Here is a 72,089-nt window from a genome sequence, read left to right as displayed (position 1 = left end):
TCCAACTTTGCCAGCAACTCTAAAATAATGATTATAGGTCAGGTAGACCTTTGGTTTGGGTCCCACTACACCCAAACTAATTTTGACTTATTGGTCAGAGAGTTAAGAAATTTGAAATTCAGGTGTGGGGCCTATATTTGGTTGAAACAACCTCGAATGAAAAATCTAACTTTGTCAATGCATCCAGAATGTTTAAATTAGTATGATTGCATATCTCGTTTGCTCATATTGGATTTCAAATGCATTACGAGGCATTGGCTGGAACTTAGAATTATTCCAAGTTCCAGCTGTCATTTGTTGAAGACTGCAATCGTGGGAGCCTTAGTGCGATCACGATTGCCATGATCGCGATAAGCACATATGCACGATCGCCGCTCCTAAGGCCTGGACAAGGTGGATTTATATGCAGTTTTAGCTAAGAATTTGGATATTTCTCCACTTTCTTGAGTCTCTAAAACCCTAATAGAGAATGCAACTATCAAAGTGAGTCTAGGGTGTTGATTGGGAGCCTATACAACTTCCATATCCATGATTAGCATCGAATCTAAGGTAAGATTCCTTTAATTATAATGTTAAATTTTTTAACTTGGGGACCCAAAACCCCAAATGGCTTAAGGCATGATTTTAGCCCCAAATATGGTTGCATTACATAAATTTCTTGAGGGTTATAACTCCCTAATGATATTTTAACAATATTTAGATCTTGGAAACTCATTTTCCATATGTGGGACCCACTTGAAGGCTTTTGGTATCGTTTTAGACCAAAAGCACAATAGTATAATATAGGTGTTGTTATTCTCGTAATAATGCAGAGATTCTGTTTTTGATAGTATGGCTCATTGAGGAAGCTTCGAGGAGAGGGAAGGCAAATATTGTTAGTTTTGAGCTATTTGGATTCAAGGCAGGTTAGGCTTACTTGTAGTTAGATTGAGCTTTATTATTGTATGACTTTGATATCTTGATAAGATTGGGTGGGGTCTTAGATATTGAAATAGTATATGGTAATGTTTGGGTTTAGTTGAATCACTTTGGCCTTTGAACACAATAAGTGTGATGATTGACACATAGTCTAGAACCTTGGCTAGTTGGACTTGTTATCTCATGAATAGCATGAGAATGCTCTAGTTTCTCTGGTTAGACGAAAGTGACTTGTTCACTCATCCTAAGAGTAGATTGACCTAGATATGCCTAGTTGTGGTATTGGCCTTAGAGGTTTGGATGACTTAGGAGGAATACTTAAGAGAGGATTGTTCTATAGAACTAGTGTCGATTGATAATCCTTTGAGACATGATTTAGGTAACTTAGTCTAATTTCAGGTAGAAGTTAGACTTGAAGAAGATAACTTGGGATGTTAGAAGCGAAACTTAAACCGCCTTAATCTTGAACTATGTAACTTCATTAGTGACCTAGATATTTGAGAAACGTCTAGAATATGCTTTGGTAATATGATGGCTAAACCCGGTAAGTGGGTTATTTGTGATGTTATTATGGAGATAATATGCATGCTTGATTGTGATTTGATTGTCACTATTTAAATAGCATTAGGATAGCTTGCAAATTGAATCCATTACTATGCTATCACTTGATTTATTGGCTAGGTTACTATGTGAGCCTTGGATTATTTTATCAGTCGTATTATGCTCAAGCCTAGTGACTATACTAATGCTTATGCCAAAGAGACCTTTTTTTATAGTATTGTGAATTATGCTAATAAGGAGGGGTTCTATAAAGTATAACCATAACTTAGTATTGATCATGGTAATAATCATGTTAAGCCCGGTAATGTGTGAAATATTCCTACAATATTCCTACACATGCTCATGCACCTACTAATGTATTTCATTGATAATAAATGGTAAGGAGCGATGATATGCATTTTCTTACTTCTTTCTCACTCTATTCTTCATTGAGCGTGCATTTGTTATTGATTTGACTATATATATATGTGTGTGTGTGTGTGTGTGCGCGCATACTAATATCATGATGTATGTTAATGCTATATTGATGGCTGGCAAGGCCGAAGGATATATTGATGTTATGATGATGCCCGGCAAGGCTGGAGGATATGTTGATGTTATGTTGATGCCCGGCAAGGTCGGAGGATATATTAATTCTATGTTGATACCCGAAAAGGCTGGAGGATATATTGATTCTATGTTGATGCCCCACAAGGTCGGAGGATATATTATTGTTATATTGATGCCCCACAAAGCTGGAGGATGCTCGATAAACCCGGAAGAGGTATTAATATATGATGATGCCCGAATCCGAAAGAGGTATTGATGTTATGATAATGCCCAGTAAACCAGAGAATATATTGATGTTAGGTGATACTATGTATGTTAAGCATATAACAATATATAGGAATATGTATGGTTATGCCATTGTATGATTACGCCCGTATATGCATTAGGGATACAATGTTTTCCTTGGAAAGTTATATATAATTCTCTGTCGTAAATCGCTTGTTAAGTGGTGGGGATCTTGTTAATACCAATTAGTGAATAGAAGTAGAACATGTTGAATATTGAGTTAAGGCTAATTAGTAAGTATAATCATGTGTAGAAGTAAGGATTCACCTGGTGGGTATATTTGGCTTGAATAAATGGATAAATTATGGAATTTCACCGAGTAAAATGGGTTATGTGATAACTAGAAATTATGGTTGAAAAATGGCTAATAATCTTAATAGGCTTAGCATTGTTGATGATTAGTGATATTGATGTCTATTATGGTTGTTTAAATGAGAACTTAGATTATTATGGTGCTAACTAGAAAAGACGTTGGGTAATAAATAGATAAGTGTGCTTGATAATATATAACCTCTCCCTATATGATGCCTAGTGCACTTATTATAACTAGGAAAGAGTTTTGGTTAAATGATGATAATGGTTTAGTTGTACATCTTGACTAGAGGTGGATGTTGGCTACTTGGTAGATAATAATTAGTTGTTATTTTATGAAGGAGGATTATATAAAGAATTGATTAGACTAATGATTGGTGGCTTTGTGATAACAAGAAAATTGATAGTTAATGATAATAAGTATTGGTTAGTTAATGTTGACTAGATAAAGTGTATCGATATCATAGATATCTAAGGGCTATATGACTATGGATATGATTACCTTGGTAGGTGTTAAATATATATATATATATATATATATATATATATATATATATATATATCTTGATACATCAATGATTTAATCTATTGATGCACTCTCTGTTGGTATAGGGCACCGTGATGAGTTCTTTAATTTATGTTCTTTTGGGTGTACTTCCCGACGGTATAGGACGTCATGGTACGTTCTTTTACTTTATCCTCTAATGGTTGTATGCATGTTGAACTTGATATTTATTTGATCGAAATTGTATTTATGTTGTTTTACGCTTCTAGATCAATTATTCATTTTATATATGATGGTTGTGGTATGTATTGATATAAGACGTCGTATTATTGTTTTAGTTGGTTAGTTATTTTTTACAGTGATGATGGAGACGGTTCAGGTTCGATTTTGTACCTTGACTTAGATATATTGTCTTACTTTATATCATCTTTATATTATAATTTAGCTCAGTCTATCGATGATGCCTACAAAGTACCCGTTGTTTTGGTACTCATACTACACTTCTATACCACACTTCTATACCTTTTTGGTGCAAACCCGAGTACTAGTTGACGTTGCTGAGTTGAGATCGAGCTGTGTTAATCTATCAGAGATTGGGTGAGCTCTTGGAGTCTCGAGTCACACATTTCCCTCCTATCTTTATTCAGTTTTTGTATTCAATACGGATGTATAAGACTATTTAGACTTTGAATTGTATTTTCTATTATCATACTTAGATGCTCTTGTACTGATATTACCAGGTCGTGGGAATTAGAATTTGCAGTTGATTGTCTATTGTGGAACATTATTTTTTATGATGGTGTTCATCTATTGTAGCCCTTGTCGGGCATTTACCAAAGTAATCCATCGCCTTAGCACTGAGTTATGGTGTTGGCTTACCTACGGGTAGGTCTTAGTAGGTGCCATCACGACGCGTGAATCGGGTCGTGACAGACAGGGAGGTCACGGAGATTCTAAGGGCAACATTTCAAAGGCACAAAGAGAGGGGCCTTGGGAGGTTTAGTTATCCTGAACTTTAACTATAATCATGATTTCCTCCCTATTTTCTATTGTTGTTATTTTATTTCTAAGCCAAATCGATCAACGATACCTACAAGTAAGTGTGATTGTACTGCCACTACACTTACTATATCTCTACTTTGAGGTATAGCTATGTTGTAGGTCAGTTGGAGTTTGTATAGGTATTACAGTGGTTACACTTTGGTAGCTCCTATCATCTCACTCTTACATGGATATTGTGTCTTGGGTCTTTATTTTCTTTTGCTAGTATTTTTGTACAGGTTAGATTAGGTTCTGGAGAATCGTTATTAATTTCTTTTTCTTGCATTGTAAACAGTTGATAAATATATTTGAATAATATCTTATTCATGAGTAATGAACTTATTTCTTTTGAAGATCTTTCATTTAACTTTTGTACCAAAATAAATCGTTATGTAGTAAGGATTCTTATATCTAGGATAGATGGGTAGGTTCCCACACGATCTGTGACTTAGATCGTGACACTAATATATGTGTACCACTTAATATAAACACCAATGGGGGATTTTTTATGGACCCAATCGCCCCAACGGTCGATCCTCTAGTTTATCCATGCAGTAAAAGTAGCATCAGCTTTTATCCAGTCATCCCTCTGGTATATTATTGTTTATTTTACTTTTTAAATATATAAATTCCTCTTTAATGTTTTTCTTTGGAGAATTTGAGATTTGAAATCATAACCCTAAATCACATATTCAATCGAAGATTTAAATTATAATCTGAAATCGTACTTTATATATCATGTCAAAATGTGCACATAATTTGGATGTGTTAGACACATGATAGTGCGAGTATGTAAAATAATCCTTTTCACTTTGTTAAAAAGTTCAACATATGTGTGGGAGAGAGGCGAGATTTAAATACAAATCTTTATTAAAAGGTGTTATAATTAAGGCGTAAGTCATCGATAGACCCTCAAAGTTTTTTGTAATATTCACTTAGACACTTTAACTAGGACTAGTACCCTATTGAACACCTAAATTATTCAAAATTGTACCTATTAAGAACAAAGTGCTGATGTGGAAAGGAAAGTGTTCCTCACGTTTATTTGGCGCGTGAATGGATCCAAGTAATATTTTATTTTTATTTTTCAGAAAAGTTTAAAGAAATAACTTAAATAATTATTTATTCATTTTATAAAATAATAATTTCTTAATAAAAAAAGAGAAGCAAACCCCTTCCTCCCCCTTTATATTGGTTGTCATCTTCTTCACCTTCATTTTTTATTCTTGCTCAAAGCTACTGCAACTTGTTTTAATTCATTGCTATTTTATTTTAGCTTTGATAAATGAAAAAATATTTTTTAACTAATTGAATCTGTAAAATGAAAAGAAACTTTTTTTAACATCTGATTGTAAATAATTTGCCAAACTTTCGTTCATCTCCATTAACTCTGAGAAAACATCAACAATAAAATATAAAACCACTAAGCTTATTGAGAATGATCAGAGAATTTGATAGAATAAATCAAGTCTTCTCGATTTCTCTTCATCGTCGATTTCAAAATGGTGAATTTCTCTTCGTCGTCGATTTCAAAATGGTTCACCATTGACGCTTCTCTATATATCTTTCTCTTTAAAATCAGATATAAAAAAAAAGTAAAAGAGTGTATCCGAAATCAATCTGAAAAAATGGGGGGTTTTGGTAGGAAAAAAGAATGACGACGACAAGAAAATAGAGAAGAAAGTTCAACATAAATTAAATTCAAAATTAATAAATAAAATAGAACCAAAAAGAAGAAAAAAAGTAAACAAAATGAGGAAGAAAATAAAAGTGGGGGAGGCAGAATTTTAAAAAAATTATAATCAGTTTTTAATAATTATTTTGGGCCCTCATTGCAACATGTCATCTTTTAATTAGTCGTTTTTCCATGTCAGCATGAGTGCCCACACACACTTCACATTTTTTTGTTGAATACTCAAAAGTACCTAATAAGAACAATTTTCCAGATAGTAGAGTTGTTCACTAGGTACTAATCCTAGTTAAAGTGTCTAAGTAAATTTTGCAAATAACTTTAAGGGTCTATCGATGATGTAGCTTAATATATATAGGGGTGGCTCAGTAAATTTGATGGCTTAAAGCCAAACTTTAATATGTGACCTTAATTTTCTTTTAAAAATTATGAAGAAAACTTATCGCTCTCGCTTCCCCACTCGTATGTGTTTTTGTATGTGTCTATATATGTGTATATATATATATATATGTAGAGAGAGAGAGAGAGAGAGAGAAGGGGGGGGGAGAGAGAGATTGTTCAAAGGTGTTGTTTACTTAGATGAAAGAAAACACATAATCATGAAATCTTCTTGTAAGTAAGAAAAAACAAGAAGACATAATTTGTCTCATCTATTTCAAATATCAAATGTAAATAATCCAAAAAGATTTATATCCAAAGAATGTAAGGATCAAAATGAGTTGTTCATATTACCTAACAAAAATTTAACGAGACATCATTCATATTCAAAAGTCTTTTCTTACTTTTTTTTAATCAAAATCAGGCTAGTGGCCCATTTATTAATAAAAATAAAAAATAGTTATAATAAGGTCAAGCCTAAAAGTGACTTGGCTTTTTTTTTATATTTAATTTAGAATTTTATTTATAATAATAATAATAATAATAAAAAGAAGTCCACAAAGGAATGGACCAACCCATCCTAAATCAGCAACAAATTACTATCTAATTGAACCAGCCCAAAAGAACCGATCTAAAAATAAATACAAAATGGAAACACATTTCAGTATGGTTTCCAAAAAGAGTTATCTTCAGCTCCTTTACTGTGTTGCTCCTCCTCCTCCTCCTTAATAGCTGCCCTTGGAAATCTTCAATTTGTGTTTCTCTTGCTATGGGTGATAAATACCTTGCCTCGATTAGATCCAGCATCTTGCCTTACAACTTGCAAGAGTAAGTGGCGTTTTCTATTTTGTAGCTTAAATCTACATTTTTCTCTTCTTCCCGGTTGAAACTTCTTGGATTTTTGTTTTCAGCTGTGTTCTTCAGAGTGAGGGTATTCTGAGCTATTTTTTGTGCTAAAATTTGTGGTCTGGTCAGTTGAACTTTGGTGATCAAACCAAATAAGAGACCCTTTATACTGTACTTCTTCTGATTTTTTAAGCTCAATACTGATCTTACTTATGTTGCCTATTTGAAACTATAGAAGGGAGGGAGATTACATGATGCTCAGACCCACGTGTAGTTGACAAAAAACAAAAGGCTCAACTGCTTGTACTGAAGATCTGTTATGAAGACCACCTCATCATCTGAGAGTCCTTTTTGTTTAGATGGTAAATCTAGGCTTAGTAGTATTTTCAACTTTTGTGTAGCTGAATATATTGTAAATAGCCTTCCCTTTTCTTTAGCCTTGTCAGTCCTTCCATCATGTTGATACTGCTAATATCTAATAACATCTTTGTTGTTTATCACTATTTAATATCTTTCTCCCTGCACTTGGTAATTTAATGAAGGATGTATATATGAAATTCTCATGTTCCAGTGCAATGATAGCTAAAAATAATCTGCTAACTAATTTATCTCCCTATAAATGTGTTGAAATTGTACTTGCTTGCTTGATAAACTCTGCCATATGTGATTGATTATATTTTCTGCCCTCCAAGGTACTCCCCATTCCCTGCTTAATAATCTTTGCATCAAAAGAGAGTTAGTCTAAATAATAACTCTCTGGTCTGAATTATTGTTGTGATTTGCTGCATGTATTATAGCTATAGCTTCAGCCTCCATGCTGTTTGTATCCTCTAGTACTACTCCCTCTATATGTATCATATTCCCCTGTGAGTTTCTTAAGAAAAAGGTCTATGAACTTCTCCCTGGATTACCTTTGGATACCCCATCAGAGTTACACTTAACCCATCCCTCACTTAGTGCCCTACATAAAACTGGTATAGCTTGATCCTAGGCTTCAATTGGTTAATTTGTTGCATGATTCCTGGCCATTCAAAAGCCGCTTCCATAGTAGGCTTTCTAACTTTAATCAACATTCTCAAATGTCTTGTCACATTGAAAATTAATCTCCGAATAGAGACACCTTTTCCTTTATGCTTGAAAGTATTTCTCCTCCTCCATAATTCCCACAGTATCATTGCTGGAATTGCCTTATAGTATATTTTCTCCCTTGATTTAACTTAGAGTTCCCACCATGATTGAATAGTATTTCTGAGGCTTCTCCCCTGAATGTTTATACCTGCAAAATAAGAGAAATAGGACCAAGTCCTGTTAGCAATATAGGATCCCCTCAGCACATGAAATGTAGTCTCATGTGATGGATTCTGGCAACACCAGCACTTAGATGGTCCTTGAACTCCCCATATTCTGATAGTATCATCAACAGCTATCTTACATCTCCACATCCTCCATATAAATAAAGCAATCTTAAAAGGTAGTCCTATTATCCATATCTGCTTATACACTTCATTGGGTTATTCCCTGTATCTGACATATTGCCAACATGATTTAACAGTAAAATTCCCTTTGGTTTTAATACTCCATACTGGTTTGTCCCTTTATGGTACTTGTATTGATGGTACGACCTTATTTAAAATATGATGCATAATTTCTTCAGTGAACAATTCCTCTAATACAGCTACATTCCAATGCCTATCTATCACCAAATCAGTTACTCTTTGATACCTATCATCACATTCCCTGCTATCCTGTATAGTGGAATATAATTGACCTAATCCAGTCCAATCATCGTACCAGATGTGAACATTCCTATTTCCCAGATTCCATGGTATAAGATGATCTATAAGATATCTTACCTGAAGCATCTTCTTTCACACCTGGGAACCCCCTCCAAGTTTCCATACTACTTCATTAGGATGAAGTTTTCTACAATACTTATTCTTCATATAGCTACCCCAGATAGACTCCTTGGTTCTAAAATTCCACCATAGTTTGCAGAATAAAGTATTAGAAACATCCTGTAACAATCTAAAACCCAGTCCTCCCTCTTCTTCAAACAAACACATTTTATTCCAAGCTACCCAATGTCTACCCCTACCTACAATAGTACTGCTCTGAAAAAAATTTTGTATAACTTTTTTGAATATAACTTAATACATTTATTGGGAGGTTCATCACTGAAAGACAATGCATAGGAATACTCTGCAGAACATGGTTAATCAGTACTACTCTCTCACCAAAAGAGAGAAGTTTACCCTTCTAAGACTGTAACTTGTTCCTTATTCTATTCATCAATTGCTGGTAGTATACCTTCTTTTTCCTCTTGTAGAAAATAGGACAGCCCAAGTAGATCAAAGGAAAATCTTGTCTCATGATTCTAGTAACAACTTCAGCCATAACAATATCCCCTCGGGACACCTTCTCATGCAAGTATAAGGATCTTTTATCCTTATTAATTTTTTGTCCTGAAACTGCTTCATACCTTTTTAATGTGGTTGTCAACAACTGTAAGGTCCCTAGATCAGCCTTACACAAAATGATCATATCATCAACAAATGTCAAATGATTTATCCTTAGACTACCTCTTAGCATACCAAAGAGCTTGTACTCCTTTTTTAACATCAGTTCCTTTAGACTTCTTGAAAGAACTTCAGCTACAATAATGAATAAAGTAGGTGAAAGAAGGTCCCCCCTACTTAAGACCTCTAAAGGATTTAAAGAAACTCTTAGGTTGTCCATTCAACAAAATAGAATACCAATTGTTGGATAAAAGTATAAAGATCATATCAATGACCTCCTTATAAAAACCAATCCTCCTTAACACCTTTGTGAGAAAAAACCATTCAAATCTGTCATAGGCCTTCATCATATCCAATTTCATTACCATATTAGGATGCTTACCGCTCTTTCTTATTTCAGAAATAATTTCCTGGACTACTAAAATGTTCTCAACTATACTCCTTCCCTGCACATATCCGGCTTGCTCTTCTGATACAATTTGAGGCAAAATATCCTTAAGTCTTTCATGAATAATTCTAGAAAAAAAATTATTAAAAAAATTACTTAAAGAAATAGGTCTCAAATCTGAAAATGTATTAACTAATAACTTTTTATGTAATAATACAAAGTTAGTATGTGTAATGAATCTAGGTAACTCATACCCACAGAAGAAAGCTGTTACCATCTGATAAAGATCTTTTGAAATGATTTCCCATGCATCCTGATAGAATGCACCAGTTATACCATCTGCTCATCCTGCACTATCTTAGTTTAATCCCATGATAGCCTTTTTTACTTCATCAATTGTAGGAATTTTCTTCAGTTATTTATTTTGCTCCTCTGAAATAGTTTTTGGTAACACCTCCAGTATTTTAAAATCCTGCACATCTTATTGATTTTCAAACTGTTTTTGATAGAACTGAATAGCATTATCAGTAATCTCCTCCTTACCCTCTATCCAGCATCCTTCATCATTTTGAATTCTCTGAATCCTCAATCTAGATCTTCTCCCCTTTACCACTATATGAATTTTTTTATATTTCTTTCCCTATCCTTAAACCATTGAAATCCAGCCTTCTGCTTCTAAAATTCCTCCTCTCTTTTTAATTATAAAGTTAATTCTGCCCAAGCTTTGAATAGAGAAGCTCTATTCATCCCTATAGGATCCTCCTCAAATTGTTTTTCCCTTAGTATTATAACCTCCTCCAAAGTGGCAATCTCCTGAAAAATATTTCCAAAAGTTTGCTTACTCCATTGAGTTAAAGCAGCTTTTGTCTTCTTCAACTTTTGATGGAAAATAATGAATGGATTTCCCTCCATTTCATCTTTTCAACTTTTTCTGATCACCTCCATGCATGATTCCTCCTTCAACTATAAATTAAGAAAATTAAAAGGCTTGATCAATTGTTCCTGCTGTGTGCTACAATGCACCAGAATGGTGTAACGCCCTGAATCTGGTAACCAAAATGCTACACAGTGCCTATGACCTCGAAGGACCACAATCTAACCCATGACAGATATCTATAACTAAGCACTGAATAATATACTGAAATTATGTGGAATACATAAAAGATGTAAGGCCACAAGGTTCAAAACTGAATAAACATCTGATAAAACAATGTCTGAAAATGATACAACAAATACCAAAATAAATCTGAAGTATCTGTCTGGTATGCTATAGTCTGAACGCCTCTAAACTGCCTGAATAGGGAGTTGATGGGACAGGTCCCCAACTAACTTCGATAACTGAATTAAACTAAAAGCTGAAATAGTAATGTAATCTTCATGTCCTCGAAGGACGAGGACTCACAGCTGACTCTAATTGCTGAACTGGGATGCTACTGATGCACTAGAGCTCGTACTTTAAAATATATGGTACAAGATACGATAGCGCAAATACGTCAGTACTTGAATGTACTGGTATACAAGTGAGGTAGGCCAAATGCAACTGGTTTATATGCATGAACAATACTAACTGACTGACTAACATGAATGTGAGAATACATACATGACTACATAACTATAACTGTGATCGTGATAGGACTAAATACTGAGTCTACTGATATTGACCCCTGAGTTGCTGATAAGTAAGAAAGACTAATATTGTATTACTGAATACTGAGGGACTAATACTATGTTACTGATACATGAATAACTGTTTTTGATAGTTATGATTATGAAGAACTAGTTTGGTTGACTGTATCTGACAGTCCTGAAGTTGAATACTGATAACATGAGTTCTGAGAACTGATATAACTGATAATATGAGTGACCGTATCTGACAGTCCTGAATCTAATGGAACTAGCTGAGTTTCGTACTGTATCTGAATTTGACTGTATCTGACAGTCCTAAAATTTGAAGAACTATCTGAGTTCTTTTATTGAGACTGAGACTGAGAATGTGACTGAGACTGTGGCTGAGACTGTGGCTGAGACTGTGGGAGGTAATCAGCTAACGGACATACCCAGGAACTGAACTAGTAGGGTCCACCCTGTAACCCCAGCTGGAAGGGTGTCAATACCATACCATGAGTAAAGACCTGCTGTAAGTATACCTTCGCTGACAGGGAGCTCTTCCGTCAACCCCTCCTAGTAGGTAACCCAAATGAGATGCATATATATATCCCTAAACGTGCAGGGTACATCTCAACCTACGCTGTCTACGTAGTTCTAGAATACAAGGATTGCTTCTAAGGATCACACCCTCCACTGAATAACAGGTGAGTCCCCATTCTTAGGTTCACTTTGTGCTGAATCCTACTCCCAACTGAATAGACAATGAACAAATTAACTAAACTAAACTAATTTAACTGAACTGAACTAATTAACTGATGGTATCATTTAGCAGAGCTAAAACTGAATTTACTGAGTTTCATTGACCGACGAAATGTTACTGAGATCTAAAGACTGACTGAGAGTACTCAAGTTACTGAGACTTACTGGGATCACAGAGGTTACAGAACTACTGAGATTACTGAGATTTCCTGAGTCAAATGACTGACTGAGTTCTATAGATCGTGAATTGTCTGAGAGTATCGTGAAAACATGACATGGCTCTAGGCACATAGCTAAGTTGTCGGGTACAAGTACCCCTAGGACTCGATGGAAAGAAACTGACATAGCGTGACTTACATGAACACATGACCAACAACACAATTCATAATTTATATATTGAATCACTTCATCAAATATGTGATATGGATAAACTTGTACATACATGGTTATTTCATGATATCATACTAGTTGGACATTGTTCCTTCATCTAGGCATTTAATCAAACACATGGTAGGCATAGCATATGTAGACAACATTATATAACAATTAATCATCATGATTCCTCTCTAATTTCCTCATCCTTAGGTTTATTCATAGGTTCACATGAATATACATCTATACAAATCAATCCACATAAAATTGATCACCCAACATGGATTTGAATTCAATTGATCATTCTCAACATAAAAAACTCAAACCCAACATGAAATTCATAAAGAAATCCATAAACATAAACTTAGAAAAGAGATTCTTGGGCTTTATGGATGAAAGGAGTCCATGAATGAACACTACGCATACCTTAGTTCATGATTTTGTGAAGATTGACCGTGAAACCTTTTAGAAATTAAATCCCCAATAGAAACCCTAGCTTGTTCTTAAGAGAAACTCGAGAGAAACTAGTATATTTTGGATAAAATATTCTTGAATCATGTGTTATTGGGTATATATAGGGGTGGGAAATGACCCTATTAACCCTAGATGCGTCTTTAACTTTTGAAAAAATTTCTCAATTTTCATTCTTGGCATAACGCACCACTATCGCGCTAAGTTACTAGAAAGTGATAAATGAGAAAAAGCATGGTGGCGCGACACAGAGCTATTGCATTTCCACCTTATTTTCATCCTGAAATTTTGGCGCGACGCGCCACTATCGCGGAGCAACAATGGAAATTGACAATTTCCATTTGAGCTATCCCTGCATCGCACTGAAGGCTCGGGTGATACACTGTCTCACTAAAAAGGCTCTAACTCTTCACCCAGGTGTCAGATTTGGGCAAATTTGGTATCGATGGAAAGCTTATTGAATTTTACACATGAAAAAAAGTGAAAATCTTGAAAATACCACATGTACAAAAGTAGATTCATCTTTCAAAGAAAGCTTCTAATATTCTTGGGAAACTTTTCAAGATAGAAAAAGTACGAGGTATTATAATATTTCCTGTTGAAAACATTCATCCTCGAATGAGACTGAGTGAGGGAAAGAATACAAAATGATGTACATACTGAAAATGACTGGATGGAAAATGATTTCATGGATAACATGACTGATGGCTAAATATAACATACTAAACATGCATATCTAATGCATGACTGATAAGCAAAATTCATGCATATTTGATGCATGGATAATTGACTCGTGAATACATGATTGAATGTTCTGATGAACTAAATTTCTTACAGTGAGAATACATGTCTGGTGCATGATTACATAATTGAACTGGTATATGAATGCATGACTGAATATGCTAGAGTACTTACTACCAAGTTTGTAATGGGGATCTGAGCATGAACTGAATACCAAGTTTGTAATGGTAGTTTGAACATGGAACTGAGTAAGTTTAAGAAAACTATTATGTGACTAAAAGGCGTTGATAACCCCATGATTATACTAGAAGTATGTATGAATGGGGACCTGATAACATAACTGAGTCTGGTCTGATACGTGACATACGAACTGAACATCATGAACGAAACTGAGCCTCTGAATACTTGGCCCAAAGCTGAGGTTGGTACTTTGAGGGTCAACTTATGAGTAACCTCTACTCTAAATTGGATTCTTTTCAAGAAGAAAGAATGAGATATTCTTGTCATAAAAGTTTAGGGGTTTATAGCGTATCTCTCCCTTGGAATACTAGGTTCCTTAAGAAATACTGGCTCGGCTGAGTTGCTGAAGAAAACTGAGGCAATGCACAAGGCACCTAGGAACTGAGTCGTAACTAATTATCTAAAATCTATGACTGAGGCATGATACATAAACTGAGATGAGCTTGTACTTATCTGATTGGTTTATCTTAGAATGATTACATCCTTTCATAAGATTTTGGCTAGAGCGCATAGCTGGGGACATGGAAACCAAACTGTATGAATTTATTTGTATAAGATAGCTAAGTAAGAAGATCATAACTTGATTAAGATTTGGTAAGATGAGTTGAGGCCTACGAACACCATTTAAGATGAAATGACTAATCCTCTTGCACTGCAACTAAGACTACTGAAAAGATTCACGTGGGTGCTGAGCATGAATGCATAACCATACTGATTTGTCTAATTAACTAAAGGACTGATAGCTGAATACTGAGTCTGTAGGACGAAACTGCACTTAGTCTTGAATAACTAAACTGCAACTGCAGAGCATTATGTATAGGAGATAAGGATTGACTGAGTAACATGATGTAACAGGGCATGGATTTTTGAAAACTGTATTACCTCAAGAATGCTAGGCTAAGCATCTAATATGATTGGGAACATTCAATAAACTAAGGTATTGAGGTACTGCTGACTGAGTAATCAATAAATTATAACATTGTCAAGCTATCATGAAACTGGACTAAATTTCTGATAACTGACGTTTAGACTAGTGCTGAAGTATTTGATTCTGGGATTGAATGCTGGTTATAAAAACTGAACACTGAAACTGTAACTGAGATGGTAACTGAATTTGAATAGATGCATGATGAGGACTAATATAGATAAAGGATCTGAACGTATACTTACGCTCTATACTTTCCCCAACTTATAAATACAACCTCTTGCTAGCCATTTACTTGTACGCTACTAGAGCATTCAAGCCTATCATCATAACTAGACCTTCGTGTAAAGCAAGCATGAAATTCCTGTTTAATTATTAAAAAATAAATACAAAGTCATTTAAGTATTAAAACATTTATAATAATTAATGTTAAATTTACTTGACGTTTTATATGAGGCCCATTTAATTTTTTCGCAACTATTTAATTATTATAAGTTATTTTTATATTAGAAAATTAATAATATTTAATAAAAAATTAAAATAGATATTTATGACATGTTTGCTTCAGTTGTTTCACCCATAATTTGACTGTATCACCCATAATTAATTATTATAAGTCATTTAAATATTAAAAAATTATAAGTCATCTAAGTATTAAAAAATTAATAACAGTTAATGTTAAATTTACTTGACGTTTTATATGAAACTCATTTAATTTTTTTCGCAAGTATTTTTTATAGTAATTTTGTTGTATCACTTCTAATTAGACATGTCTGTTTCATTGTTTCAATCTTGATTTTACAATGTCACTCCTAATTAATTATTAGCGAAAAAGATACTCTATAACACCTTTTAAAGCAAATTGCCCAAGTTTGAAAACTTTTCAAAAAGTGGCCAGTCGGATATACTATTTTCGGTTTATAGTCATTTCTTAATTTGGGTCATTTTGGCCTACGTAGTCCATATACAATACAGATACAGTCTATATACAATACTGACACAGTATTCAATTTGGGCAATTCGACCCTTTTAAAAATATTTTAATTTTTTTTTGGCTACAAATTTTTTAACTAATTAGATATTCTGCTTTTTTTTATTGTTTAAAAATAATAATTAAATTATATAAAAATGATATAATTGTTAAATAAAATATGTATCTATATAAAATATATGTATAGAAATTGTATAGTTCTATTAAATATGTATATGTATAAAATATATATAAAAAATATATAGAAAGTGTATGAAAATTATATAATTGTTGTATAAAATGTGTAAGAATAATGTACAGTTACTGTATAAATTGTGTGTCAAAATTGTAAAATTTTCATATAGAATATTTATATGTTAAGATATATATAGAAACTGTATAGAAGGTATGTAGAAACGGTATAGAAGAAGTCATAATTTGAAATAGCTAGAAAGTAAAATTTAAATTTCATAGCCGCTTTCGGGCCATTCCTTTTTCTCTTTTGAAAAACACGAAACATATACTAACCACCCAAACCAATTCCAGTGTAAATCATTCGGCATTTCCCAATGGCGTCGCTGCTCCAATACCGGTCCCCTGCTCTCTCATTCTACACAATCTCTTCTTCGTCCCTCCGACGAAGCAGCTTCTCATCTTTCTCTCGCCGATACAAACTCCCTGTTGTCCAATCGAAGATCCTTGAGATCTTCATGCCCGCTCTCAGCTCTACCATGACTGAAGGCAAGATTGTCTCCTGGGTTAAGTCCGAGGGTGACCTTCTGTCTAAAGGAGAATCTGTCGTCGTTTGTCGAATCTGATAAAGCTGACATGGACGTTGAGACATTCTACGATGGCATTCTTGCTGCTATTGTTGCTGAAACTAAAGAAGAAATTGCCTAAGCCAAAGCTAAAGACAAAGGCCAATCTGTAGTTACACCTTCTCCTGCTACTACTGATTCTGCTCCCAAAGTGTCTCCTCCTCAGGCAGCCGCTACTTCTGGGCCCAGAAAGATAATTGCTACTCCTTATGCAAAGAAGTTGGCAAAGCAGCATAAAGTTGACATCAACAAAATGATTGGGACGGGTCCATTTGAACGGATTACTCCAGACGTTGTCGAGAAAGCCTCAGGAATTACACCTAACCCATCTAAGAGCATCCCTGTAGCTAATGGAGTAGCTGCTCCAACTCCGGTTGCCTCCAAAAAAGCTTCTCCAACTAGCTTTCCTGAGATTCCAGGGTCCACAGCTGTTCCTTTCACCACAATGCAAGCTGCAGTATCAAAAAATATGATGGAGAGCCTATCTGTTCCCACATTCCGTGTTGGATATTCAGTTAATACAAACGCCCTTGATGCTTTGTATGACAAGGTAAGTTGATCTAATTTGAGCCCTTCAAATGCTTTGGTCTTAATTCCATCGCCTATTTGCATTTCAATTCTGGTGCTTGACAAAATTCAATGAATAACAGGTTAAGCCAAAAGGCGTTACAATGACTGCACCGTTAGCTAAAGCTGCAGCAATGGCCCTGGCTCAACATCCACTTGTAAATGCAACCTGTAAATACGGAAAGAGCTTTACTTATAATAGCAGTATAAATATTGCTGTTGCTGTGGCAATTAATGGTGGATTGATCACCCCAGTGCTTCAGGATGCTGACAAGCTAGCAACACCCAAATTCACTTTTTCTAAATTAAGCAGCTTCTCTTCTCATGGGTTGGTTTAATTCAACAGTGAGCTGGAGAAATATCTGAAATTTACTGATAATGTGTATGTTTTGTTACCTTGGTGTAGTTGGATCTTTATCTGTTATCTCTAAAATGAAAGGAATTGGTAGACAAGTCTAGGGCTAAGCAACTTCAGCCACATGAGTACAATTCAGGTAATAATTTGTTTCATTTGATCTTTTTGTTATTAAGTTTGTACCTCGACGGCTGCATCATCTGCTGTGGTCTTTGGGCACTGAAATACGGGTTTTCTATTCAGGAAATTTCAAATTGTCCAACTTAGGCATGTTTAGTTTGGACAGATTTGATGCTATTCTTCCTCCAGGCCAGGTTAAACTAGATATAGCCTTTCTTCTATTTCTGATTACAAGTCATTCTTATTCCGATATAGCAACCATTTTGAAACTGGGATAATATTCAGGGGACTATTATGGCTGTTGGAGTGTCAAAACCTACTGTTGTCGCTGATGCTGAAGGCTTCTTCTGTGTCAAAAATAAGATGCTGGTATGTCTTGTATCCGGTTCCTCTGTTTAAGCGGTTGAAAGTGCTAGTTTGAATTTAAAATTAAAGTATTGAAGTTAAACTATGAAAACCCTTTATCTTTGTCCTTCTATTTTGGTCGGGTTAGAGACTGTTTAGTTGGAGATGGATAACACAAACAAATTTTTTCTTTTTTTTATCAAGTAAGAAAGTGTCATTAATGGGCATCAAGAAGATGCAAAAGTACAAAACAAGGGTTGACCTCCATTACACAAGGAATCTAAGCTAGTATCTTTTTCTGTTGATCTAGAACTGGATTTTTAAATCTTTTGCGGTGTTAGTATCTCGAGGTTCGTAGTGATAACCTGGTGTATCTGATGATGGAGTTATTTACTTGGTTCAAATTAATACTGTGAGAATTAATGGAGAAAATATTATTGAAATTGTGTGTCTACATAATTACACCGAGATCCTATTTATAGACACTATAGTACAATCCTTTTCCAAGTAGGATTTTGCATATGCTATTCCTATTTCTACTCACATTCTAACACTTCCCCTTAAGCTGGTTCATACAAATCATATGTACCTAGTTTGTTACAAATGTAATTAATATGAGGACCGGTGAGGGACTTGGTGATGATATCCGCAAGTTGATCGCTTCACTTCACAAATTTTGTAATAATATCTCCTGAGAGTATCTTTTCTCTGACAAAGTGACAATTAATCTCTTATGTGTTTAGTCCTCTCATAAAACAGTGGATTTGATGTGATATGAAGGGCTGCTTGATTATCATACAGAAGTTCCATCTTATCGGTTTCTCCAAACTTTAATTCTCTCAGCAACTGTTTGATCCAAACTAGCTCACAAGTTGCTATAGCCATTGCTCGATATTCTGCTTCTGCACTAGATCGAGCAACCACACTCTGTTTCTTACTCTTCCAAGACACCAAATTACCTCCTACTAAAGCACAATATTTGGAGGTAGAACGCCTATCAGAGGGTGATCCTGCCCAATCAACATCTTTGTATCCAATGATATACTCATGACCTCGATCCTCAAAAAGTAGTCCTTTACTTGGAGCAAACTTTATATATTGCAGAATACGAACAACTGCATCCCAATGATTATCAAAAGGGGAAGTCATAAACTGACTTACAATACTCATAAGAAAGGATATGTCAGGTCTAGTCATGGTGAGATAATTCAACTTTCCAACCAATTGCTTGTACCTTTCAGGATCACTGAGTGGCCCCCGGCCCCCCTGTCCTGGTAGAAGTTTGGCATTTGGATGCATAGGAGTGTCAATGGGTCTACATCCCATCATTCTTGTCTCCTCAAGAATGTCTAAAGCATACTTGCGTTGAAAATAACAATACCTGATCTGGACTGAGCAATCTCAATACCTAGAAAATATTTTAGTCTGCCGAGGTCTTTGGTCTGAAAATGCAGAAAGAGATGTTGCTTCAATTTAGAGATACCATCTTCATCATTACCGATGGTAACGATATCATCAACATAAACAACCAGATAAATACACAAATTTTCTTGAGAATGTCGATAAAACATTGAGTGATCAACTCTACTACGAATCATGCCAAACTGTTGACTTACTATGTTGAATTTTCCAAACCAAGCTCGAGGAAACTGTTTCAGACCATAGAGTGACCTGCGCAATCGACATACAAGGCTACTAGACTCCCCCTGAGCAACAAAACTAGGTGGTTGCTCCATATAGACTTCTTCCTTAAGATCACTATGCAGAAAAGCATTCTTAATATCCAACTGATAAAGAGGCCAATGACGAACGACAACAATGGATAGGAAAAGATGGACAAATGCTATTTTAGCCACTGGAGAAATCACTATAATCAAGCCCAAATATTTATGTGTATCCTTTGGCAACAAGGCGAGCCTTAAGCGATCAACCTAACCGTTTGGACCAATTTTGACTGCATAAACCCAATGGCAACCAACAGTAGGTTTACCTGTAGGAAGGGAAACAAGCTCCCAAGTATCACTTGCATGTAAAGCAGACATCTCATCTATCATAGCTTGCTTCCATCCTGAATGAGAAAGTGCTTCACCTATAGTCTTAGGTATGGAAATAGACGACAAAGATGATACAAAGGCATAATGGGGTGATGATAAACGATGATAACTCAAGAAAGTATAGTGTGGGTTAGCATTACGAGTGGAACACATACTTTTTTGAAGTGCAATTGATTGGCTAGAAGAAGGCAAGTCCGCAGTAGGAGTAGCGTCCGACGGATGCCATGAATCATCTGGGACTAATGGTGGACGCGGACGATGATGATAAGTCAGAAGTGGTGGCACAGTAGCTGGAGACGTAGAAGTAACTGTTGATTCCTTAAAGGTTGGTTCGGGTAAGTTTGGAGATGTGGGTAATACCAAGGATGGTGTGGGTAAGACTGGAGATACGGGTAAAATCTCAGAGATATCAGGATGATCAGAAGATATTTACTAAGGTCGGGATTCATAAAAGGTGACATCGGCGGACATAAAGTAGCGTCGAAGATCTGGTGAATAACAATGATACCCTTTTAGAACTCGAGAGTAACCAAGTAAGACACACTTGAGAGCACGAGGGGCTAATTTATCTTTTCCAGAGGCGATGTTATGGACAAAACATGTGCTCCCAAAGACACTGAGGGGGGATAGAGTAGAGATGTGAATGTTGAAACAATATAGAATGAGGAACCTTATTCTGAAGGCAAGATGATGGCATTCTATTAATTAGATAACAAGATGTGAGGACTGCATCGCCCCAAAATTGCAGCTGAACATGGGATTCAATGAGAAGAGTGCTAGCAGTCTTAAGAAGATGCCTATTTTTTCTTTCTGCTATACCATTCTGCTGAGGGGTGTACAGATAAGATGTCTGGTGAATAATTCCTTGATGAGTCATAAACTCCTGAAACTGAGAGGATAAGTATTCTATGGTATTGTCACTATGAAAAGTACGAATAGAAACACCAAACTGAGTTTGTATTTCAGCACAAAAACTTTTGAATATAGAAAGTATCTCAGAATGATCTTACATTAAGAAAACCCAAGTACATCTTGAAAAATCATCAATGAAACTAACAAAATAACGAAAACCTAAAGGTGAACTGACTCTACCTGGACCCCAAACATCAGAATGTACTAATGAGAAAATAGACTCTGAACGACTCTCAATACTACGTGGGAAAGTAGCACGGGTGTGTTTCCCAAGTTAACATGACTCACAATCTAATGTGGATAAACTAGACAAACTAGGCACCATCTTTTGCAGCTTGGATAAACTCCAAACATTTGTGAATTAGGTTTGGAGGGTCTGTAATAGAGCATGTTGTGAAGAAATTTGAAGAGGTAAGGTAAGATGGTAAAGGCCTTGTGATTCATGTCCTGCGCCAATCGTCTGTCCCGTACTGCAGTCCTGCATTAGAAAAGAGTCATAAAAAAAAGTTATGCTACAATTAAGGGCACGTGTCAAACGACTAATAGATGCAAGATTAAAAGGACAACCAGGGACATAAAAAACAGAGTCTAGAGTGACAGAAGATAGGGGTTTGGCTTGTCCAATTTCTTTTGGTTTTGTTCGGATCCCATTGGCTAAAGTAATAGCAGGAAGAGATTATGAATAAATAATATCAGACAAAAGTGATTTGTTACCAGAAATATGATCAAAAGCACCTGAGTCTACAACCCATGATCCAGGAGTACTAGATTGTGAAACACAAGCAAAAGGATTACCTCAGGCTGGGAAACTGAGGCTACTTGTGGAGATGTCTGCTTACTTGCTCTATACTGGAAGAACTCCTCATATTCTGTTTGGGCAATATGAGTATTATTAGATGGTCGATTAGGCTGTGGAGATGTCTGCTTACTTGCTCGATTCCGAAGGAACTCATTATATTCCTTTACAGCAGCAGGATCATAACTGGGTGGTGGACCATGCAAACTATGACGTATATTCTGAGTGTGTCCAACTTTATGGCAATAATTATACTTCGATCGATATTTTCTAGAATGACCTCCTCCTCGCCGATTTTTCATAGGCTGATATGTTCGTTTTTCTATGGTTTGAGATGCAGGAACAGAAGAGTCAACAGTAGATGATGAAACTACTTTGTGACTGGGAGCGCGGTAAGACGAAGTAGACGAGAGAATAACTCATCAATTGTAGGAACCGTAGGACTAGCTAAAATCTGATCACATACATCATCATGGTCAGTAGAAACTCCAGCAAGTGTAAGAGCTAAAAACATCTGTTTGTTCTATTATTGTTTTTCTACATACGTAGTGACGGGCATTAATGTATCAAATTCCTCCATGACTGCTTGTACTTGTCCCAAGTAAGTAGACATATCAAATTCCTGTTTTTTGAAGTTGGTCATTCGAGCTATCACATCATAAAAATGAGATATGTCATTAGTGTATAAAGCATGAGCCTTTTCCCAAACTAAATAGCACGTCTGGAATGGACGAAACAAAGGCATCAACTTGGAATCAATAGATCGCCATAAGAGACTACATAATTGAGCGTCAATTTTCTCCCATTGCTCTTTAGCTTTCACATCTTACGCTAGACTTTCCCTTTTCATCTACCACACTAGCCTTGTTCGTTAAGTGATCTTGGACACCTTGACCTTTGCACCCTAACTCAACCGAGGAAGCCCAGGCTAAATAATTTGAACTTCTCATTAAAGGTTCGGAAGTGATCATAGTGCTTGAACTTCTAATTCCAGTATTTTTGGAGCCAAAAATATCATGTCCGAAAGACATCTTGGGAATTTAACTTGAAAACCCCAAGAAATGGTTGCCACTGGAAACAAAAAACAGAAGACAGTAACCAAAAATATTATGAAGTCACCGGAATTTAGGTTCCGGTAATCGAAATCTGGAAAAGAATATATGGTCAGAGTAAGAATAGATCGGCGACCCCAATAGAAGAAAGAAAAACTCAAAAATTTGACCGGAGACTGTCTTACGCGCCGGCGCGTGAAGTAGATCTCTTCGGAATTTTGGGATTCCGGTTGGCGCATGGCGGCGCGTGGATGGTACTTTTCAGGCGATTTTAGTTGGGTTTTAGTTGCCTGATCTTTCTGATCCTGTTGGTGGTGTTGTATTTTTCACAGAACCCACAAAATTAAATTTGAAAAAAAAGTCACCGTTATTGACCTGATTGAGTTATTATTATTATTTTTTTCTGATGTTTCTCACCAATTCTCTGATACCATGTGAGAATTAATGGAGAAAAATTGTGTGTCTACATAATTACACCGAGACCCTATTTATAGACACTATAGTACAATCCTTTTCCAAGTGGGATTTTACATATACTATTCATATTTCTACTCATGTTCTAACAAACACTAATTGGGATTTTTTATTGTAGGACTCTTGTTTGCTCTCACATTTCAGCTGCTTTGACTGGGCTACAAGAATAAAAAGAATGTTACTGCTAAGTTGTTGATGCCAGTTAATAAGAATGGCATGAAAACTGAGATGCATGTCCTGAGAATTTGTCGTCACAAATGTAGTTGTGAAGCCTTCTATGAACGCACATTAAGTGCTGATGAGCCCTCCTGATCAGATGATCATTTCTTGGGTGGATGGGTAGTACTTAACTTGGTTCTAGTATATGTAATATTGTTCTGATTGTTTCTTTCTTGTGCCTCACGATCGGATTAGTTCCACCCATGTGTGGTTGGGTGGTAGTCCTTGGTCATAATTTATTTATGAGTTTCTTCTTTCACATTTTCTGCAACAAAAACTACACCTCAATCCTAGATTAGCTAGTGTTAGGTATGTGGATCCTTAACATTTAATTTGTTCTACTCGTATCTATCTTGCAACTTTTGTTTTGTTCCAATACTTAATATGTTTTAGCATTATAGGGAGAAGAAGACAAAAATTGTCCCTCATCTTTGGTAGTAGGTTCAAAATAGTCCTTTAAGTATCACTTGAGCAGTTTGGCACTTTAAATTTGTGGAAGGATATTTGGCATGAGGAGGGCAAGCTAGAAACCTTGTTTCAGATATTCATTCTCTAGAGCCACATCAACAGAAGTCCATTGCTAATCACTAGTCTCCTCAAGGGTGGAACTTCATTTTAGAAGACAATTGAATGATTGGGAGATCCAGGGAGCAACAGATTTTTTCAATACCATTGGACAGTTTAATGGTCAGGTGGGGGGTCATGATACTTTACGATGGAAGGGTAACAAAAAGGGTATATTTAAGGTGAACAGTGCTTATAACTGGACGAATCCACCCAACCAATCTCCAAGTCATTGACCATGGAAAGGAATCTGGAAAACCAAAATTCCACACAAATTGGCTTGCTTTGTATGGTTATTAGCTAAGGAAGAAATACTGACCCAAGACAACCTAATGAGGAAAGGGATCACATTATGTTCTAGATATTCTTTTGTGGGGAAAGTGCTGAGAAAGTTAGCAATCTTTTTGCCCATTGCGAAGCTACTAGCCATCCGTGGTAGTGGTAGTGTTATGGACTCCGTACACTCTACCCTCCCCAGACCCCACTTTGTGGGATTACACTGGGTATGTTGTTGTTGTGAAGTTACTAGCCAGCTTTGGACTATTCTTGAATCTCAAGGGCATGTCTTGGGCAATGCCCGACAAGATTACAGAAGCAATTCAAAGCTAGAAGAAGCAGAACTACAATCCAAGAGCAGAGATTGATAGAGAATTATCCCTGCTCGCATCACTGCTCAGTGTTCAGGAATATGCTCGCATGTCACATAATTCGATAATGCTAAGCGATGCGAGCCCCTCTTGCTACATGTGGCTGATGCAATCCAACCTTACAGAAATGGGTGCATGAGGGACTATCCAATATAAAAGAAGAATCAATATCCTGAAATATTAAGAAGAAAAAATTCAACTAGCTGTATAGTAAAGAAAGTGTTGGCTGCTTGGGAAGACTTGTCCACCAAATCTGAGAAAGATAGAGTATGGAGATGGTTTCATGCTGAAACAGGATAATAAGAAAATAATCTAAGGTTCCTAGTGTTCTCTAATGGAAAATGCAGAGGATGAAAAAGAAAAGGCTGTAACACTCTTTGATATTGAGGAAAACCTAGATATAACTACACTGCTAGGAAGATAAAAGAGCTTGCTGGTGTGTTGATAGACTTTGTATAGGAATTAATTGCTGAGAAGAAAGTAAAGAATCAAGAACATCAGTTGATTGCCTTAACTCTTTAGATATCTGAGACTAAAAAAATGGTTACTAAATTGAATTCTGAAAATTTGAATTGCGTAAGTCAACTGAAGAAGGTAAATGATTTAGATGGTAAAGGGAAGAAGGAAACCTCAATACTTCGGATTGATCTTGAGGAGTAATTAAAGGATTTACAAAAACACCTTATGTTCTATTGTTTAGCTAAACTCACAGGATCTCAAAGAGGCTGTCTTTTTTTAAATCTAACTTGTTCCCTGTTTACCCCCTTCAATCATATCATATATTGAGCATTACTTTCTACAATACCCACTTTGTGGTAGTGATGGCCAGTAGTGGTGAAACTCGCATATAACATTGGTTGTGGTAAACTCTTGGCGGAACTTTTCTTTCATTTAGAGAGGTACTTTCATATGGTATGGCTGTAACGCCCCAGAAAATGGGTCCCGAAGCGTCACACGGTGCTTGAGGCTACGAGCAGCCCTAAGCTAACTCTTTGAGCCATTTTCATTCAGTTCAACACAAATCAACGGGGTTTCCATAAATAACCCTTAAATATCAACAGAGTAATCATCATCCAAGAATAAAAGAATTTTAGAAAGATAACAAAATATGACTTATTAGTCAACTCCGAACATCTATACTAGTCTGACAAGCCTCTAAGAAAATCAATAAAACCAGCGAGCCATTGAGACATGCCCCAACTGACTTATACTCAGTTATCAAATGTAAACAATTTCGTGAAACCAACATCAGACATCACGTCCTCGGAACATGAGGACTTACCACAATAGAGGATGTAGAACAGTGTGCCCGAAGAATCACTGTCAAACCTGGAACGGAGCACCTGAACCTACATTCTGAGAAAATGCAGCCCACATCCGAAGATATGGGTTAGTACTATGGAACGGAACCGAGTATATGGGGGTGTATGCAGTTGTATAAACATCATCATCATAAATATTTATAAGAAATATGCAGGATGTATGAAAGACTCACATAGCCCGAAGAAAATCATCATAATCATGAGAGGATGAAATAAGTACAATAACACATGTGAGTCATTATATAATTTATCAATCACTTTCAGTTCATCAAGAATATCAATTCTCATAATGTAAATATCATTTAAATCTTTCGAAAGAATAACTTTCACAATTTCACTTTCAAATCACTTCACCATTCACCATAGACACAAGGAAACACACACACACTGGGAGATCCTATAACAGACATAAACCATGTGAGATACATGGAGTCCAACGTACAACCCACGTTAGGGAGAGCCGTCCTATCCTTGCCATCGGAGTAGGACTATCGATATCAAATCCACACAAACTAGTGATCACTATATAAATCAGCCTCAGACTCACTCCTATGAGGGCACGTAGTTCTAGGGAAGTATGGTCGCTTTATACCTCCCACTCGATGCTAAAGATTTCTCTCGGACTTAGCTCAGATCATTTCAAAGACAATCCACAACAAAACAATTTCAGTAATATATAAATATACATCAGGAGCCATCGTGCTTCCCATCTATCAAAATCAACCACGTTGTGGATTTCTTTCACACTCGAGTTCAAAACAACTCCATTAAGACCAAAAGGTCAAATCATTCAAAATATCTCAAATAGTCAACATCAACGTGCTTATAACACACTTTCTCAAAAAAACACAATTTTCTATGGGGATTCACCACACAAATATCAAAATCATGATAAATATTGTTCAAGCTTCATGCTTTATATCTCCACACATGTAAATTCATCTTTCAAAATCATAAACATCAAGATATCATAATAATCATCATAAGATATGGGTTCATACTTTCATTTCGTAAAAATCAAATAAAAATCATGCCTTTGTAAAGAAAATTACTTTTGGGCACAAGAACGAAAGAGAGTTCTTGTTGAAAAATTCCACATACCTTGAATGATGAACTTTAGATCGATACTCGTTTTTGAGATGTTAATCGTGCCTTTGAATGATGGTTCTTGGAGTTCTTGAACTAGGAATTTGGAATCTTAAATAAATTTGCAGAATTAATGGTGAACTTTGGAGGTTCTTGAAGTTCTTGAACTAGGAACTTGGAATCTTGAATAAATTTGTAGAATTAATGGTGAACTTTGGAGGTTTTTGAAGTTGGATGTAGGAAGGAGCTTAGGGTTTTCTTTTTGAGGGAATTTGATGAAATATTACATATAATGCTTCTAATAGGCTTTAATATAGAGTTTCGACGGATTTTGGGTTAGGGGGAATGACCAAAACGCCCCTAAAAATCAAATAATTCTTGAATCTGTCCTTTGGTGAACTGTTTTGATAGTCTGAATTAGATCAACCATAACGTTTTACTCCGATATCCAAATTGGATGAAACCAATTTCATTAGAAAGAGGACTCTCATATCATTCCGTAGATATATAGTATCTCACCCAGATCATTGTGTACGAGGAGTTATGATCGTTTGAAGTTGACCTAAAAATTTGCTTTTGATAGGTTGAAGTAGATCGACCATAACTTTTTGCTTCGATGGACAAATTGGATGAAATCAATTTCATTGGAAAGAGGACTCGTAGAGCTTTCCGTTGATATATAGTAGATCACCCAGATCGTTATGTAAAAGGAGTTATGATCATTTAAAGTTGGAGAAAAAATATGCCAGGCCTCAGTACTTTTTCTTGCACGTTTTACTGTTCGCTACTATTCACGATTCGATCGGAATGTTCATAACTCGTCGCTCGGGTGTCCGTTTTGGATGATCCACATATCGTTGGAAAGATTATTCGATACTCTATGCAATGGTGGGTCATAATCTAAGACATTCCGCACGAAAAATTTATAATTCATTCTAGAAGATAGAACCCAACACGTTTACGCACAAAATTTTAACGAAAAATTTCCTGGGGTATTACAATGGCATTCCCATAACATTTCTCAATTTGGGTCATAGTATCTTTTGTTTATGTATTACATATTCTTCTATCTTTTTGTTCTTTTGAAATGTGGAGTTTAGATAGTTGAATTTTCTTCGGCTAGACATTGTAGTCTTGTCTAGTTTCAAGGGCCGATTATCCTCAATTTTTGAAGGTTGGGATTGATCCTAAGGTTAGCTTTAGACGATTTCTTTTGATATCGTAGTGTCCGGCTAACTTGCACACACTTGGGCTTGGGCTTATTCAACTGGGTAACCTACTATCTTCGACCAACATATACACTAGGGTGGGACAACTCTGTCCATCAAGACTTGGACAGATGAGATGAAATCACCTTGCTTTCGCTTGATATGAGACCTTGTGGTTCTCATTCCACTTATTGACTGCTAAGTCATTGACTACTAAGTCATGCACTTGGATGCTCTTTAGACAAATTTCTTGGTCATAAAAAATAGTCGTATTGAATTTCACTTGAAACTCAATACTATATTTACATAAAGCTAGAAGATAAGCATTGTAACCTTTATTGGTTCACTGATCTACATGCATCATCGGGCAATTTATTAATTGGTTATCCCTTGAGCTTGCCCTTTTCTTGCACCTTTTTGGATGACCTCTATATCTCTGCCTCTCCAATGTGAGTTCTTGTCCACTTCTATGCTGGCTCAAACCTTTTGTTTGATTGAAAGAGTGTTTAACTACTGATGTTGTAATTAATCATGTACAATCATTCGAAGTTTATCTAGTGAATCCATGCTTTAAAGATTTATCAAAAGTTCTCACTATAAGATATTTTGCACGGACCTTGTTACGTTATACAGGTGAATGTAACGGTAGATCACCGGATTATTTATGGTGCTGATTTGGCTGCCTTCCTTCAAACATTTTCAAAGATTATTGAGAATCCAGAGAGCTTGACAATGTAGATTTAGCATTTATAATGACGGGAGATGGCAAACTGTTTGCAGCCAAGACATGCCAGTATGTTGTCGCAATCAATAGTTTCTGGCGATGTTCTGCTATGTTGTATTAAAACTTTGCTTGTTTTGCCAAGTGGGCTTGAAAATTGTGGAATGAAACAACAATTTTTTTTCCTTTTACTGATTTTTTTTGGATTCTTTTAATCTTTGCAAATTCAAACTATTTAACAAATTTAGCAGGCGTTTGGCAGTGAAAACCAAATTTTTTTGGAGTTGGAATTTGATTTGTGTTTGGCCATACTTTTTTGAAAGATTTTCTTGCACTTGTAGAAAGACAAAAAGTGAAAGTGAGATGAGAAAAAGTGAAAACAACTTGAGGGTTGTTTTCACTTTTCCAGATACAACTTCAAGTTGTATTTGAATTTTTTATTGTCAAACATTATTTTTTTGGTTAAAGTGAAATAATTTCTCACGAAAAAGTAAATATTTCACATGGCCAAATGGAGCCTTAGGATCTCCGTCTAAACTCGATTAAAGCTCATAGAGGGATCTTCTTTGCCCTCTGATATTGATATCTCCTTTTTTTTTGGTAACTAAATATGTTGTATTAATCATCAAATGTGAGAACACCGAAAGGTACCACAACTTTAAGTGGGAGAAGCTATAAAGGGATAAATGAGTTTGTCAATTAAGTTGGGTCTTTCAAATTTTAAAATTGGGTAAAAGTGAAATATCTTTTTAGCTTTTTATTTTTATATTTTTACCTTAACAATTTATAAAAGTTGTCTCAATCACCATAGAAGTCCCAACAACTACTCCAACAACTAAAGAAGTTAATCGACAATTGTGCAAAATTGTTGGACAATTTGAATAGTTGTCGGGTCAACTAATGTTGTCAAACAGCTGTACACAATTGTTTGAAGGACTTGAACCCTTCTAACTTGCTTTATATTGTGGGATTCGCTAGCCCCTTTAATTAATTAGAGACTTGAGGAATTCTTGCCTCATTTTTCCGCTTTTAAGGGTATCACACCTTGCTTTCTCTAGCTAATGTCTTGTCCTCTCCTATCCAAATGATTTGATAGCCTTTATTTGTCACAATTCAATTTCTTAGATCATAATCTAGCTAATGTCTTATCCTCTCCTATCCATATGATTTTAGCGCCTCTATTTGTCACGATTCGATTTCTCAAGGTGATAACACTTACCCTAATCAACCAGTAGGTAAGCAAATCCATAGGTTGGAGCAAGAAGTAACAAATAATCAAGAGAAAAGAAGAAACCAATGGAAAATGAATTCAATAAAGAGACTAATATAAAGAAGTAACCCCATAACCTGGTGAAAGTGTAAGAGTTTCTAACAAACATGAGTACAAGGTAAGCATATTACATATATAAAAAAATTATGTTCGAAATGCAAAATAAATACCAGTCCAACAATTGAGGGAAAGTAGGAACAACTACTGACATCAAGAGTTCACCCCTAATCTCCGATAATGATGCATACTTCATTGGCGAGAACTCATACTATGATCTGCAGGGTGTAGAAGTGTAGTTTGAGTACCAACACGAGGTACTTAGTAGGCATCAATCGATTGAGATCCAAAGATATTGCAAGTATAAATAACATGTAAAGCAGAAATGTAAAATACATGTAACTATTTAAGAAACGAACATGATAATGCCAATGAAGTGACAAGGGTAACTATTCGATACTGCAAGTAATAAGGGACGCAAGCAATGCCATATATAAGTGACTAGTCAATATATGATAGTAGGATGAAGAAAGAGATGTACAATATACAATAGCCGTAGAAAGAAAGGAAATTATATACAAAAGTAGCTAGAGAGGAATGGATATACAACCACATTATACAAACAAACCTACATAAAGGTACCACCCTGAGGGAGCTAGTCTAACATCACAAGAATCATAAACTACGATGGAGATAGCTCTAGCATAATTATGGTCTGTAACCAACATTTGTATAAGCATAACATAATTTAACAATAATAAATCTTACACACTAATGTGTAAAGAAACTCGAAAGCGTTCCTACAACCTTGAATTCCAATTCATAACCAGTCTACCATGAAATATATAATAATAATCTAACAATAATATAATCGGCTAGCTCAGACAAATAATGACCTAACCAAACCCCCATAAGTTGGAAGACACAAAAAATACTCGACAAACAACAACTATAACACGCACCTATACAACACTGCATAATACCAATAGATACAAGTATTAAACAATTACACTGGTGATAGGCAATTCACATGAATGACTGAATGCAACACAAACCAATGCTACTAGACCAATAAACTAAAAAACTGTACCAAGTATATACTCTTCCTTTGGATCTCTGGCTCGCAAGGTAGGAACTGTAGATATCGCCTCTTCTGACACATGGTCCTCAGATAGAGGAATCCATACGGGACTCAGGATATCTATATATACTACCTGGTCCCAAATTAAGACTTTCTATAGCCGTCATAACAAATCTACTCCATCCAGTATCAAAGAGAAATTAGAGTAAAAAAAGATGCTCGAACTCGAACTCGAACTGATGCTAAATAAGTATTAGCAAATCCATTGCTCGAGATTAAATTTGAGATCAAAATAATAAAACTATGTAGAAAAGGGTGAAAATCTCCCTCGACTAATGTGAGTAAGTAGTGGTAAAAAGAGTGGATCAAGAATGGACCAAAATCATCCGTGGTCTAATTTTTCAAAGTTGTAAGTTTAGTCTAAAGTGTCTTAATCCAATAATAAGGGTGGCACGACTTTTTTTTTTTAAGAAAAATAATTTTAAAAGTGAAACGTGAGAATAGATCCCTTTTTAGAAAACAGTAGCAAAATCAAGGTTCTAATTGGAATCATACCACTAAATAGCATAATTATTTCAAAATGTATGGATGCCATCATCAGTATCCAAATAGTATAAATGAAAGCTTCCATACATCTAAGAGCTAAACCATATCCTTTCAAAGAATTACAAGGGCATCAAGTTTCTAAGCCACAGTATGAAGGTTTGAGAGAGGAGCGGGGATAAGGATGAGGAGAGGGGTTTCCATTTTTGAAAACCAATTTGGATTTATGTCGGGATGATCGACTAATGAACCCATACATATTATGAAGAGATTGGTGGAGAAATATAGTAAAAGGAGCAGAGACTTACATATGGTGTTCATTGACCTTGAAAAGACTTATGACAAAGTCCTAAGGGATGTGCTTTAGAGGTGCCTGGAGGCTAGAGGTGTACTAGTGGGTTACATTAGGGAAATAAAGGACATGTATGATGGTTCCAAGACTCGAGCTAGAATGATGGGAGGAGACTTGGTGCATTTCTCAGTTGATATGGGTTTGCACCAAGGCTCGGTTCTTAGCCCTTTCCTATTCTCCTTAGTGATGGATGAGTTGACATGATCTATGATGAGGTTCCATGGTATATATTATTTGCGGATGACATAATATTGATTGAAGAGTCTCAGAGCGGAGTGAATTCTAGGTTTGAGGTTTAGAGACATATATTGGAGTCCAAAGGGTTCAGGTTGAGCAGAACCAAAATGAACTATTTGAAGTGCAAATTCAGTGATGTGATGATTTAGGTAGGCATAGAAGTGAGGCTTAACACATGTCCTATCCATAAGAAAGAAAGTTTTCGGAACCTTGAGTCGGTAATTCAAGAAAGTGGAGACATCGATGATGATGTCACAAATAGCATTGGTGCGGCAAGGATTAAGTGGAAGCTTTCCTTTGGAGTATTATGTTTTAAATAGATACCACCTAAACTTAAAGGTAAGTTCTACATAATGATGTTTAGACCGTCCTTCTTGTATAAGGTTGAATGTTGGCCAGTTATGAACTCTCATATTTAAAAGATGCACATTACTGATATGAGGATATGCATATAGATGTGTGGGCATATTAGGAGTGATAAGATTATCAATGAGCTTATCTAAGAAAAGGTGGGAGTGGCCTACATGGCGGGTAAGATGAGGGAAGGAAGACTGAGATATTTTAGGCATGTGAAGAGAAGGTGCGTGACTGCCCCAGTATGGAGGTGGGATGTCCTGGTGATGTTGCCCAAACTATACCTTCCAAGAAGATACAATGTGGTCATTGTCAAATTATAGCAATCCAACTGGGTTGGGGTCGATCCCACAGAGAATAGGTTGAATCTGTCTCTTGAACTTATTGAAGTAGATGGAAGTGTAGGAATGTAAATAAGGGGATTTTGTAGTAAATAAAAAAAAAGTAACAAGTTGTGAATGCTTTTGGTTGTAAATAATTTGAGAGAAACATTAGAACTGTGTTCCCCCTGGCTTTCTAACTCAGTAGCTTTCTCGTGCTCAATCCAACTATCTCATTGTCACACATGTAGAATCTGAAAAGCTAGGTATTACCAACCATCTTGTGAATGCATTGATAAATTCACCCTTTACCTTGTGAGTCTTAGAGCATCTCTTTACTAACCCTTGTCTTCGATCCTAGTTTAACTATCACCTTGTGGGTATCAAGCTATTAGACGAAGGTTGATTGCCTTGAATCACCGTTGTAATCTTTTTTTTCCAATCTCAATCTCTCTTGTGAAGACTATCTAAAATACATGTGACTTCTCAGTATTGCGCACCGCTAGGAAAACAATTAACCTAAATAAGATCACAATGCAAGTGTAAACGGTGATCTAGTAGAATCTCACACTTCCCCTACTTTTTTTTTCTGCAAAGGTTCCCACAAGCATAACCAAGGGAATTAGTTGCTCATAATTGTGAAAAAATCCATGAAATTCATTAAAGAAAGCATAGAAGTAATATTACGATAATGAAGAATAAAACCCAAAGTCTCAAATCAATTAATCAATCAAAAACCAAGAACAAAGAGATTCCAAGATCAAAAGTCGATCTTAGAATCAAATATATATTTGTGAAGATAGTATGAGTGCGAACAAGTGCATAAACTAACTCAAAAATATCATAAGAGTATTTATAGATTGCATAAAAAACCTAAAAATCCAAACCAAAATGAACCGGGAAACTTGGATCGGCGACCACATGTGGGTCTTAGGTGGCACCTATGGGCCGTAAGTGCCCATCACAGGTGACAGAAAATTTTCACTTTTACGGCTTCTCTGAATTTTGACCCTTTGACACTTATTCTGGTACCTACGGGCCGTACATGACCCTTCATAGGTAACAATCAACAACTTCAACTTCGAATTCTCTGAAGTTTGCAACTCTGGAATATATGACAACTACCTATGACCCATAAGTGCTACCTACACCACCAGGTAGCCTCATAGGTGGGATTTTTTGCCAATCGTGATTCTTTTTCTTTATGTTAAGCTCTAGAACCTAGTTCCCCGCAAAATGGATACAAAAACACATCATATCTACCAAAACAAACCTAAGTACTTGCATATTTTTTATTTTATCGGAAGTGCTATGAAACCATGACACATCAACGCCTTCACTTGCATGTACTCAGGCAACAAAATCACAACAATGATGCTTAAACAAGAGAAACCTAAGATACCTATGGCAGTCAATCTCAAATTCAGCTAAAAAACATCACCCCCTCCTATTTTAACTTTTCAAAACCAACTGTGTGGATCGATATAGCACAACAATGTGACACAAGGAAATCAAGGTATGATATTACATTAGCCACACATTATCAAGCATATATACAAATTAAACTACCCAAATAAATAAGCAACTAACGACCCAACCTATGCACCCTTACAACAAAGAAGTCCTACTTACTCAGTAGAATAGTGCAAGTTAGTGCGGAGACACTCACACCACTATTAAAAATTAGGTCTATGGCGACAGATGCAAAACCGTTGCAGTAGAAGAGTAAACCATTGTTTTAGAGGTATTGTGATGGTTAACAAATTGTGTCTTATTTTGTTACTACCTGTTACTTTGTTACTACCTATTGTTTCTTGCTTTAACATAATGGCTATTTGTCTTAAGCCGTGGGTATATCTCGAACAACCTCTGTACCTCGAGGTTGTGTCACCAAAGCATGAATGAGTAGTAGCAGAAGAAGGATATTCTAGAACATATATTTTATAGGAACTCTCGCATATAGCTTATAACAATATTTAATAAGTGGAAAGCTTTCCTAAACAAAGTTGCATAAGCAAGAAAATGCAAAATGCTACAGATCTAGCTTCACAAAAGTCAAAGAACTACACTGAACATATAGACAATTAGGTGGAAATTAGACTTTGACTCAAAACCCCACCAGTGATCCTTCTGATCACTGGTTTCCCTCTTTTCTCTTGTCAAGACTTTCAAGAACAGTAGGGAGTGGTACAAAAAATGGACTGAAAAAATTAAAAATCATATCATAAGAACTCCGTTTACCAAGAAAACAATGTTATAGACAATTTCTCTGAAACATTTTGCTCTAAAAATTTTAATAAGTTTGCAAGGTACTTTACCATCATCAAATGGAAAGTAGAAGAAGATCGGTAGTGATAATCCCTGAACTAACTTTCATCTTGGGTTGAAACTTTATTGCAGACAAGGTGGAAAGGTTCATTAACAACCACACGAGTGATTTACTCCTAATGGAACAACAACATTCCATATGATTCAACTCTTAGGACCAGTAAATATTCCAATAGAGAGGAAATTATAGATTGCACAATAAAGAGTTGGGGGACAGTACTTTCTATTAATGGCACTTTCAACAACAAGAACAAAGTATTGAACATTACTTAAATAACAGAGAATTTCATATGCAAATAGAAGTCGAAGAAGAAGAAGAAGAAGAGGCAAAAAAGTAGAACAAGTACTAACCTTCAGTTTGTTCTGATGAACAAGAACGAGCACAAAATGCTAGCAGTTCAGGGTCAAGTTGTAGATCAGGGTTAAGGCGTTGAAGTCTTGATATGATGTTAATTGCAAGTTTTTGTTGCATTGTTCCCTTTTGTTTCTCAAATTTTTTTAGCATTCTTTGTTTTATCCTCTCTTCTATTTCCTTCATTTTTTGCTGCAACAGCTCATCCGTAGAGGTGTAGGATCTCTCATATTTTCTTTCAATGATGTCTTGGTAACTCCATGCCTGTATAATCTTACAAAACCTAGATACTCAGGTCCCATAACTAATCCAAAGACATCAACTGGCTCAATACCATCTTCTCTTTCTTGAGTTTGTATTTTCTCCATTTTCAGCCTATAAATAAAATCCATGAGAAAAGATTTAATTAAATATAAATGAGTCAAAAATTAAAATCAAATAAATTATCTCGACAAAAATTAAATTAGAAAATGTCATATAATTTTGCAAATTATATCGCCAAATAATTTCTTGTAGATTCGATTCAGTTTCCTTGATCGTGTAGCCACAAAAATGTCTTTGCTTGACATAAAACAACTTATTTTTTCTTTTCCTGATTAAATGAAACTTGATGTAATAATCTTTCCAAGTAAGGAAACAATTTCATATTTAATTAATAATTAGAGAAAACATCAAACCTCGCGTATTAACGCAAAACTTCTCTTGCCAACCGTATGCGGATATCTCATGTTTTTTCGATTCTCCTTATTAGTACGAGATGTTTTTTGCAATATTATGTCATCATTATATATATAAAAAAGACTAGTATATCAGAATGTTAAGCTACTATCCAGCAAGAAGGACCTGTGACAATGACTTTCTAAATGTGACAAAAAATATAATTTTTTTGAAAAATAGTAAAAGATAGTGACAATTATATCTTACTTGAGCTTCATCGGAGATCCAATAATCAAGGAGAACTTTAAATTCAACTTCTTAAAAATCTTTAGGCCTTTTTTGCATTCAAACTTTTGTCATTGAGATAGCGGAAATAATGATTACTCTTAAACCGACACTTATATGTTCTCCAAGCATCTTGAATTATTTTTAAGGCCCATTTCTGTACAGTATTAGGAATGTCATAGTTATCCTAAAATTTAGTTCAATATGGTTAGTATAAAAAATATAAAATATCTTCAACTAGAATTAAAAAATTAGGACTTCAAACGTTGATGTATTTTCATATGTCCTTTTTTGTCTTCACTTTCTTCCAAGTCTTAACAGTGAGAGGGATCGAATTCCTTACCAGTATGCCAATAAAGCTACTCAACTCTTGTACAACTCCTATAGTAGGACCAATTGGTTTTTTGTGCTCATTTAACGCAATCAATTTACGTTCAGTCCTTCCATGTCCGCTTTGCATCTGTATTTTGCCTCTCTTTTTCTTTTTAGTGGAAGGACCTAAAATAATTATAAAATTAATAAAATCAACAATTCATCAATATTAGTTTGATAACTAAAGGAAATGTATATATTATGCCTTGTTCTGTGGATTGTTCATTTGTGTCATGAGTGGTAACATCTAGTAACACTTTCTGCCCATTTTTGGTTACTGCTTATGCTGTAGAAGAGGTAGAATGAAATATCTTTTGTTGCCCCTTTTTTGGAATTTCTTTTGTTGCTAAAGAGATATAGTTCGGTAACAGTTGCTGCCCATTTTTTGGAGTTGTTTCTTTTGCAAAAGAGGCAGAATATAGTGACTTTTGTTGCCCATTTTATGAATTTTCTTGTGTTGTAGAAGAGCTAAAATGCAGTGGCATTTTTAGTGCTTGTTTTTGTACTTCTTGTGCTATAGTAGAGGTAGAACCAAGAAGCAATTACTACCCCTATTTTTGTACTTCTTCTGTTGCAGGAGAGGAAGAATTCAATGGCACTTGTTCACCCGTTCTAGTAGTTCTTGTACAACACGAGGGGCAGAGTATAATGGCATTTGTTGCACTTGTTCTCGCACTTGAGAATCTTCTGATGGACATTGTTGCTTTCCGTATTTTGAACATGTAGTCTGAATAAGTTTTTTGGTTCTTTGCAGTGAATTCTTTAATGCTGTAAGTGATCCAGCAAAAACGTATCTTGAGCTCGTAAGTTTTTTGCTTTTTGTTGGATGTCCTTCTTGATTCATGACTATTCAAAACTCTGTCAACTTCAACAAAATAGACGTTAGTCCAAACTAAATGTACAACAACATAACCAAATCATTTGTTTTGAGATGTTAGTTAAATATTAAAGTCTATCGCTCATTCCAATCAATCAAATTAAGTACCCATAATAACATAATGTACAACAACAATACCAAACCTTTGTTACTTCAACTTTTATTATGATACACTATAGCAGTAGAGAGCATTAAGTTACAGTTTAAAAGGTCTTAATAGATTAGATAGATGCATTCAAATTGTGGGTTCTAATAATATTCACAAGGCCAGGAACTTTGTTGAGAACTAGTGGTGCTTCATAATATCTTATCTCGAGTCTAGGGGCTACTATCAGTATGAGACAAGTTCGGAATATTTCTTGAGCACAAGATAGTTTGTTCAAGTTGTTACAAGCTTGAAATAAAGTTACTTTGGTAGAATATAAATCTCCAAAATCTGATGTCATAGGCTTACTAGAATGAAGTAGATTAGTGTACTCTGTAAAGATCTAGACCATATTTAACATGTCTTTTCATAGGTTTTTCATATGAAATATCAACACACACGTAGTACACTGAAATCAGTATCAAACAAAGTAAGGATTGAAACATAACATATAACAGAAAATGTTGACATTTATTAGGCAAAATCAAACACATAAGGCCAAACAAAATAAAGTTTAAAACAACAAAACACATAACTAGAAATTAAATTCGTAATTCGGATATTAACACTTAAACAATATCTATCAGATTAAAAAGAGGTTAATTATCACAGTGAGAAAGTGAAGACTTAAGAACAGAGACTAAGCAGATTACTAGTTTTAGGAAGAAGCAAAAATGATTACAACTATATGAAAATATGAGGATTTAGAAACTATAGGAAGAGGTGAGAATAGTGAGCGTCATAAAGTGTTTATTATCTATCCAACCTCCCATCGTTATCTATTTTTCTTGTAAAAATAGGAAAGTTATACACCCCCGTCCTAATTTATTTGATTTTTTTTTTATTTTTTAGCTATATTTAGTTACTAATTGACTTTCAACTTACTATTTTACCCAAATGAGATAATTTATAGTCACACAAATTTCTATAGCTTATTTCATGCTACAAGTTTCAAAAGTCTTCCTTTCATTCTTAAAGTACATAAAATCAGATACCTGCACTTATATTGGAACAGAGCGACTATATTTGTATGTTGTTTATGAGTTTTAAGTTTTCCAAATACATGTAATTTCCTATCTCTAACTTTCATTTATAACCATGTTTGGATTTGAGGTGCATTTTCACCTGTTGAGTTAGTATATTATTTGATCCAGTACATTGACATGTCATTTCAAACTCAAATTGTTGAGTCAAGTTAACAAACAGGTCATCACATGATTTTGGCGACCAAGTCAGGTATTTAATAAATGGGCACCCAATGATAAATAATAATTTACTAATATTAGAAAACTATATCCAATTATTATAGTTTATTGAATATTGGAAAAAATATTCCTTTATGCCTTTAACTCCTGAAATTGACTTTAGATGGAGAAAAATTAGTGAATTTTAGACACATTAAAAATAGCATTTGGTGTGTGAAAATAGCAGCCGTGCAATACATTTCATAAAGTTCACTGGTGCAAGAAAAATAGTACTCACCAAAACTAAGATGAATCTAGCAAAAATGATTATGCACAACTAAAGAAAAAGTTAGCTTAAGAAAAATAGCAAAATGTATAATAGCATGTTGGAGTATACGTGATAAAAGAAGTTCAAAGAATATTTTTTAACAAATTACAAGATAAGCCAGCAAACAAATAAAGGACACATGCTCCAACAAGCTCATGTATTCTAGTATAGTTACCAAACTGATATGTCCTATTCCATATTAGTCACATTAACTATACAGCATGAAGATGAAATAGGACAAGCATCAACAAAGTTACTTGGCTAAATTACTGAACACTAAGCTAGCAGGATATGATTGTATTCTTTGACATCCAGTAAGCTGATAAAAATCTAAAAATGAATAAAGCTAGATCCAGTGTCAGCCAATACACCAAAAAGCTGAAAACAACAACCTTAAAGCAGCAAATCATATCACGATAAACCCTAAACCCTCTGTTCATTGACTTTAAACAGGTCATCACATGTATACTAGTATAGTTGGCAAATTGACATGTCATGTTCCATAGTAGTCACATTAACTACACAACATGAAGATAAAATAGGAAAATCATCAACAAAGTTACTTGACTAATTTACTGAACACTAAGGGATATGATTGTATTCTTTGAAATCTAGCAAGTCGATAAAAAACTAAAAATGAATAAAGCCAGATCCAGTGTTAGCCAGTACACCAAAGAGCTGAACAGAGCAACCTTAAAGCAATAAATACTATCACGATAAACCCTAAAACCCCTATTCATTGACTTTAAATAGGTACTCACATGGTTTAATCAACCATGCCAGCCCATGTTAGAGTTGTATGACCTCATTCGTTATTATGGCGACCAAGGTACTCACACTTGCAGCGTTATATAATGCCCAAAAAATGTCAAAGATTATCTAGTTCATAATATTAGTGTGGTTTTTCCACACAAGTTATACCCAACAAAAAACACCAATTTCTATAAACACCTCTCGAATTTAAGCAAAAGAAAAAAAATAAACTAAAATAAAACTAGGGTTTCGATCACATTATACCAAAAAAACATGTACATTTGTAGAAAAATCTTGAAATTCAACACTCACACAATAGAAAATCAAACATCACTGTAAAAAAAATTAACAAAAATCAAATACCCCAAAAAAATTAATCGCACATTACCAAAATCAAGCAAATTCAACTTAAAAGCTCTTTCCTTGTATAAATACAACATCCACCAAAATCAATGGAGCAACAAGGATGTTGAAGGTTTTTTCTTTGTAGTTAAAAGGTTGTTTTCCATGTAATATTATGGGAATCTGATGGTTTTTGATGGATTGTGTGCCTATAAGGAGGTTGGATTACCAAATATCATTGTTATTGGTTATGCTATTTCAGCAGTGCTCAACCAAGGTTCCAGTTCATTGTTATAAACTATAGGAATATAAAAAATATGGTGGAAGATATCTTCGGGCACTTTTAGTTCGAGGTTCAGGTTCCATATTTGTTGTATCGCAATGCAGCCCAAGAAGTCAATGGTATTTGGTTTTACAACGCACATGAAATTAAGGTAGTTGCAGATCTCTTTTGCAGAATTTTAGGTGCATACTCAAAGGTTTCCCTGAATCCACAGTTAAGAAAAAGTGAGTTTATAGAACATGAGGTGGTCTCAACAACAAGTACAGTAATAGGAGGCCATATAGACCAGCATTTACCACCTCAATGGCCGGGGTCAGGGTTGATAATTCTTTTTTTATGGACTTTTCCAATACTGCTGCGACTGTTGGGCATACCTCTTCAAATATTATGAACTTCAGATTGCCATATCATTATCCAACTCAAACAGTTGATCCATCATGCTGAGTTCCAAGTCCCCTATTATCTCCTGTTCTAATTTTTCAAGTCTCATTACCTGTTCAGTCAGCTCCATCACTTTCTCCATAGTCACGTTGTGATTTTACTAACCTGATCAATAGTATCAGTACCCTGGAAATCTTGTGAAGCCTTCTTTCTTTACACTTCCTGCATCACCTGTCTTGGTGACAACTCCTATCTCAGTAGCATTAACTCCCGCCATTTATCCTTATGTGAATCCACAATACCTGTATGGTACACCTCTAGTTCAAACCCTTCCATTACTTACTTCACCTTCTTTTGTCACTTCTACTCAGATTCCTCCAAATAGTGGAACACTAAACAGAGAGAAAATTCAAGACGTGCTTCTAATGCTTGTTCAGGACAATTAGTTTATCGACTTGCTCTACCAAGCATTGCTTAAAGGTTATTCATGATCCCTTGAGAGGCATGATAATGTTGTAGATCTAACACCATATACGTGTAGTTTGTATATATTTGTTTCTTGTGCTGGAGATTTGGACTTGTCTTTTTTTACCTCACGAGGAAACTGACTAGATCTATGATGAGGTAATATGAAACTTGGACAATCCTCAACGGATCCCGATGATAGTCTATGAACTATTTAATATCAATAATAGCAAACATTAAAACATTTCTGTAAATTCTATGTAGAGTTTCGATAGAATTTGGTGAATATCATGGCTTTGGTTTGTGGAATCATTAAAGTTCACCAAAAAAAACTTAATAGCTCATGCAATAGGAATTCAACATCAATGATAAGAAAAACCAAATATACTAACTTTAAAAGTTGTTTCTTCTCTTAACATATCACCAATTGAACACAAATTCTAGAATTTTCAGATTTCACAGATTCAAAGAAACCCCCAAAATATAAGAATATTCTCAAAATTATCTACAATTTAGGACTCTTTTTAAGTTTTTGCTTCTTTTTAAGCTTATTAAGGTGCCAAATGGCAGAATACACACTTCAATGGTGGTGCGTTGTAGCAGATAGGAGAATGACGGTGGGCAATTTCATCTTGAGCGGCAATTTGAGATGTAATTTCAAAACAACAATTCGCAGCATATGTATTCATAGGTAGTAATTTCTTAGTTTGTGAGAGAAAATTAGGGGTATACTGAATGTTCTAGTCTTTTGGTTTTCGTGGGTTTGTGAAAAAAATTAGAGGAAATTAATAAATTATAGGGATTTAATAAATTGGAGGAATTTAATAACTGTTGTATTTAATAAATAGGTGTTTCCATAGACTTTTTTATGGAAAGGATTCTTAAGTTGTTGTTAGATGAAGTAAGATATTAAGTACATAATATAGTCCCAAAACATGATGGTATTAGTACAAGAGCTTCTACATAATAAGAGCTCCAAGTAAAGTACAAATAAATACACTGATACAGCTCATCTCCAAACAAAATATAGACACTAGTCTAGTACATAAGAGAGAGATAAGTAATACTTTGAATTTCAGGAGCTCACTCTAAGTCTCTAAACGATAGCTGCTCTGCACGATGCATACATCTACAATGATAATTCATATTATGATCTACAGGCTGCAGAAGTGTAGTACAAGTACTAAAGATATGATACCCAGTAGACAACTGCTGACTGAGCTCCACAGATAATGCAGATATATATAACATATAAACAGAATAGAAATCTACACCACAATGTCCAGCAACCACACAATACAACCAATGAGATGATAAGGATAAACTATCCTATTCATGTCGAAGAGACTAACATATTAAGGCTAAGAAAGTAGTAAGAATGCACTATCAATCTCAACACTATACCATATATCACTGGCCAATATATAAGTAAGATATATATATATATACATATATATATATACATATGTATAATATAAAAAGTATACAAGTCCAAAAAAATAAATATATAATTGAGTAAATATGGGAAAGAAGGGATATATAGTACCATACCTATATATAGCTAAGTATGCATATAAACGAATATAACTAAAGTCTACTTAAAGTACAACAATCATCAACCTAGCTATTTAAGATCTACTAATCATAGCAAGAGCTAGTGCTAGAATACTCAATGTTCTATTCCATATATCAAATCATCAGATGATCATGCATAATAATAATATAATCGTAAGATAGAAGAGGCTGGAATCATACCTTGAGTCTCGTTATAGAATCAATGACCAATCTATCATAAAATATCCATAATAATGATCTTAACAATGATAATAACAATAAGAATTAACAATATTGATGATAATGTGAATAATCGGCTAGTCTGGATGACCAAATATATAGACGGGCCTATCATGTGCTCCCACCGACCTAGATTCAAAAGGTTCAATCAACATACAACACACCATAAGTTATAATCATCACCTATACTTATGCAACCTCCCATATGGGCTGTTTGATAAAGATGCATACTGGTGATAGGAAATAAGCATGCAAGAATAAATGCAATGAAATCCATAATACCATCATCATCACCGTAATAACCATCATGATCATAATCATCCTCCAGCCTTACTGGGTATATAATTTCCATACATAGGGATAGAAAAATTTGAACTGGTAGATATACAGATAGGCACATCTATATAATCACCTTCCAGCCTTGCCGGGTATCAATGTATTTATCATAATATCCTCTGGCCTTGTCAGATATCAATATCATCATAACAATATCTTTCTTCCATTATCACAATGTCCTTTAGCCTTGCCGGGTATCAATATCATTATCACAATATCCTCCGTCCATGTCGGGTATCAATATTATCATAACAATATCCTACGGCCTTGCATGTATCAATATTATCCTCATAATATCCTACAGCCATGCTGGGCATCAATATTATCATAGTCGTCCATAGGCCTTGCCAGGTATATATAATCAGTATCATCATAATCATCAGCACATATATATAGATATATAACATCAATACTAAAATCTGTCATTGGGTTTTTAACAAAGTTATATCATTAATCCAACATTATCCTCCATTCCATATCGAAGCGATGTGTATCTAGATATAATAGGTGCATAGACTCAAGCCATGACTAAAAGAGTACAAATTCTTAAGTCAATTGCACGAAGTGAACTTTGGGACTAAATCATTATAAAAGGGTAGAAAGGGTCGGCATCTCTCACGATTGGAGTAACTAATAGTATTAAATCATATACTGAAATTTGTCTTGATCACATATTTAAAACATCATTATTAATCTCTGATATTATCTTATTTTGATGATGAGTATCCTACAACAAGAGACTAGGTCCCTGGATCATCAAGGCCAAAGAATAGATGGCACATATTAGCATAACTTTGTCATCTAGTGTAACAAACTGTGCAGGTCAGCTTGTACTTTTAAGGATACCTGGTCTAATTACATTTTAAACCTTATCATTACTTTACTATAAAAGGTAGAAGATGCTTCTCAATTGATAGTTTTAGCAAATTAGAAAAGCTGAAGAGTGAAAGAAGCAAAAACCTAACTTCTAACATTGCTTAGGTTCTTATTTCTTATACTTGCTAAAAAAGAGAGTTTTCTTAAGTCGATCTTGAGAATGTAACTAAATTACTCATTCTATAAGAGTAATGTTCTTTTCTTCATGCTTTGAGAGTGCTTAGGTAGAGATGCCTGAGCTTGAAATTAGTTAGAGTTAATCAGTGTTGAGGGATTCTTGGCAGTGTTTTCAATGTGAGGTTATAGTAGAGTTACTACCAGTAGAAGGATCCTAGAGTTAGGTTTAAGTTCGAGTATGTAATCAAGAGTTTGATTATAGTGAAGTTTTCGGTACTTGTACGGGCAAGCCGTTGTTATTCCTTCTTTGAGAAATAAGGTTTCCATGTTAAATCTTGTGTTCTTTAAGTTTCCTGCATTGTTTTATGTTCTTGGTTAATTTACTATTTGATTGACTGTGACTGACTCTAAGGGACCTGGTCCCTCATAGAGTGGTGAAACCACCCAAGGTATCAATAATTGGTATCATAGACAGTTCCCTCTTAAAGGTCCACACCTAGAGTGTTTTAGTTATCATGGCTACTTCACCTAATCTGGATGAAGGGCATTCTACCACTAGACTACCTAGATTTAATGGGCAGCTTTATGGTTTGTGGAAAACCAGGATGTTTGACTTTATTATGGCTAAGAACAGTAAGATAATGGATATAATAATTGATGGTCCTCACATTCTAGTTAAAGAAGACAGTGAAGGAGAAATAACTAGAATAGTTGTTAAAAGCATGGGACAGTATGATAATGAAGATAAATAAAATTAAAAATAATTACAAGGCCATAGAATTGCTAGTTTATGGTATAGGGCCTGATGAATTCAATAGGATTTTTGTATGTGAAAATGCTAAAAACATCTGAGACTACATGAAAATAGCTCATGAGGGAACTATAGTTGTGAAGGATTCCAAAGTTGACATGCTGACTACCCAGTTTGAAACCTTCACCAAGAAAAAAGGAGAAATAACACAAGAAATACATATAAGATTTACTTTTATCACAAATGAGCTTCACTGCTTAGGAAAAGTGATGCCATTGTACAAGCAAGTGAGGAATATTCTTTGTGGTCTTTCTAGTCATGGGAAAGCAAAGTGGATGCTATAATTGAGGTAAGAAAGCAGATAACCCTTACTATGGATGAACTTATTAGAAATCTAAAAACCCATGATCTCAAGAAGCAATAAAAGATAGTGAAAAAAGAAGCAAAAAGAGAAAAATATCAGTCATTGAAGGTTTTATAATATGATTTAAGTGAATAAGACACTGATGTTTCCTATTTGGAAATAGGATTGTTAGAACCATCAAGAAGAGTGGTCAGTTCCAAAGAAGAGAAAGCAACAGTAAAAAGGGAAGAATGTTGAGGTATGTCACAAATGTGGAAGTCCTGAGCATTTCATTATGGACTATCCAATGTCTTAATTGGATTATTAGGAGTATTTCAAGACTAGAGTTGACAAGGGAAAGAGCATGGACCAGGTCCCTGAAAAATCAAGAAGGAAGGTTGCAGTTGATTATACAGTAAAAAAAGCTCTAGCAGTGTGTGAAGATTCTTTTAGTGAATCTAATAAAGATGAAAATTTTGGAGATGGGTCCATTCTATCTATGGAAGATAGTCCAGTTATCTATGACTCCTTTTTTGCATTCATGGCCAATATAGAAGATGAAGGATAAAATGAGGTAACTCTTTCAGATATTAAGGAAAATCTGGATAACTACTCTGCTAGGAAGATAAAAAGGCTTGCAAGTTTGTTAATTAATTTTTTATATGAATTGGTTGCTGAGAAAAGTGCTTTAGAGGAGAAACTTGAGAATCAAATGTTTGAATTTATTGTTTTAACCCTTCAGATATCGGAAATTGAAGAAATGGTCTCTAAATCAAAATTAAAAAATCTGAGTTGTATGAGTCAACTAAAGAAATTAAATGATTTATATGGTAAAGGGAAAAAAGAAGCTTTAAAGCTTCAGGTTGATCTTTAAGAAAAATTGATTGATTCTTAAAAACGCCTTATGTATGCACTTTATAAGAATGATGATGAAATACCTTAGCTTTAGAACCTTAGAAAATTGTGTAAATTGGAGTTTCTAGACCACATACGACTAGGAGGTACTATTTATATGATAAAGTACGGGTCAGGTGACCCAGTCATCTATTGTCCAGTGTTGGGTGGTTGAGTTTCTGGAGTAGGTACGACTAGGTCGGTATGAGTCGTATGATTGGTGGGCTCGTTGGGTTAGGTTTTATATCACTTAATCTGAAACTTAGTAACTTAACTTAGATCTGAGAACTAGTGGCTCACTATGAGTCGTGAGGATAGGGTACGAGTCTTATAGTCCAACTAATATGATGGACAGTGTTTAACCCCTCATTATTCTATTATGTGTATGGGTTAAGGGTGAAATTCAAGAGTAGGGGGGTGAATTGAAATATTTCTTCTATGAGTCGACTACTAACCTTTCATAGTCGAATCATCTGCAGATCAGAGCACTTTACAAAATAATTAAATTCAAAATAGTTAAGCAAGAAAGTAGTAACACGTAAAGTAACAACATAAAGATTTATTCCATTTTAGTACACCAATGTTGTGCCTACGTCAAGTTCCCTTAGGTTTCGAAGTTTCCTTAGATCGTTGAATGTTTGGCTCTAGTACAATGATATAAACAAGTTCTGAAGACTTATTTTGCCCTTCAAATCATGTGATGAAACTTTAGTTAATCTTACAAATTTGACTCGATCCTACTCTTTATATAACAATTGTAAACTAAAGTTAGAGAGCTTTATAAGACTAAGAATGAGACACTTTGAATTTTCTCCTTGAAGTTGAGTGAATAGTGTCTGTCTTTGGTCTTCTTCATTTATAGTCTTTTACATCGACTCTTCATAAGGAAACCCAAGAGATTTCTCCTCAATCCTAGATTTAAATTTAATCCTTCATTGAGGAGTGTATCCATATGATACATCCATGTCAGATATATCTATATGCGGCTTTGGACCACGTCCATATCAGATATGTCTGTGATCTATTTTTCCTTTAAGTCTTGATGGCCATGTGATGGCTATGTCCTTCTTTCTTTCATTAGGACCCTGATTGATTTCCTAGTTGATAGTGTTTCTGGGATGGTGATTTTCTATCCATTTTAAAAATATTTGATTAATTCTCTTTCCATGCTTGTTTGAGCATCGTGATCTTCTGTTGATTGGATGTCCTTCCATTTCTAGAGCCAGATTTCTTTATCAGCGATCTTTAATATCCTTCAAGGATCCACTTGTTAGTTTATCATTATTAAAATATAGACTTTGGAGGCTAACAATCTCCCACTTTTTGATAATGACAAACATGAGTAAACATCAGTTTACTTCCCTATCAGTTATCTTACTCCCCCTGACTTTGAAAATATCGGTTGACTTTGCTCCCCCTAACTTGTGAGCTATCTTTGTTTATTAAATTAGCAATCTGCTTTTCCTGACTGATAGGTGCTTCCCTTTCTATATTTCTTCCCTTTTTGGTATAATAAAAAGATTAGCAAGAAATAGAGTGAAAATAGAGCATATAGGTAGAGCATCACACTATCCATACAGATAGAGCAGTAGATAACCATGGATAGTCATAACTAAGTATAGCAAAGGAAATTGTGAGATAGTAAAATTTATCTTTACAACCCAAAAGCATAAGGGACAGGACCTTCTTTTGAAAGAAAAGTTCATAATTCATGGTTTCGACAGAAAGTAGGTGAGAGTGTTACGCATGTTTTGACAAACTTGCCAAAAAATTTTTCAACATTCTTTACAAAGGAAGAGTAGGAATTTTGAACACAAACAACCAGATCATTATTCGAGGAATAGACTTGGGATTTCAAAGAGTCCATGTGAGAGAGAACTCGAGAGAATAACTTGAGTCTATCAAGCCCCAGCCTGACCGCACTTATGTCAGAACTTTTATTTTCCCAAGGTCGAAGAGCTTGGAATTAGACTCTTAGAGTTGCGTAATACCTTCTTTGATAGCCTTGAAATGCTGCTTAAATTATTCAACTTTATCAAAGAGACTGAGGGGTTAGAGATAGACTTACTTACCTTCGGTGACTCAGCCTTCGCACGAGTAAACTCCTTCTTGCACCACTCATCTTTCACTAGGATATATCCCATGCTGCTGAAAGTTCTAGAATCATAAGTTGCAGCAACATCTACAGGGGGTAGGAGGAGAGATCGATGGAGTAAAACCAGAAGATCCGAGTGATAAGTAGTCTGTATGGTAAACTATACGAAGCATTGGCTTCCTTTGTGCTCTCAATCATGTAATCCTGTATCCAAGTTTCTCAATTTAATTTGATCTTCTTGACCAGATAATATAGGACAAAGACATCATGACACATTTTGTTGCTTAGAGATCCTTTTTTGGGAATTAGAGTGGTGACAACAATATGGACCATAATGCGATATTTGAAATGGAGAGACAAGGGACCAAAGTTGGTTGACAAAGAGTCAAAATTAGATAAAAACTTCTTGGATTCATCAAAGCCCACTTCAAAGTCCTTGGGCCAGTTATTGTTCATGAAGGGTACCACACCAGAGAACTTGGTGTCCAAAATGTTTTCAAATAGAGGTTATTCAAGACAAGTCTTATGCCTAGCACAAGAGTCTTGAATTTTTCACTATCTGGGGAAAGTAAGAGATTAGCATAAAATATGCAGATAGGGTATTCATAAACTAGAAGTCCATAGAGCCAAAAAAGTAAGGACAACTCATGAAATTTTAAAAAGTGATTGACTTTAAAAGAGGCATCTTTTAGAATAATAATATTGACGATGTGATCGGGAACGATGGATAAATTTTTGTAGGAAATGAATTTCTCTCTATGAGAGTTTATCCAGAATTGGTGCATCTCTTCTAGAGGGAAGGAGGTAGAGGGATTAGGATGAGGTTATTTGGATGAGACAGAGTTGGAAAGGGGTCATCATCTCTTGAGAAGAATGGACTGAGATGAGGACTCATTGGAGGATTCTAAAAGTAGAGCGGGACCATCAATGTAAATTCTAGAAATATTAGCCATGAAGCAGATACTTTTCACGACAGAGAGAAAGGTTAGATTTTAAAAAAGAGAGAATGGGAAAAGGGGAGCCGGTTAAGAGAACCTAGGAAGACAACTATTTGGAAGTGATAGAAATGGAGAAGTGAAGAGGCGTGAAGTAAAAGAGAATAGATAAAATTTAAAGAACGTAGCATGGAGAAGAGTGAATGGCGACAGAGGAGGCGTGGGCAATTGTGAAATGATAAAGACAACTTTTTTAAAAGACGATTTTATTTATGGTAAAAATAAAAAGAAAAAGGGGACCAAAAGTATGACTTATAAGTCAATAATAAAAAATCTTTTTGAAGATCTTTCTTCTAGTGAGAATAAAGCTAGACTAAGTAAAATGATTTGCGTCCAATCTAAAAATACGACTCACAAAATATTGACACCAAATCTATTTTTGAGAACTCTTGGTTTTTGATAAGATCCAATTTTCTTCAAGATCATGGACAACAAAGTGCGTAAATATAACAATTTAAATGCACAGAACAATTTAAATACATAGAACAATTTAAATAGGATATCAGCAAAGTATTACCACATGTTCTCAGGATAACCTCAAGAGATAGATTATAATCAAGTAGTTGACATAGAATTTAAAGAATTTATGTAGAACAACTTCCAAGAGTTGTGCATACTGCTTCGATTGTTGAAGAGTCAAGTAAAGTTTATTCCTTATTAGGCCATGAGTTTGGGATATTATTCATGGGACAAAGCTTTCATCAGCATGGAAAAATTTTTTACAACAAAATCTTAGAAATATCAGGAATAATCTTAGAGAATTTGCCTCCCCTTTAAGACGGTTTTAAAGCAGATTTTCAAAATTTGGAGATTGTTTCACAAAAAATCTTTTAAGAATTAAGAAATATTAAAGTATTTGAGAGTATCAATATACAGGGACAATTTGTACTTAATTCTGAGCTCATCAGGGAGGTTTTTGACGTTAGTGCCCTCTACTTTTATCTTTATTTGGAGAGTCAATTCTGAAGGGTGCATAGTCGAATTTTATGACGTTGCCTCCATCATTGTCACTGAATCTAACAGTTCTACATTATATACAGAAAGATGAGACCTTTTTCTTTCTAGCTATACTTTTGGAACATTCACTTAAAATCCCTTCCTTTTATATATTTTGCGGATATGTTCCTGCAAAATAAGAAGATTAATTGTTCTTAGGTACCTAAGCAGTCTTGGGTCCTGGTAGGTTAGATGTACTTCTTTGGGCTTCCAAGTCCACACAATTTTAGGCTTATGCCTGCAACTGTAGGATTTATTCCCTATATGTCCACATATGAAACAAATGGGTCCTCGATAAGAGAAATAGTTCATAACTGATTTAAACAATCCTGATGAGGAGCTCAAATAGTTTTTCAAAGAGTTTGATATTATGAAACTGTGGCTTTGGGATGCCTTAAAATTGTTTAATTTTATTTTTGTATCTTCAAGCTCTTCATGAAATAGGTCAATTTCAATTTGACATACTTCAATTTCTATTTTCCTGTTTCGTTATTTCTCTTTGATTTTTTATTTAAATTGAGCTTCACAATTTTTTTTCTCTTGGGTGAGTTTTTTTATACTCATCTATAACATTTTGAACCAGGCTCCAAAATTTTATTTTTTTTGGACGATCATCATCTCAATTCGGTATAGTTTTGTTTGAATTGTCCAAGCCTTCCACAGTAGTAACAAAGATTATCATTTCTGGTGGAGTTATTGTTTTTTCCTCCTTGGGATCTTTGCTGTTTCTATCTCATTATCATCTTTACCCCACGGTTTTTGAGGGCCACTACTTTGCTATTAGCATCTTTCAGAATGTCTTTCTCTCTGATTGTAGAAGGGTTGAAGGCTACTGGTTTTCTTTTTTTATATTTTTGAAACCTGTTGATATAATTCTTTTCAAATGTAATTAGGTTACATCGTAGTTCATCATATGCCATACTATGAAGATCTCCATCTTCTAGAATGACTGCCTTGGTTTCCCAAGTTTTTGGGAGACTTTGGACTAGCTTCTGAATTTGCAGACTATGAGAATAAATCACCCCCAGTGATTTTAGTTCGCACACAATTTTACTGAATCTGGTGAACAATCTTTTAATGTCCTCCTTATCCTCCATTTTGAATAACTCATATTAATTGATAAAACCGGCAATTTTAGACTTTTTGACTTTAGTGGTTCCTTCGTAAGTTACCTCTAGTTTGTCCCACATTTCTTTTGCTGTTTCACATGTTGAAATCTTATTATATTCTTCTCGGCTTACTACACACAAAATCAAGCTTATAGCACGTGATTAGTTTGAATTACCTTTTGCTATTCCTTGGTGACCTTAAAGCTTTCAAGGTCTTCTATATCAAAACTACTAGATTCAATATCTTTGTCCTTTGAATTTTCCATGAGTTATGGAATCGACTTTTGACCCTTTTCGATAACAACCCAGCCTTGGAAGTCGTTTGATTGGTTAAAAATCCTGAACCTAGTATTCTTATAAGAGTAATGTTGTCCATTAAAGTATGGTAGTCATGTGGAGGAGTGACCATCCTGAAGGAAAGCACTGGGAATATGATAATTAGCCATTTGATTTTTACTCACTTCTGGTTAGGCAATGCTATCTGTGAGACCTGCTCTAATACCAATTGAAATTCAATAGGGGTGAATTGTAATTTTTCTTCTATGTGTCGACTACTAACCCGTCACAATCGACTTGCCTGCAGATCAGAATGCTTCACAAATAGATTAATTCAAAATAGTTAAGCAAAAATGTAATATGAAGTAAAGTAACAACATACAGATTTATAATCATTGAGCACACTAATGTAGTACCTACGTTGAGTCCCCTTGGGTTTCTAAAATTCCTTAGATCGTTGAATATTTGGCTCGAGTACAGTGATAGGAAATAAGTTCTAAAGACTTATTTTGCCCTTCAGATTTTATGAAATAACTTTAGTTGATGTTACAAAGTTGACTCTATCCTATTACTCATATAACAATTGTAAACTAAAGTTATAGAGCTTTGTAAGACTAAGAATAAGACACTTTGAATTTTTTCCTTGATGTTACATAAATAGTGTCTGTCTTTGATTTCTTCTTTTATAGTCTTCAGCTCTGACTCTTCATAAGGAAACTCAAGAGATTTCTTCTCAATCAAGGATTTAAATTGATTCCTTGATTGGGGAATATAGCCATTTGAAATGTCCATATGTGGCTTTGTATCACGTCCATATCAGATATGTTCATGATCTATTTTTCCTTTTAGTCTTGATGGCCATGTGATAGTTTTGTCCTTTTTTCTTTCATTCTTATCCTAATTTATTTTGTTGATTGATGTAATATACCATGTTTCTAGGATGGTGATTCTCCTTCCATTTTTGATATATTTGATTAATTCTCTTACTATGCTTGTTTGAGTGTCGTGATCTTCCATTGATTGGATGTCTTTTTATTTCTAGATCCATCTTCCTTTATTAGTGGTCTTCAATATCCTACAAAGATCCACATGTTAGTTTGTTATTATTAAAATATAGACTTTGGAGGCTAACAAAGGGTACTAGTTGTATTCTTGGGTACAATTTTGCCTTGGTGATTGTATGTTGGACAGTATTGGAGGTCCAAGGGATGCCTAGTGTATGAGTGGTAGGTACCACTAATATGATAAGGTATGATTGGAGGGGGTTGGTCATACCTTCCTGTGGGAAAATATTATAGTTTAAGTTGGGGGTATTTTGGAAATTTTACATTATAACTCTTTGGGACCCCACGACTTAAAACACCTTTTTGGGGATTCATTAACCTATTTGCAATCAATTAAATACTCTAAAATCTCTCCAATCTTTGTCAAGGTTTTTGGGTCAAGGAAGGCTAGGTTTTCTTCAAAACAATCAGTTTGGGCCTTAAGAGGGTGGTTTTTTTTAATCTTCTTCTCCATCTAAGGAATGTTACTCCTCCCTCATTGTTAGTTATAATTAAAGTCATATTTTATGAATTGTTCTCATGATAAATTGTAATAATGTTTGAGTTTTGAATTATACTTTGGGGGTTTTAGTTGTAATGGATGGTTATGTTTTTCCCATGTCTTTTCATATTATAATTGTGGTTTGAAAAATTAGATGTATGGGAATGATTAATTAGTACTAGGTTTTGGCTGTGGAAATACTATACCCCCAACATGTTTGATAAAATGTCGATGAGAATGCTTTTACTATATTGTGAGACTTTTTATGTAGCTATTGCATAATATAACTTTGTAATGGAACCCTAATTGGTTCGGATGATTTTAAATGGTTAAATGGTAACGTCTTGGGGGTCATGGTGTTGTTTAATTAAAAGCCTCGTGGGGTACAAAAGAATCCCCCAAGAAAACATAATGATGAACTACTTGTTGGGTACCTGGGAATCCCCCAAGTAAACTTTATAATAATGCAATAAATGGGTAAATGGGAATCCCCTTTTTCTTTAAAAGGTTGGCTAAGATTATTTCTTGCAAGCTATAGTCGGTATGATGATACCACTACTTATAGACTTGGTTATTAATAAATGGAATTAATGGTTTAGCTGTATGGTAATAATTTCAATTAGGAAAAAATGTCAGGGTGCGATAACTAATTATGGAGGTATAAGTTTGATAGATAGACACTGAAAACTCATATTTGCCAACATAAGGATCGGTCATGGAAACGATATATAATACTTATGGGGTATACGAGAATCCCCTTAGTTATACTTGTATATATTTATCATGGACAGAGAAGGGTATACTGGAATCCCCCACTCCTATGGTATCTCTGGTTCTTACGACTACAAGCACTAGGTCTCGTTCAGGGAGAGCACTAGATCTATATAACCTATGGGTGGTTCTAGGATGGTTAAGCTACACATATCCTTATTAAAGATTTTTAATGTATGCTAAAACCGATGCATTTTCCCAACATATATATATACCTATATATATATGATTGTGAATGGATATGGTTGTTTAATGGTTTTAAAGGTTGACATTATTTTTTCCTTTTTTGAGTGCATGCTAGCAGTCACTTGCTAACCCATCTTCGAGCACTGTATCCCCACGCAATGTAGGAACCAACTATTTTATTCCTTCTACTCAATGATCGGATTTAGGATCGACCATTGGATTAAAGTGGTGAGCTTCCATATTTTGGAAGGCTCTATTTCATGTCATGGATGTCTTTACATACTTTAGTCAATATATAGACTATGGTTTTGGCTATCATCAGGGGTATGTTCCGATCGGATATTATTTTACTCTCAGTTAGAGGCTTTGTGGACTACAATAGGTTGATATGGCAGTGTCAGTAATAGTGTCAGCCTTAGTGTTGGTAATGGTATTGGGGTTGATACTGTTTGACTATATTTATGATTGTTTCATCCTATTATATTAGGTTATAAATGTGAACTTGGTTATTACTTTGGTTTGGTTATGGTTGTTGGTTGGGATCGGATGGTTAGGATTGTTTTGGTTGTTCACGGTCGTGAACCTAACCAAAATTCATTGTGTTGTTCAACACGCTATCATGTTATATGTTTGGAATTTATCCAACTCAGGGCATATGTTTGGAGGTCGAGTTGGGAATGGGGGCAGTCTTCAATCCTGGTTGGACTTGGGATGACCATTATGACAAAGCCTTTATATGGGTCGTGTCAAGTTTGTATCAGAGGTTTAGGTTCATAGTCAATTGAGAGTCCACAAAGCCCTGTCGAGTAGAGTCTTTTTAAAGGTATGTAGCACGCCATACTTAAAATTGAGAGGCTACAAGGCATTTATGAATGTTTTACTTTCTTATCTTTTATTTTCAAACTTGGAGTCTAAGACATGGAATCTTCTCTAATTCATGTGTGTTCACTTTTAGATCATGCCTCGATGATATGATACGCATGGAAACTCCTCTGTTCCAACTGGGGATGATGTTTATAGGACATACTCTACTTACGTGATCCATACTCGGCTAAGGGCCCAGTCCCTGACTTTTTTGGAGTTCCACCAGTCCCCTCTAGTCCTCTTCTCAGGATCCTCAAGCTAAAGTCATGAATGTTGAGTTTCATCAGTCGATTCATATGATTGCTCAGTTGGTAGCATCTCAAGATGAGTACGTTACATCTGGTATTTCATCTTCTAAGGCCATAAGGGTTGGCCAATTCATGAGGCTGAGCCTTCCAACTTTCACTGGTGTTAAGGTGGAGAAGGATGCTCAGAGTTTTTTAGATAAGATGGAAAAATCTTTAGGGTGATGTATGCCACGAATGTCGAAGGGGTGGATTTTACTATCTACTAGTTGAAAGATATAGTATACTAATAGTACGAGGAATAGAATAGGGAAAAGGATGATATTGAGGAGTCATTTTTATGGGAGACTTTTACTAATACATTTTTAGATCACTTCTTTCCTCAAGAGTTTAAGCAAGTGAAAGCAGAGGAATTTGTTAATCTAAAATGGGGAAAGATGTCGATCATGAAGTATGCTTTTAAATTTCACTAGTTGTCTCAAAATACTTCAAAGATGGTGGCAGGTATGAAGGCTAGGATGAGAAAGTTTTCTTCAAGAATGTCTCGTGAGTTGATCCTTGAAAGCAAAATGGCATTGCAAATCAAGGACATGGATATTTATAGGTTGGTTGTTTATATGTAATAGGTGGAGCAGGAATAGGAAAAACAGGATGAAATAGAGAAGAGGTAGGGAAAGAAATTTAGGTTCTTTGAGAAGGGTCATGCCCAATAGGAAAGTGGTAGAGTTGGTGGTAAGTGGACAAATAAAAAGATGGAGAGTTCTAGTACTTTCTCCACAGCTTGTACTTCTTACCCAAAGCTATTGGGAGATAAGTATCAGTAGGATGGCAAACACTTCAGGGCACAAGGTGCCTAATCTTAGGCTAGTGGGGCTCAGTCAGCTTTATTATGTCCTCTATGTAGGTTCTGTGGTCAGTTAAATTAGGGTTTCTGTGATGAGGGAAAGGACATGTGCTTCAAATGTGGTCGGCCAGGCGATATAGTTAGAAACTGTCTGGTTGGTAAGGTAGATTCAGAGGCGAAAAAGGTTTTGGTTGAATTTTCATCTGCTCCTGCACCAAAAGGTGCTACTTCTAAATCTATTTTTGCAATTGATGCCAGCACTGGCCAAAATTGGTTATATGCTTTTGCATCTCGGCAGAAGTCTGAGGCATCGCCTTATGTCATGACTGGTATGTTACATCTCTTTTCTCATGACGAGTACTGTTTACTTGATTCAAGGTCCGCACTCTCTTATGTAACCCCATTTGTGGTGTGTATTTGGTTTTGTTCCTGAGGTTATTTAAGATCCTTTTCCTATTTCTACCCCAGTACGAGACTCTATGATTTATAATAGTGTCTATAGAGGGTGTGTGGTATTTTTTTGTAGTAAGGAGAGGTTGGTGGATTTTTATGAATTAGATATGGTAGATTTTGATGTTATTCTGGGTATGGGTTAGTTACACTAATGTTATGTATCTTTAGATTATTGGACCCGTAAGGTTGCCTTTAAATTCCCCGGTGAGCCAATTATTGAATGGGAGGGTGGTTCCTAATCTCCAAAGGCAAAGTTTATATTATATCATAGAGCTCGAAGATTAATCTCCTAAAGTTATCTCTATCATCTTATCCATGTTAAAAATTCTAACATGAATAGTCCTTCCTTACATTCAGTTCCACTAGTGAATGAGTTTCCTGAATTCTTTCCTGATGACCTTCTTGGTATTCCTCTTGATAGGGAGATTGATTTTAGGATCAATTTCTAGACACTTATCTAATTTCTATTCCCCCTAATAGAATGGCTCTAGTTGAGTTGAAGGAGCTTAAGGAAATATTTAAGGATCTTTTGGATAAGGGTTTCATTTATCCTATTGTGTCCCCATGATATACACCTGTGTTATTCATGCATAATAAGGATGGTTCCATTCAGATGTGGTTTGACTATCGTGAGTTGAATATGGTGAAAGTTAAGAACAAGTATTCTCTTCCCTTGTTTAATTAGTTTCAAGGAACTAAGTTCTACTCCAAGATTGATCTTTAGTTTGTGTATCATAAACATAAGATTAGGGAGGCAGACATTCCTAGGATAACTTTTAGTACCTAGTATGGGCTCTTTGAGTTCTTGGTTATGTCATTTGGTTTAACTAATGCCCCTATAATATTCATAGATTTGATGAATAGGGTTTTCCATCAGATTTTGGATCTGTTTATCATTGTGTTCATAGATGACATCTTTGTATACTTTAAGAGTGAGGTAGATCATGCCAAAACCCTTTGTGTTATGTTGCATACCTTGAATGAGCAACTATTATATGTCAAATTCTCAAAATATAAATTCTGGTTGATTGTTGTAACTTTTCTTGGTCATGTTATCTCTAGTGAAGGTATCATGGTGGATCCATAAAAGGTTGTAGTGGTTAAGAAGTGTCGTAGACCCTTGACTCCAACTGAATTTGGAGCTTCTTAGGTTTGGCCGGGTATTATAGGAGTTTTATGAAAGTTTCTCGACTATAGCTTCCCTATTGACTAAGTTGAATCAGATGAAGGTAAGGTTCTCTTGGTCGGATGTATGTGATGGTAGTTTTGAAAATTTGAAGGATAACCTAACTTTGATTTTTACTTTTCTGAAAGGAACTGACAGGTTTGTAGTTTACTGTGATGCATCTCATGTAGGACTTTATTGTGTGTTAATGCAATATGGAAAGGTACTAACCTATGCTTCTAGGGAGTTTAAGGTACATGAGAGGAATTATCCTATTCATGATTTAGAACTGTTAGATGTGGCGTTTGTGTTGAAAATCTAGTGGCAGTATTTGTGTAGAGTGCATATGGACATATTTTTTGATCGTAAGAGTCGACAGTATGTGTTCACTCCGAAGGAGTTTAATCTCAGGCAGAGAAGATAGCTTGAGCTTCTTAAGGACTATAATATGAGTTTTCACTACCAACTAAGTATGGCTAACGTGGTTGCTGATGCTCTAAGGAGATCATTTATGTGGAGTTTAGGTCATGTGGAAAAGGAGAAGCGGGAGTTGGTGAAGGATTTTCACCATTTGTCTAAACATGGGGTTTGTATTTTGGATTTCGAGGACAGTGGTGTATTGTTACATGAAGTGGTGTAGTTGTCACTTGGTGCAGAGATCAAGGAAAAGCAAATGTTGGATCCTGTCTTGATGAAAATCAAGGGTGATGTTGGTGGTTAAAAAGTAATGGTATTTGAGATTAGTAGTGATTGTACCTTGTGGTACCAAGGTAGGTTATTTGTTCCTGTCATTGACAGTTTTGCGAGAAAGTATATTGGCTGAGGTGCATGAGTCACGTTATGTTGTTCATCTAAGTTCGACCAAAATATATCATGACCACAATGAAATGTGTTGGTGGAATGGTATGAAGAGGGACATAGCTGATTTTGTGGCCAAATGTATGATGTGTCAACGAGTGGAAATTGAGCACATGAGGCTTGAGAGATTGTCTCAGGAAATTGAATTTCCTGAATGGAAATGGGAAGTGATTAATATGGATTTCATTATCGGTCTTCCGCGATGTCGAAATAAATTTGAATCTTTTTGTGTCATCGTTGATAGGATGACAAAATCGGCTAACTTGTTACCAGTGAGGAATAACTTTTTGACTGAGGATTATGAGAGGTTGTATATTCATAAGATTATGAAGTTACATGGGGTACCGATTTCTATTATTTTTTAACGTGGTATGCAGTTTTCATCTCAATTCTGGCAGCCGTTTCAAAAAGGGTTGGGTACAAAGGTTATTTTGAGTACTGCTTTCCATCCGTAGATGGATGGGCAAGCATAGAGGACTATTCATACATTAGAGGATATTATTCATGCATGGGTGATTGACTATGGTGGTAATTGGGCTGAGCATCTACCTCTTATAGAGTCTGCTTACAATAATATTTACAATTCTAGTATTGGTATTTCACTTTTTGAGGCGTTATATGGTAAAAGGTGTAAGCGCTAATTGGGTAGTTTGAGCTTGGTGAGTGTAACGTCCCAAAATCTAATCCCGAGATGTCACACGGCGCCCAAGACTATGAGTAGCCTCAACTAACACTGTCTATATACTACTGAGCCTAATTCTTGTAATAATGGCTATATAGACATAAAAGTCACACTTAATGCAGAAATTGTCTATAATATCTGAGAATAATCTAAACAAAATATCTAAAAACATCAAAACTGAATAATCTGTATCAACACTAGTAGTTTGACAAGCCTCTACTACTAATAACTAGAGAGTCACTGGGACAAAACCCCAGCTAACTCTAACTGTATAAAAAGGAAATGCTAAAAGCTCATAAACAGATACACTACAAAGTCTGAATGGATAGAATAAGCCTTAGAACTATGAGGACTCACCAACTGGAATATAGATGGAAATGCTCGAACTAGTCACGTTGCTAATACTGAGTGCCTGTACCTACATTATAAGACAATGTAGCACATAGATGTATATGTGGATTAGTACTTTGAGGATGTACTGAGTATATGGGGGTGATATGTATAAGTAAAACATCATCTCATAGTAATCATTTATAAAACAATGAATGCTAAAACTAAATGACTCACATAAGCTGGAATGTCTGAAATACTAAAAAATAATAGTCATGAATAACAAATCATACTTTATGAATCTAGTGATCCATAACTTTTAGTTCTAAACGTCGTACTCGTATTCTCCCTTTAAACCATTCTGTCTAAGTGTAGAAGGACTCACTACTGAATCTGATATCTGATAGCTGAAATCTGAAGCTATTATCTTTTCTGAAAGGTATAATCTGAGTAAGACTTGTAAGCCTTTACACTTAGTTTTCTAAAAGCTTTTTCTATTCTAAAATCTATAGGTTGTAAGTTTTTAAACTTTAGGGAAAATACTTTATCTGAAAAGCTGTATATCTTTTACTAGCAGGGAGGTTCTCTTAACTGACATAAACCATGCGAGCTACATGGAGTGCAACGTGTCATCCTCCTAAGGAAAAAACCTCAATTAGGGAGACGTGTCATACTTACTCCAGGTAGTATAACCTACCAATGTGATCGATCACAAGCTAAATCTGTCATCCATAGAGAAATGAGAATAATCTATACCTACGTTGGCTACATAGTTCTGTGGAAGTGGGATGCGCTAACCCACACTTCCAACACGGTGCTAAATGCTACTCATTTTTATTTGCTACGCTCGTTCTATTGGAAATTCACTTTAAAACTAGCATAAGGTTTTATCTAAAACCAATTATGCAATCATCTAAGTAAATTTGTAACTAAAGTTGTTCTGAGTTCTGTAATCTATAATAAATTATAAAGTGGATTCCATAGCTAATCTGATGATCAAAAGATCAAATCTTTATTATAAAACTAAAATAATCAACTCATAAGGTGCTTAAAGCATCATCTTTTCTCAAAATCTCAACATATTAACTTGGGGGTTTAAAATCCATATATCAAACTCATGTCAAAATATCATAGTAATCATGCTCGATAATAAAATCAATGTTAATTTATCTCAAAATCTAGAAATCACTGCAATAAGCATGAAAATATGAAAGTAAGCTTGTAATTCAACTTATAATTTACTATTTGGGTATGAACCCTAATTTCAATTTCATAAAAAGTCATGTAAGTTAAATAACTTTGTAATTTAAAACAAGTTTTAGGCACAAGGATAAAAGAAGTATCCTTGTTCATAACCCCACATACCTTAATTGATGCTTAGATGAAGAAACCTTGAATCTTGGATTCCTATTGAGTTCTTGAGGATGGGTTCTTGATGTTCTGGATTTTGAAACCCTCAATTTGGAGCTTTCTTGGAGAATCTATGGAGGATTTTGATTCCTTGTAGAATAAGCTCTTGGTTTCTAGTGTTTTGATTTTGAAGAGGACGATGAATAATAAGTATAATAGGCCTAAACGAAGCTGAAAAAATGTAACTGGGTCCCGATTTAATAGGCCACCGTGACACACCACAATCGCGGTGGGTCACTAGAGAAAGGACGAGTGGGAATTGGGTTCCCTCCGGGATGTGCCACCATCACGGAGCCTCTATGTTTGCTATTTCGACCACTAGCGCGATGCGCCAGTATTGCATACTGATACTTGAAATTGCCAAATGGGAAATTAGGCCTCTCCACTATGCACCAAAATCACGGAGTTTCACTGGAAATTGACAATTATGATTTTACGTTTCTCCGTGACGAGCTAAGGACCCAAATCATGATGTTTTACGATTAGAATTTAAAACAACCATAACTTCTTACTCCATTATCAGATTTTGGAAAATTTTATATCTTTGGAAAGCTTATTCAATTTCCCACATGAAATAATCAATATTCACTTTTGAAGCTCTCTTTTAACCTTCTAGGGATGAATCTAAGCTATGAAAAGTGTGGGGTATTATAGTGAGGCTGATATTTTTGGCCTGGATTTGGTTTATCAGGTCATGGAGAAGGTTAAGGTTATTCAGGATAGGCTTAAGGTGCTCTAAAGTAGCCAAAAGTCCTATACGGATGTTAGATGAAGGGACGTGGAATTGAGGTTTGGAGTAGAGCATTCCTAATGGTGTCTCCCATAAAGGGTGTAATGCGGTTTGGGAATAAAGGGAAGCTTAGTCAATGGTATATTGGACCTTATGTGGTTTTGAGAAGGGATGGTAATATGGCGTATGAATTGTAGTTGCCTTCTAGTTTGAGCTCCATTCATCCATTGTTTTATGTCTCTAAGATGAGAAAGTGTATAGGTGATCCTTCATCAGTCGTTCCTTTAGAAGGGTTGGGTATCTCAGATTCCTTATCTTATGAGGAGTTCCCAGTTGAAATCTTGGATCAGAATGTTCATCAGTTTCGGACATAGGATATAGATTTAGTTAAGGTTCTATGGTGGAACCACATGGTGGAAAAGGCTACTTGGGAAATGGAAGAGGACATGAAGTCCAAATATTCGTTCCTATTTTCTGCATTGAGAATTCATGCAGAAACTATGTGTTCTTTATCATATTTTTGTTTACAAACTTTGTTAAAGGAAATATTTATTGCTTGAATCTTTTTTTCTAACTTAGTTAAAGGTAAGAATGGAGGTGTTGAGGTGTAAATCATGCTTATTCTTGCCTTACCCTTCATTCGAGGATGAATGATCCTAGTGGGGAAGAATTGAAACACATTGGCTTTAGACCCTTTGAAAATTTCCTAAGTTGGAGTTTTTGGACCACATACAACTAGGAGGTACTAGTCATATAATAGGGTATAGGGTAGGTGACACAATCATATGTTTTTCTATGTTGGGTGGTTTAGTTTTTAAAATAGGTACGACTAGGTTAGTATGATTCATAAGATTTGTGATGGATTGATCGGTTGGGTTTACCTTTACTTAATCTAAAATATAGTAACTTAACTTGGATCTGAGTATGAGTGTCTCACCATGAGTCATGAGGATAGGGTATGAGTCGTATAGTCCAAATCATATGTTTGACAGTATTCAACCCCTCATTATTCTGTTATGCGTATGGGTTAAGGGTACTAGTCGTATGCTTGGGTACAAGTTTTCCTTGGTAGCCATATGTTAGACAGTGTTGGGTGTCCAAGGGATGCCTCATATTGTAGGGTATGATTGGAGGGGGTTGGTTGTACCTTCCTGCGGGAAAATTTTACAGTTTAAGTTAGAGGTAATTTGGACATTTCCCCTTATAACACCTTGGGACTCCATGACCTAAAACACCTTTTGGGGGCTTCATTATCCTATTTGTAATCAATCAAACACTCTAAACTCTCTCCACTCTCTATCAAGGCTTTTATGTCAATAAAGGCAAATGTTTCTTTAATACAATCAATTTGGGGCTTAATAGGGTTGTTTGTTTTCATTTTCTTCACTATCTAAGGCATGTTACTCCTTCCTCATTGTTATTTCTAATTAAATTCATGTTTTATGAATTGTACTCATGGCACAAATTGTGATAATGTTTAGGTTTTGAATTATACTTTGGGGTTTTCGGTTATAATGGATGATTTTGGTTTTCCTATGTCTTTTACTTAAGGTTTTCATATTATAACGGTGTTTGAACAATTGGTTGCCTGGGAATGGTTAATTAGTACTTGGTTTTGGCTTTAAAAAATACTATTCCCCCAACATGTTTGATAAAATGCCTATGAAAATGCTTTTACTATATTGTGGGACTTTTAATGTAGTTATTGCATGGTATAACTTGGTAATGGAAACCTAATTAGTTTGGATAGTTTTAAATGGTTAAATAGTAAGGCCTTAATAGTCATGGTTTGGTTTAATCGAAAGCCTGGTAGGGTACAAGGGAATCCCCTAAGCAAACATAATGATGAACTACTTGTGGGGTTCGTGGGAATTACCCAAGTAAACTTAATAATAATGTAATCTATGGGTATATGGGAATCCTTTTGCTTCTTTAAATGGTTGGATATGGATATTTCTTTAAAGCTATTGTCGGTATGACGATACCACTACTTATAGCCTTGGTTATTAATAAATAGAATTGGTGGTCTGTTTGTTAGTTAACTGTTTTAAATGGGCAATAATGGCGGGGTGTGATAGCTAACTATTAAGGTGTGAGTCCAATGGACGGACACTGGAAACTCATGTTTACCGACATGAGGATTTTTCATGGAAAAAAAATTTGATACTTATGGGGTACACGGGAGCCTCCTAAGTTACAATTGTATATTTGTATCTGAGGAGTGGTGATTTTACCACTAACTCCCACGAATCATTCATCCATATTACCTTGTTTTTGATGAATAAAGAGACAAAATTGTGATTAAATACACTAATATCCACACTTTGTAGGTATAGGGTTGATAGGATCACAAGATGTGGATTAGAGCAAAAAAATGATCAAAAGGGAGCAAAAAGGTGTAGGTGAAGACTTGGAGAAAGAACTGGCCCCAGTTACTGTGGTCGCGGTGTGATGACCACGGTCACAACAGTTAAGAAAAAGTCAAGCAACCACAGTAGCAGAAGTTAATTACGATCGCATAGCCGGGGTCGCAGCCAAACCCGCACGATCGCAGCCTAGTGGAAGAATGTAGCCTAAGTACAAATATGGAAGTGCACATGGCTAATCCCAATTTTGGCAAAAAGACTCAAACCCTTGCATCATAGGAAACATTCCATCTTTACAATATTTTAGGTTTAGCCATTGAGTTCATATCCTCCAATTTTTAGAAGAAATTATTGTATAAAATTTGGGTTAAGAATACATTGGAGACCTTCTAAGAGGAGGAAAAGCTCACTTCCATTATTGATTTGTGGGAGTGAAAAGTTTGACGTAACATATACTTAAGCTTTAATAAATTATTTCAATGGAGATTATGAGTATATCTTTACTTGTTTATCTTATGTGTTGCTAGATCTCCCTCATGGGGTTATGTGTGAATAGGGGTTAAAGTGTTTGTGGGTTGTTATTGTTAACCTCTATGTGGTAGTTCATACTTCTGGGTTTTATCATTGCTAAGATAACTTGGTTGGGATTTGTTGATGAAAGCCCCAAATATCCATATGTGTTTGATGATTGAAAGCTCTAAATTCTAGAAAGCACAAGGACATCTTCGAAAGAATGGTTTTGGGTGAACTTTAGGAATCCACATCATCCTTGAAATAGGGATGTGGAGACCAAAGCAATGATAGACAATTATGTGTGTAGTTTGCTAAAGTTTTACCATATTAGAAATAAGAGTGATTGTGAAGTTAACTATACCATGGGCATCATCCTAGAAATAGGGATGCCTAAATTGAGGTTTGGTTACCAAAGGTTAAGCACACCTGTTAGGTATTTGAAAGAATCAATGGCTGAAAGTTTAGTTTTTTGTTTAAAAACTAGCATCCAAATCTATAACCGAACCTACCCATATTTGATTTACTATAGTGATGTTGATTATTGACACCCACATGGTATTCCCTTTATTGACACCCACATGGTATTCCCTTAGTAACGCATAATCCTAAGATCCTAGCCTTATTTTTAAAACTCTAATTATTCATATCCCCAAACTTATGCTAGAAAATCCCAAAAAGAAACATTAGTTTTGATAATTGTACCCTTCCCAACCCCCCATTTTTATATTTTTGTATCATTGGTTTGAATTTAAGATAAGATATGAAATGGCATTTAGGGCACACTGAACTACCTGACCACTCAAAGACCGGCTCATCTGGGAACTAAAACTTTACCTCACGGGTGCGGCAATCTATAGAGGCATAACAGGAATAGATCCAATCCATACTAAGAATAAGATCAAAATCAACCATGTCTAACTCTATCAAATCTGCGAACATGACTTTATAAAGGACGGTGATAGGACACTTTTTATAGATTTGCTTAGCAACAAATGACTCATCCATTGGGGTAGAGACCAAGAAGGGCTCATGGATCTTTTCAGAACGTATCTCAAAATTTACTACAACTAATGGGGTCACATAAGAGAAACTTAACCCAGGGTCTAAAAACACATAAACTTTAAGATGAAAGACTCAAAGCATACCCATAACCACATCTGGTGAATATTCCTGTTCCTGGCGAGATGGTAAAGCATAGAACCAATTATGGCGCTGACCGCCACTGGTACTGGATGATGTGCCCCGAGGAGGAACTGGGCAACCTAAAGGAGCTGGTGCCTAGTAGTCGGGGTCTGGGTATGGTCATCTCTATTTCCTTGCTTAGCATGCAAACAATATCTAATGTTGTGACCCAACTTACCACATCCAAAATAGCCTTTCTCACCAGTCAAACATTCACCAGGATGATTCTTACCATACTTAGCACAAGTAGGATAATTGGTCCTACCACTCGCACTACTCTGGGATCTGGACATAGAAGATTTGCCCTACTGCTCCTGTCTACCTCTAGGAGCAGGAGCACTAGCTGAAGAAGGTGCTGGCATGGTTGAAGGATTTTGAAACTATGAATGATTTCCTCCTCCAAACCTATTCTGACCATAATCAAACGGCACTGTTCTAGCCTACTTATTTCCCCTCTTACTTTCCTTCAACTTCTCTGCCTTAATCTACTGAGCATGCATCATCAATCTAGAAAGATCAATGTCTCCAATAAGAATGACAATCCTAAAATCTTTGACTACCAATCTAGACTCTCCAGTCACGAACTTACTATTACTTGACCTAGGGTCAGCCATCTGATCAGAGGCATACTTAGACAATTGGTTGAACTTGAGGTAATACCCCTTCACTGTCATTGAGCCCTGCCTCAGGTTTATGAACTCTTCTATCTTAGCTTCCCTTATCTCACGTGGGAAGAACTTGCCTATGAATTTATCCTGAAATGTCTGCCAAGTCATGGGACTTGCATTCTCCCCTTTACTCTTCTTCCACATCACTACCAAGTCATATGCAACATACTTTAGCCTATAGAATGCCAATTCTACACTCTCCTCTTTGACCCAAAGAACTCTGGCGGATTTATTCTCACAAAATCCTAAATTCTTGCTGTGGTTAGGTTCCTATCTTACTGAGGTGGGACCGCTGCCTGACGGTTACCCTAAACATTAGCTAGCACAGCTTGAGCTAGCACCTGAAAGACATCCCCAAACTCTGCATGGGACATATTCTCATTTAAAGGATCTGCAAGCTAAGGTTGTTGGTTATCATTTCTGTGGTCATTATCTCAACGAGGAGGCATGATCAACTATCACGTGAAAGCATGAGTAAAATAAAGGTAGAGATACTATAAGCATGATTGATGTGTAATCTAATGCTAACATATTTGAGGCTTTTAACTGAGAATAATTGCAAAGTCTTAAGTAACTTTTGTTGTTTTTAATTGTTTTCTCTTTGATATTGTATTAAAAGTAAAGATGCAAGAGAACCAACAATAATAGAAGTAAAAGAGTTGATTTCTGAGCAAGTAGAGAGGAAACTATAGCTGACAACTTGTCTAATAAGTCGTCAGCCTTGTGATAAGCTATCAGAGTTACCGCTAATATTAGATAGAGAATGAGATTCAGCTGGAAGAAGTGACGATACTCTGTGATATACCGTCAGAGTTGTGATAAGCTGTTAGGTTCGTCGATAGGCTTATGCAGTGTCTGAGTACTTAAAGTGAAGAAGCGACGACAATTTTGATAAGTCATTAACTTTTTGATAAGTTATAAGAATCATCGTCAGCTGTAGACAGTGTGAGGTAGTGGGAGCATAAGTATGATGACATTCTCTAATAAGCCATCAGGTGTCTGATAAGCCGTAAGGAATGCTATCATCCCAAGGATGAAATCATGAAAATGGTAGAGGACTTGACAAAAATTTTGATAAGTCTCCATACTTCTCATAAGTCGTTAGAGTGTCATCGTCAGCCTAAGGATAAAATCATCAAACTTGGAGAGAAAGGTGATGACATTTCTGATAAGTCGTCAGACTCCTGATGAGGCTTCACACTTTGTCGTCACCTGTGCGAGAAAAGATCTGCAATCTATGATTTGTTTCCATAATTAGGATGAAGTATTTAAGGCATAATTTAGGGTTTTTCTGAGCATCTTGAATTTCACGTTTTCATCATGTTTTCTCTCTATTTTTTTTTTCTGATTTTAACAAGACAATTATTTTGGACAGATTGTTACCATTCTTTTGGGATTTTCTACTATGATCAAATTTGAGAAATACTTATTGCTATTCATCTTGCTGTAAGTTCATCTATCAAATTATGAACTCAACTTATTGTCCTGCTTATTATATTATGAGTAGTAAATTTCCTTAACCCGAGTTGTGGGATCTATGGGTTTAGGTTTGTAACATAACTAAGTGTTCAAGATTCTAATGGTGGTAGAAAATTCTTGTTAATTCCATTATTTAATATTCTATTATCGGTTGCAAACAATAGGCCTTGCTTACTAGTGATTTTCTTGAGATATGAAATCAACCCTAGTAAGAGGCGAATTATCAACAGGGACTTGGAAGAATCAAACTTCCATTTAATAATTAATGTTGTAACAAGGTTAATTAACTTGAGATAACATTCTGTTATGAAATATAACTTTCCTAAGTTTGAAAGTATTAGGTGTTTAAATGTCTAAATAGGTTAAGAAACATATAGACATAACTTCAACAAGGATAGTCAGTTGTTCTTACGTACCATAAGAATCTTGAACCGTTACTAGCATCTGTAAAATCCCAACACTCATCGTGAACATAACTTTGGTTTCCCTTATCATATTGATTTCAAACACTGAATTGAGATGTAATTATTTGCTTTCTTTCTAAAAACCTCCATTCATAGGAAATTGCTAATTATCAGTTGATTAACCCATAGATAACTCAAATTCACACCATATTCTCTGTGGGATTCGACCCCAACCTTGTTGGGTTATATATTCACAATGATCACTTACATTCTCGTAAGAGAGGTGTAGTTTGAGCATTATCAAAAATGGCTCAGTTGATGAGGAATACAGTTGTAAATTAAAGTTTGTGTGCGCTAATTGAATATTAATCAAGTTTCTACCAGAGACTTTGTGGTAGAAAGCCCCACTGTTTATATTGGTATGACTGTAGAATAATGCAGAAGAGATGAGGAGTGTGATCAAGACATGGCTCACCTAAAAACACAGATGAACTTACTAACCAAGCATTTACTATTAGGTAAAAATGAGAAAGTGAAGGCTGTGGGATTGCAGGGCAAAGTGGAGTCCAACTCAGAAGAAGAGGTGAACTATGTAAATAATCAGGGGGTTTCTGAGGCAATAGGCAAGGAAATCAAGGTTGAACTTATTATGACAAGGCTAGATATAAGAACCAGGAGTAAGAAAATTGGTGGAGTAATAATGATAGAAGCGGGTTATATGTCCCTCCTGGAAATCATGAGGCTGCTACAACAAGTTCTGAAAAGATGTCCATGGAGGACATGATGGCTAAATTTTTAAACAGAGTAGAGGCTACCAACTTAGGGGTGACTACTATGAAGACCGATCTGTCCTCTATGAGTCAGTTGGTAAACTCGCACTCCACTTCGATCAAATAGCTGGAATAGCAAATGAGCCAACTCTCTACAGTGCTGAACCAGAGAAAGAGTGGAGCGTTACCTAGTGATCCAGTTCAGAATCTATAGAATGATGGCTCATGTATGGCGATTACCACTAGAAGTGGTAAGATATTACCTGGCCCTTCTGTGGGCAAAGGTGGAGTTGAAGATGTGATTGAAGTAGATGGTGAACTTAAAAAAGATAATCAAGTGGAGTCTAAGAAGCTAGATGACATTGATATCCGTTCTAATAATCAACAGGTTGATGAGTTGGAAAAAGGGAAAGAGAAGGAAAAGGAAGTAGTGGTGAAAACTCTCCCAAGACCACCACCTCTCTTTCCTTAGAGATTGAAGAAGAAGGTTGATAACACAAAATTTAGTAAATTTATGGCAATGTTAAAGCAATTAACAATAAATGTGCCTTTGGTGGATGCACATGAGTAAATGCTAGGGTATGCTAAATTCATGAAAGGCCTTGTGACGAAGAAAAGAGCGGTGAGCTATGAATTGAAGGATAATCTCCATCATTATAGCACTATTTGTATGAGGTCCTTGGTGCAGAAAAAGGTATACCCAGGACCATTCACTATTCATGTACGATTGGGTCTCTGGAATTTTCTAAGGCCTTATATGATCTAGGAGTGAGCATTAATCTGAAGCTGCTGGTTGTATATAAAAAGCTGGGTTTGAGAAACCCACCAACATATGACTCATGATGGCTGATAGATTGGTAAAATGACTTATTAGTATTTTGTATGATGTGTTGGTAAAGGTAGCTAACTTCATATTTCCTGTGGATTTCATTATTCTGGATTGCGGGTGGACTTCGAGGTGCCCAAAATCTTGGGCCGACCTTTTCTCTCAACTGGAAGTATGTTGATTGATTTGCTAGCTAATGAGCTCTTATTTAGGATGAATGATGAGGTGGTGCAATTAGATGTGTGCTAATCAATGAAGCAGCATAAAGAAATGAGTGTGTTCTCAATTGTTGTTGTATATTATGAGTATGAGTAGGAGGTGTCAATAGGGCAGAAACTTGTTATCGAGCCTTTAGCAATAGTTCTAATGAATTTTGATCGTGAAGGCATTGAGGAGTAGAAAGAGACTATTTGTGCTTTTTCAGGAATGGGTTCATACACTTATGCTCCCAAGAAGTTAGATCTTAATCCTGCTAATGGACCAATACCACCGGCTAAGCCATCCATCGAAGAGCTATCAGTGTTGGAATTAAAAAAACTGCTAGGGTATTTAAGGTACATGTTTTTAGGCAACGAAAATATTCTACCCGTTATTATTACAGCCGATTTGGGTGAGCAGCTGGTAGAAGCACTTGTTTCGGTACTTTAGAGGTATAAAAGAGCAATAGGATGGACTATCCCAGATATTATTGGCATTTCCCCTGTCATCTGCACGCATAAAATACAACTTGAGAAAGACTGTACTCCGACCATCTAGCACCAACTCCGTCTTAATCCACCAATGCAAGAGGTGGTGAAGAAGGAAATTATTAATTAGTTAGATGCAGGAGTGGTTTACCCTATTTCTGATAGTAAATAGGTGAGCCCAGTTCAATGTGTGCCCAAAAAAGAGGGCGTGATTGTTGTTGCAAATGAAAGCAATGAGTTGATACCACTCAAGACTGTGACTGGGTGGAGAGTTTGTATGGACTATCGT

The 72,089-nt window shown here is 35.5% G+C and overlaps 2 pseudogenes; both read left to right on the top strand.

Annotated features, from left to right (window-relative positions):
* Positions 1–16,631: 16,631 nt before the first annotated feature.
* LOC107869668 lies at positions 16,632–29,625 on the top strand (annotated as a pseudogene).
* An 8,091-nt stretch (positions 29,626–37,716) lies between these two features.
* LOC107868876 lies at positions 37,717–42,267 on the top strand (annotated as a pseudogene).
* Positions 42,268–72,089: the final 29,822 nt, after the last annotated feature.

The sequence above is a fragment of the Capsicum annuum genome, chromosome 4 (genome assembly GCF_002878395.1).
Source record: "Capsicum annuum cultivar UCD-10X-F1 chromosome 4, UCD10Xv1.1, whole genome shotgun sequence".
NCBI classification, from domain to species: Eukaryota; Viridiplantae; Streptophyta; class Magnoliopsida; order Solanales; family Solanaceae; genus Capsicum; species Capsicum annuum.
This window is presented reverse-complemented; position numbering and strand designations above follow the sequence as displayed.